The following is a 71,184-nucleotide window of genomic DNA, read 5'->3' as shown; positions in this document are numbered from 1 at the left end:
TCACAGTACCCCATTTTGGCTGCTCAAACATCCACATGCATATTCTTCTTCCTTCAAAGACCACAGCCAGCCCTTCCCCAAGGGAGACCATCCTGAACTCCCAGGGAGTTACTGCACCCAGCTCCAAGCCTAGGACCCCTGGGTGAGGTAAAGTCATCTCTGTCATGTCTACATGAGCTTCCTCTACACAGTATAAACAAGTCATCTGTTTCCTCCTCAACACATAGTGGTAGTGCAGGGTTAGATTAATGACAATAAACACTCCCATTCAAAAAAGGGAAGAATGGGAAACATACAATAGCAATTGATCCACAATAATGATAAAATTCTGTCAGGAAGAAATAGCAACTGGTCATGCAGTCATTTCTTTGGAAAGCACTCTGGTAATTCCTGAAGGGGCTTGAGTCCTTGACATATTCACAGAGCAGAGTGGCAAACTCGCTTTGAAATGTTACCTGCCTTACTCCCAGGTAGTGTTATTTCAGGTCTCTTTGACAGCAGAGAAACTGACATCCCAAGTAATACAAGGCTTTTAAAAGTTTCTTCAAAGACACTGCTGCTTAGAGAGATTAATTTATAGCATTTTCACCCACCAGCACTTTTTTGTTGCAAGTGAGAGAAACTCAAGTCAAGGGGAATGTAGTGATTCCCAAACTACAGAAGGGCAAAGTTGGATCTGGGCCTCAGGAATGATGGAATTGGACCTGGGCAATCATGGAATTTTCTGGTTTGCTTATTTCTGTGGTTCTCGGGGCCAGCATCCTTCTTTGTACTATAGGCCTGCTTCCTCTAAAAGTGGCAGGAACATGCTTGTCAGCAGCTCTCAGACTGCAGTACACACCATAATGATTCATCTCTTAGTTCAAAGCCAAAAATTCTCAGGGCACAAGTCTGATTGGTTGGCTTGGGTCACATGCAGGCTGAGCACTGTGATTGACAGCAGCCACTAGAAGCATGCGGTGGAGTGAGCAGGAAGAGCATTTCCCAGAAGCAGCAGGGGAAGGAAGGCTGGACAAACACCCAGGGAAGTTTCCCTTAGGGACCTGGAGGAAGGGGGCGCCACTGAGGACTGAATTTAAGACTTCCCCTTCCTCCATCCACCTTTTCTTCTGCTGTTTGGCTTAGTTGATTTTTATTTTCACATCAGCGACATCTGATGCAGTTAATTTTGGTTGGATCTGAGCTGCCGCATTCCAAGTTCAGCAAGGATACACAAGTGTCAGCGCATAATCCTTCTCCGTCTTCGTGAACTAGTTAACACTGCAAACAGGCAGAGCCATTAACATGCTGACTTTCTTTCCCAACAACATAATCCTCTGGCAGCCTAACTTCACTGATTGATATTCGACTTAATAAGGCTGATCTGGATAAGCTTCCCTAGTCTCCAAGGACATCATTTTAACTGTGGGGATTTAAAAAATTTTTTTGTTAAAGTAAGTTTAATATCTTTCCAGAAATATACTTTTGAACCATCTCTCAGGGCTTGGCTAAGAGGAGCAGCTCCTGTTACAGATGGTATGGAAATATTAATACAATTGAAAGCCTCAGGACCCTCTCAGTGATCTGGAGACCTTCATGGCAAAGGAAAGATTCAGTGGGTTAATTCAAGCATCCAGGAGGCTAACCAGGAAAACAAGCAATAAAACCTGAGACAGAAGAAAGGAAACTAGCTAACAATAAAAAATGGCAGGAAGATTCCCAGCCCATCTGTAACCCATTAGAATGCTGGGAACCATTTTCCAGGGTATTTTTTTCCGGTGGTGTTTTCAGCTTCTGTGCTTGTTAGGGAGAGCCCATTTGGGAACAAGAACAGTGCAGTTGAATAGATGAACTTCTTCTAGGAGTGACAGGCCCTGGGATTTTCTTTGAAGGGTCTGTCTGGTATTATTAGTAAAATTGCAGATAAGAACGACTGACTAGTAATGTGTATGGGCCTTAAAACCAACTTCACTGAACTGAGTTTTAAAAGATGAAGTGTGTTTAAGGTTAAACATGAAGCTTTGAGATGAACTAGTGAGATACATTTTTGGGTGTGTGTGTGACACCCTCTAATTCTTGTCCCATTGATAGGCAAAAGTGCTAAATAGTCTACATTTTAGTTAACGGTATGGGAAAAAAGTCTAAGTTTTTGTGAATGTGTGTGTGCAGAAATAACTTACATTTTGACAGGAGAATTCCACAATTTCCGACCTAAAATCAGAGGATTAAATATGCTAGCTGAGACTATTTCTATGGAATTCATCCAAGTCCCTTAACTATGGTAGAATTCAGCTAGATCACGAAGGAATACTGGATGAAGACTGCGTTGCATAACTTATATAACTAATTTATATCATATTGTCTAAATTTTAAAAATGGAGTTATAATTCTTTTAAAGTAAAACAAAATCCATCTTGAAATAGGTTTAGTTCTGGGCAATGATCATGAAGCAACCTGCCTTTAAGAAGAATGTGAAGAAATGACTTCATATTCCTATTTAAAAACCATGAGCCCATTTAAATAGGTTTTAAGATATATCTTCTGGGAGAAAAAGCGATGTGTGTGGTCATTTTAAACACACACATTTAAAACAGAAAGATTTGGGGCCAGGCCAGGTGGCTCACGCCTGTAATCTCAGCACTTTGGGAGGCCAAGGCGGGAGGATCGCTTGAGGTCAGGAGTTTGAGACCATCCTGGCCAACAGGATGAAACCCTGTCTCTACTAAAAACACAAAAATTAGCCGGGCGTGGTGGCAGGCGCTTGTAATCCCAGCTACTCAGGAGGCTGAGACAAGAGAATTGCTTGAACTTGGGAAGGGGAGGTTGCAGTGAGCCGAGATCGCGTCACTTCACTCAAGCCTGGGCAACAGAGGGAGACCCTGTCTCAAAAAAATAAAAAAAATTTAAAAAAATTAGAAAGATTTGGGAATGACTTTGAAGCCTGCAAAGTTTGATATAAGAAAAGAGAGAGAGAGAGCGAGCATGTGAATGTGTGTGTGTGCGTGTGTGTGTGCACGTGCACAGGTGTGTATGACTTTTCCCAAGGAATAGACAGACAGCATGCCAGTCCATTTCCTCTCCCTTGTACTCCACATTCCGATGTCTTGACTAGGGAAAAAGACCTCCACAGGCTGCAGTAGGAGGAGCACAAGCTTTTGACTCTGACCTTCTGTTCAACTTTGAGACATTCTTTGACAAGAGTGCATGCTCCTCCTTAAGGGGGGTGAGTCACTTAGCCATTCTGAATACCCTCTCCTCACCTGTAAAATGGGAGAATTCCCCGCTTCTTGGGATGATAAGATGAGGAAATGCGTGACAAGTCTTTGGCCGTGAAGAGTTTTCATAAGAGTTCTTGTTCTTGTTACCATGACTCCTGCAAGTTAGAACTGCATCTGGATTCAGGACTCTGCTGCCTTCAGGGAGCTGGCCACAGACCTTTCTGTGTCAATTCTCAGCCGGGAAGACCTCTCTGTCCCCTGCCGAGGTCCAGATCTGCAACGGCTTCCCGCCGCATGTGGGGATTGTGAAGAGATGGCATAGAGTTTGTGTTTCATCTTAGCTATTCCCATCCAACTCTATTTGATCGGGAACAGGCTCTCCTCGTGCCACCTGTCAGGGGAATGCCTTTGCCAGAGAAGAGGGTCTGCTCCCTGCTCCCACACACACTGGCCCATCAGCTGTTTCTCATTTTCCTCACCTGCAGGGCTCTAGGCCAGGCTCACCAAGGACTGGTGCAACCAAGGTGAGAAAAGAATAAAAGCATCTGGTGTTTAGAAAGTCCCTTGTCTCGACATCAGGGTGATGTCACTCCCTGTGCTGCCAGCCCTGTTTCTAGCCAGCCTCGTCCTTGCCCTCCCTTCTAGGGCAGCGGGCTGCTGACACTGTCAGCTTCTTTCTGGCCTTCTTTGCTCTGCTGCTGCAATCCCCAACAGCCTTCACTTGGACTCTGAGTTTCTTGCCTTGACCTGAATTTTGTTACTTCCATCTTGAATGTTATTGGCTTGTTTAGTCTTGGAACCTATTGCTGCCTGGTTCTCTTTTTTCAGCTCTTTCTCCATTCAGAGAGAGCAAGTTGGGGTGAAGCAGTTGAAACATCATGAGTATCGTATGGAAAGACCCTGAGCTTTGCAGTTCTGTAGACCTGAGTTTGAATTCTAGTGCAGCCACTTACTTGCCCCAGGGCATTAGATATGTTACTTTAATACTTCTGAGCCTAGCTTTTTCATAGGTAAAGCTATGCAAAGACATGGAATCAACCCAAATGCCCATCAATGATAGACTAGATAGAGAAAATGTGGTACATATACACCATGGAATACTATGCAGCCATAAGAAGGAACAAGATCATGTCCTTTGCCGGGACATGAGTGGAGCTGGAAGCCATTACCTTCAGCAAACTAACACGGGAACAGAAAACCAAACACCACATGTTCTCACTTATAAGTGGGAGCTCAATGATGAGAACACATGGACACATGGTGGGGAACATCACACACTGGGGCCTGTCAGAGGGGTATTGTGGGGAGGGAGAACATCAGGAAGAACAGCTAGTGGATGCTGGGCTTAATACCTATGTGATGGGTTGATCTATGCAGCAAAGCACCATGGAACACTTTTTTTTAACCAACATAATAAATCTGCACAACCTGCACATGTACCCCTGAACTTAAAATTTAAAGAAAGAAATCCTTTCATAGGTGCTACTTGCTTGTGATGAGCGGAACAACATACAGCCATACCTGAGCATCAGATGTGTATAAGTCAGGATTCCCCAGAGAAACAGAACCAATAGGATAGATGGACGGATGAATGGGTAGATAGATAGGTAGATTTAGACAGATAGATTTATTATAAGGAGTTGCCTCATGCAATTACGAAGGCTGAGCAGTCCCAGGATCAGCAATCTGAAGGCCTGAGAACCAGGGTGGGAATTTCAGTGTGAGTCCAAAGGCTTGCAAGAGGAGAGCTGGCGGTGTAAATTCTAGTCCAAGTATGAAGGCTTGAGAACCAGGAGAGTCAATGATGTAGGTTCTAGTCCAAGCCTGAGGGCAGGAGAAGACCAATGACTCACCTTAAGACCTTCAGGCAGAAACAGTGAATTCTCTCTTGTTCAGCATTTTGTTCTATTCAGGCCTTCAACTGACTGGATGAGGCTCACCTATATTAGTTGCTTTACTTAGTCTATTGATTCAAATGTCAATCTCATCCAGAAACGCCCTCACAGACACACCCAGAATAATGTCCACCCAAATATCTGAGGACCCCCATAGCCCAGTCAAGTTGACATCTAAAATGAACCACTAAAAGGGGATTAGATCACTCATTGAGAAAATGTCCTAAGAGACCTAAATCTGCAAATCAACAGTAACAAGATAACTTTGATGTTATCCAAGTAAAATCAAGACTTGTATAATGGCTATTGCTGTTCATATGGAAAGTGCCACCATTGTCTGAATGTCCCATTTATGGAGAGGATCTGTTTTTGTTTCTGTTTCTCTAAAACCACCCTTAGATTATGACCCAGGAATCTGGCTTGAGCAGCCTGGTGAATGTCAGTGTAGTGACAAATGTGGTGGGTGTGGATGGGGAGCCATTCTTCAAGGCCCAGAAGTCCCATCAGTGAGCCATAGAGTACAATGGAAGCAGATGCTACAGCCAAGTATTAGGAACCTTCCAAGTATTAGGAACAGCAGGCTTAGCTGTTTCTTTTCTTTTTAGTTTCTTCTTTACAATTGTATCTTGGGCATGGTGGCTTGCACCAGTAATCCCATCTACTTGGGAGGCTGAGGCAGGAGGATTGCTGAGGCCAAGAGTTGGAGACCAGCCTGGGCAACATAGGGAGACCCTGTCTCCAAAAACAAACAAATAAATAAATAGATAAAATTAGCTGGGTGTGGTTGCACTTGCCTGTAGTCCCAGCTACTTGGGAGGCTGAGACAGGAGGATTGCTGAGGCCAAGAGATGGAGACCAGCCTGGGCAATATAGCAAGACTCTATCTCCAAAAACAAACAAATAAATAAATAGATAAAATCAGCTGGGTGTGGTTGCGCTTGCCTGTAGTCCCAGCTACTTGGGAGGCTGAGGTGGGAGGACCACTTGAGCCCAGAATTTCAAAGCTGTAGGGAGCTATGCTTGTGCCACTGCACTCCAGCCTGGGCAATATAATGAAACCCCATCACTAAAATAAATAAATAAATAAATAAATAAATAAATAAATAAATAAATTGCATCTTATTTGATGTAACTTTCTTATAGATTGCAAGTGGGCCAATTAATTGAACATTTTATTCAATAAAATCACTTATATATGAGAAATTGAATTGTGGTCTACAAAACTCTCCATTACTTTAGAAGGCATTTGGAAAGAAAAATCAAGATTTCCAGCTTCTGTAAGTAAGACTCTCTGTCAGCTAGTAGCAGTTCCCCCAAGTTCTGACAGAGCTTCCTTAGAGTTACAGGGTTGTGGGGTCATGCTGAGCTATCTAATCCTATTTATTGACAGCAGACCTCATATTCCTTCCTTAAACAGAGTATGATTATTTGAGACCTTGTTCTTTTTTTTCCTACCTCTGCACTCGTAGAAACGGGATTTAGATTGCATACTACAGCTGATTAGAAAGAACCCTGTTCAGTCAAGCATTTAATATTGAATTATTACCCAAGCCTGACTCTTAGAACTAGACATTGATCCTGCCCTTGAACGTGGCACTTGGAGAAATAGTGGCATTTTCTGTTTAGAGAAAGGCAGGCAATGTTTTCCAGTCCCTTGTATCTCAATGGCACAGAACCCTCATTAAGCATGGGGTCTTGCTATGTTGCCCAGGCTGGAGCGTCTACCACCCAGTCCTAAGAAATAAAAGGTGACATCCGGAAACCCACTTCTCGTGATCATCTCTTTTGAAATTAACACTGATAAAGGTCTTCAAAATCTATCAAGGCAACTTCACAACAGAGATGAATGCCAGCAGTACCCTGTTAAGTATACCCATTAATCATTATTTTTAGAATTTTTTTTCAACAAGAAATTTTTTTTTAATAGTTTGCCTTGGAGGAAAGCTATTTGGTATGAGAAACTGTTTGAGTGAAAGGAGATGCTATTAGCCCTCTCTCTCCCACAGATGTAGCCTAGGGTGCTAAGGGAATTCAGCACATCTTAAAACACAGGCTAGGAAACCTAAAACACAGGCTAGGAAACCTGCTCTCTCTGCACTGGTTGGGTGAGTCCTGGTATTGCACCAGAATCATTAAAAGGCATTTAATAGGCAGCCACCTGTGTACAGTGCTTTGTACAACACAGCCACTTAGGAGGCAGAGAAGTATTTGCTCTCTGGGAATGTATGTTTTGTTTTACCACTTTTGAAAATCTAGCAGAAGGTGAAGCTTATACTCTACTGGGGAGGTAGACTGGAGTAAGGTTAGCATTGCCAGATAGTGACATGCAGGAATATTCTGTTTCCATGTTCCCCATTTGTGTTCTTGTCAAGCTATATAATTGAGTCATATTTTGGCTTAGGATACCAATACGTAAAAATGTGTGGATATGGATATGTGTCTGTGTGTGTGTGTGTGCATGGCAACTTACCTGAGTCTGTGTGTGTACACCAGACATGACGTACTTATTACTTCTCAGCTCTGGGAATTTACAAAGTGATTGTCTGCCATACTCTTCATTAAGCTCTGCAGATCTTAGACAACACGAGGAGCGGCCATGAATCTGCAAAGCAGGTCCCTGAATCTGGGGGATGGTTTCCATTATGATGAATCACGCTTGCTCTTGAACATCCACCTCCTCTCCTTTGTAGATATATTCTCTTCTCTAACCGTTCCTAGTTTTGAACTTTGGGCTACCACTGCTGTGGGTTGGGCCTCTGACCTAGCAGGGAGCACCCGTGAAGTTCCTGGATGACTCAGAACTTTTCTCCACATGCAGATCATCTCTGGGTCCTCTGGGTGTTGGGGCCTCAGGGTGGCGGTCAGGTCTGCCTGCTGTCCGGACTCACTGCTATATCTTAAAAAAAAATTTATTTATTTTATTATTTTTAATTTTTATGGGTACATAGTAGATGTATACATTTCTGAGGTACATGAGCTGTTTTGATACAAGCATGCAGTGTGAAATAAGCATGTCATGGAAAGTGGGGTATCCATCCTCTCAAGCATTTATCCTTTGAGTTACAAACAATCCAATCATACTCTTAAGTCAAGCTTGTCCAACCCCGGGCCGCATGCGGCCCAGAATGGCTTTGAATGCTGCCCAACACAAATTCATAAACTTTCTTAAAACATTACGAGATCGTTTTAGGACTTTTTTTTTTTTTTTTTTTTAAGCTCATCAGCAATCATTAGTGTTCATGGATTTTATGTGTGGCCCAAGACAATTATTCTTCCAATGTGGCCCAGGGAAGCCAAAAGATTGAACACCCCTGCCAAGTTATTTTAAAATGTACAATTAAGCTATTATTGACAATAGTCATCCTGCTGTCCTCTCAAAGCGTGGATCTTATTCATTCTTTCTAACTCCTTTTTTTTGTTCCCATTAACCATCCCTGGCCGCTGTATCTTAACCCCTAAAGCCCTTGTGTGCTGTTGTTGGTACCTCTGGTCACCTGCTTCTTGTGCCTTCTGGGTCAACTCCTCTTAGACCCAGGTCTTGCTGTCTGTCTGGTGAGAGGCCTTGGCTGGCTTCACAGTCTAGAGGACCCCTTCTCTGTAACAGTCTGTTTTCTGATTCTCTCCTCCCCGTACACAGCGCCCCCTAGTTCCTGGATTCCACTACTCCAAGCCCCAGGTGCCACAGAGGAAGAGCAGAGCTCCTGCACGTGGGTTATTTGTTGACACAAAACTCAACAAATAACTAAAGATCCAAAAAGGTACAGTTCATGCAGATGATTATGTAGATTTGCCTTAATCCTTTTTTTTTTTTTTTTTAGATGGAGTTTCACTCTTGTTGCCCAGGCTGAAGTGCAATGGCATGATCTTGGCTCACTGCAACCTCCGCCTCATGGGTTCAAGCGATTCTCCCGCCTCAGCCTCCCAAGTAGCTGGGATTACAGGCGCCCACCACCACACCTGGCTAATTTTTGTGTTTTTAGTAGAGACTGGGTTTCACCATGTTGGTCAGGCTGGACTTAAACTCCTGACTTCAGGTAATTCACCCTCCTCGGCCTCCTGAAGTGCTGGGATTATAGGCGTAAGCCACTGCACCCAGCCTCTTTTTTTTTTTTCTTTCAGAAGAAAATATCCCTGGACATTTTATAGAGTTTTGTTAGCAGGATTGAGCTTATATATAGGTTAAGAAGGCAATGCTCTGTGGAATAATATGAATGTTGGGGATAACTCACCCTATACAATAAAAATAGAAATGGAATGGCTCCAGCAGTCAGGTTGCTGAAATTCACCACATTATGCATTCCTTTGCTTTAAGGCATTGATGTTCTGTGTTAAAATGCAAATACATCATCTGAGAGGACTTAGAGAACGGGGCCATGTGTCAGACCAGGTGTCAGCAAATTTGGCTTCAGGCCTTCCCAGCTAAGCGACTTTTCTATGAAAGCCTAGAATATTAGAGATGAAAAGAATCTTAGACCCACATTGTGATTCTCCTTACCCAGAGGAATGTTTGCAATAACAGGGCTTGCAAAGTGAGCAACCTTATTCATTTAAACATCCTTGCTTTCTTGAGTCCAAGTCAGCTTTCTGGTGTCTACCATGAGATTCCCACCTCTTCTCTTTTCTGACGGAGGCCCCCTCGATCCCTTCGACTTTCCTTCTCAGGCTTTGCTGCTGGTTCCCCCACGTTTATTTCTTTTAAATGGAAGCAACCAGAATGTTCCCAGTTCCCACCATAGATGCCCTGAGAGGCACAGAAGAGAGCGGCAGCCTCACATCTCCAGATAGACACAAGAGGCACGTCATATTTTCATTCCGTTTTAGTTAAGATCAACTAAAGCCATAAATCTTTTCCTGGTGAGCTGTTATTTAAGTCACCCCTCTCCCTTCTCGTAGGGGAGCAGGTTTTGACACCCCGCCCTCACTACCTGGGGCAGGATTTTAAATGTACCTCAAATACCTTTATCTTCCTTGATGTTCACTAGGGACAAATATTTCAGAAACTGTTTTCTCATCTTCAAAATGGTAATGGTCATCCCTCTTCTGTCCACTACACTTTTCGGCAGCGAGACTCCAGCGGTGAGATCTGGGTGCCACTGGTGCACTGTGGAGGGTGTGGGGACCTGCTGCAATGGAGCTCCATGCCACTGGCTGTGGCTTCCTGAAGTGCTGTATTGACATCTATTTAGACCTAGCTGGAAAGAGAATGGTGACTAATTTGTGATGTCTGCTGTGATGTGTGAGTGTATGTGTGTGCACACAGCATCATTCCTGATACAGATTTGTCATACTATACCCATGCAGGAAATATTATCATTATTAATTCATTAACATTTGAACACATATTAATCACCCAGCTTGCATTTGAAGGCAGGTGCATTTTGGTGAGACAGGAGCAGGGCACATCACATGGAAGGATTTTTCAGCAGAGCCCTGAGGGCTTTGTGGGGTAAAAGTGAAGATGAGGGCTGAAAGGAAAAAAAGGAAGGCCAGGATCCAATTAATTCGCCCCTCACTTTTTTTTTTTTTTTTTTTTGAGATAGGGTCTTGCTCTGTTGCCCAGACTGGAGTATAGTGGTGTGATCTTGGCTCACTGCAACCTCTGCCTCCCAAGTAGCTGGGACCACAGATATGTACCACCATGCCTGGCTAATTTCTTGTGGTTTTTTTTTGTTTTGTTTCGTTTGTTTTTTTTTTTTTGTAGAGATATGGTCTCTCTGTGTTGCCCAGGCTGGTCTCAAACTCTTGAACTCAAGCAGTTCTTCCACCTTGGCCTCCCAGAGTGCTGGGATTACAGACATGAGCCACCATGCCCAACATACCCCTCAAACTTGATTCTAGGAGCAGTCCCAGGCTAGAAACAGGGGTTGACATAGGATCTACAGACCACCCTTATGAGGACCTTAGACCAGGGGTTGCAAACTCTAACACCTATGGGAGACCCATCTGTAACATCAGTGAGGAAGGGGACCAGGAATGCAAAGGTACTCTGGGGCTGCAGAGACGGGAACTGAAGCACACACGTCTCATCCACAGGGGCTGTGCAGGCCCCAGCTTCGAGCATTTTCTGCCAGAAGTGAGTATGGGCTTGAGTGTTGCCAGAACAGTCTACTTTTATAGAGAAGCTGAAAATCTGACATATTGTGTAAAATATTCCATTTAAAAATGTTGACTCAATTAAAAAAATAACTGTGGATTCAACAAAACACATCTGTGGGCCAGATTCAGCCTCCAGCTGCCAATTTGGGACTTCTGTTCTAGATGCCATTAGAAAAGGGAAAATTAACTCTTATGAACAAATGCTCACATTGGTGCAGTGGAATCACATGACTTCAGTCCAACAGACAATTAATGCCCACCAAAAGCCCCAGGTGAGCAGACACGCATATGGTCTACAGGATCTTGAGTTGTAGCAGAGGGTGATAATTCCAGGACACAAATGATTGTAACTAAGTAGAAAGATTAAGTTCCACAAGAGAAGTATCATAAAAATACTTGAGGATTTTTTGGGGGGTGGGGCAGGGAGACAGTTGTTGGTGGGGAAGGGTTGGTAGTTGGTAAGAATTGCATTGGAGATGAGCATTATGGGATGGAAGGGTTGGTAGTTGGTAAGAATTGCATTGGAGATGAGCATTATGGGATAGAAGGATTTCTAGAGATCAAACACAATAGGCAGAAGCCAGATGCAAAATGGGGGTTGAGGCCAGGCACAGTGGCTCACACCTGTAATCCTAGCATTTTGGGAGGCTGAGGCAGGAGGATCACTTGAGGCCAGAAGTTTGAGACCAGCCTGGGCAACAAAGTGAGACCCTGTCTCGCAAAATAAAAAAATTAGCCAGGCAGAGTGGAGCACACCTGTAGTCCTAGCTACTTGGGAGGCTGAGATGGGAGGATCCATTGAGCCCAGAAGGTCGAGGCTGTGGTGAGTTATGGCTGTGCCACTGTACTCCAGCCTAGGCAATGAAGCAAGTCCTCATCTCTTAAAAGAAAAGCAGCTGAATTTGTTGAAGGGTGAGTGGTCTGGTTTGCTTGGGACATGGCATGCAAGTAAAGGAACAGTGCCCCAAGAAGGTAGGAAATAACACGTCAGATTATGGAAGGCTCTGAAGGCACATGGGAGAGGTTTGCACTTAATTCAATCGGCAGCAGAAGGCTTGAAACTTCTAAGCAGGAGAAAGGTGATTGGAGCTGGGTCTCAGGCCAACACAAGGGCTGGATGTAAAAAGACTGATGAGGAACTGGTTTTCATGTAGAGAAAGAGTACGACTGGCCTAGACTAGAATGGCAAATGCATAACAGAAGGCAGGGAAGATGTGAGTAATATTGGGGAGATAGGGTGAATGTGACTTCTCAACAGATTGGATGCAGGGACCAAAAGAGAAGAGAAAAATTCTCCCCGTTTTAGAATGGGGAAATGGGACTGGGAGGTGGAGAGGGAGAGGTGGTGAAGTGTTCAGTTGGGTTATCCTGAGTTTAAGATGCTTTTAGTTGAAGGGATTACAGAAGCAAAGTGCACAGGTAACAGAATAGTTCTGGTGCAAGGCACAGAAGTCACTATCAGAGGAAGAGAAAGAGGGAGAGGAAGGAAGGGAGGGAGAGAGAGACAGAGAAGGAGAGAGAGAGAAAGAGAGAGGAAGAGGAAAAGAGAAACAAAGGCAGAGAAACAGAGAAGCAGAGACAGAGAGAGACAGAAAGAAACAGAGACAGGGAGAGAGAAAAGGAGGAAAGGAGGGAGAGAGACAAAGAAAGAGAGAGGAAGACAGAAGGAGAGGGAAGAAGAGAAAAAGAGAGAGACGACAAAGGAATAGAGAGGAGACAGAGGCAGAGATCCAGAGAGACACAGAGACAGAGAGACAGAGGGAGATAAAAACAGAGACAGAGACAGAGAGACAAAAAGACAGAGAGAGGGAGAGAAACAGAGGGAGGCAGAGGGAGAGAGACATAAAGAGAGGGAGGCAGAGGCGGATGCACTCTTGGGAGGCAGCTGCAGGAGCAGGGGTCTGGCCAGGGAAGTGATGCAGGCCTGAGGATGGTTCTCAGGGTTAGGAGGTGAGGGGAGCATGGGGAGAGGAGCAGGGAGTCTGGGATAAGCCTTAAAGTGCGCTCATGTTCAGTGGATACCAACAGGAAGAAACGAGTCCAGGATAGACAAGAGAGAACCTAGAGTGCAGGAACCCAGAGGTCAGTGGAGTTGAAGGGAAGGGACAGTGGGCAGCTGTGTCTAGTACTGCTGAGAGGTCTGCAAGGTGAGTTCTACAATGTGGCTTTTTTTTTGAGATGGAGTTTCCCTCTTGTCACCCAGGCTGGAGTGCAATGGCATGATCTAGGTTCACTGCAACCTCCACCTCCCAGGTTCAAGTCATTCTCCTGCCTCAGCCTCCCTACTAGCTGGGATTACAGGTGCCCACCATCATGTCTGGCTAATTTTTGTATTTTTAGTAGAGATGGGGTTTTGCAATGTTGGCCAGGCAGGTCTTGAACTCCTGACCTCAGGTGATCCACCCGCCTCAGCCCCCACCAAAGTATTGGGATTACAGGTGTGAGCCACCGTGCCCTGCCCAGTATGGCTTTTAATAATCACTTTACTAAATTGTTCTCAACCAGGCCCTTGTCAATGAAAAATAGTCAAACTGTAAAATATTTGAAGAGGCTTATTCTGAGCCAAATATTAGGACCATGACCCATGATACAGCCTCAGGAGGCACTGAGAACATGTGCCCACGGTGGTCGGGTTACAGCTTGATTTTATATATTTTATGGGGACATTTTATTTTATAGGCAGAGGCATAAACCAATACATTGTAAGATGTACATGGGTTCTGTCCAGAAAGGTGGAACATCTCAAAGTGGGAGCTTCCAGGTTATGAACCTGTGGAAGCTTCCAGGTTATGAACCTGTGGGTTCATAGGTGAATTCAAAGATTTCCTGATTGCAATTGGTTGATAAGAGTTAAGCTATACCTGCAGAGTTGAAGTCAGCAGAAATAAATGTTTGTAGTTAAGATAAGGGAGGTTACGGAAGCCAAATCTTATTATGTAGATAAAGTCTCCAGGTAGGAGAGAGTAGATGGTAAATGTCTCTTATCAGACCCTAAAAGTGCCAGACTCTTAGTTAATTTCTCTTGGATCAGGAAAATACCTGGAAATGCAAGAGGATTCTCTACAGAATGTATATTTTCCCCACAAGGGACAGCTTTGCAAAGCCATTTAAAAATACGTCAAAGAAATATATTTCAGGGTAAAATACTTTTGATTTTTTTCAGGGCCTGCTATCTGCCATGTGATGCTATACTAGAGTCAGATTGGAATTTGGTATCTTATTGCTACAAAAAGTCTGTTTTGTCAGTCTCCAGATATCTGTTTTAATGCTAATGTTGGTCAATTGGGCCCGCACTTCAAAGGAAGGAGGGTGTAATGACGTGTGTCCAACCCCGGCTTCCCATCATGGCCTGAACTAGTTTTTTGGGTTTGCTTTGGAATGCACTTGGCCAAGAAGAGGGGTCCATTCGGCCAGGTGGAGGGCTTAGAATTTTATTTTTGGCTTATACCACCAATGACTAATTTGTCCCTAACTCCAATGGCTGTGTCTTCATCTCCAGTTCTATTTCAATGCCGAGATAGAATTCAGATGTGGCACAGTGTGTCAGAAGAAGGGATTGATGAAAAAGATGGTTTAGTAGGACTTGGCACCATTGATCTCTTTTTCCTTCTTCAAACACCCTCTTCCTTTGCCTTTTATGAGTCTACACTCACCTAATTTTTCTACTTCTCAAGCTTCTTCCTCTAACCATTGTTAAATATTAGTACTAATTAGTTTTTTGGTCCCTGTTCTCTTTTCCTCTTAATTTTCTGTTTCTGTCTTCAAATGACTTCAATCACTGTGTTTATTGATGGGATCCTGTCTCCAAGTTAGAGTCCTTGTCTGACCTGCAGACCCACGTAGACATTCAGACATCTCCAAGTGGATATTTCACAAAGCATTCAACACCACACAAACTCGACTTCACACCTCCTTGCCCTTCCCACTCTCCCTGTTACTGCACCCACAAAACCACTGACACTCTGTTCTTGGCTGCAGTGAATGATGTGACTCAGGCAGAACCCTGGGCAGGATCCTCAACTTCTCCACTGCTCACTCCTGTAATCAGCCAGCCACACATTCCTGCAGATGCTTCCTCAGTGTCTGGGATGACTGACCACTTCTCTATCTTCTGAGTGATGAGACAACTCATTGATGTTTTCTAAGATATAGAAGTAAAATAACCAGATGGCATGAAGCTGTAGTGCAAAGAAGAAATGGAAAGTGGCCTAGACTTGGCATGAAGATAGCAGTTAGGAGGATGAGGAGATGGTTACCTGTGTCAGGGCAGTTACTACGTAGATAAAGTTCAAACTTTTTTTTTTTTTTTGAGACAGGGTCTTGCTGTGTCACCTAGGCTGAAGTTCAGTGATGCAATCTCGGCTCATTGCAACCTCTACCTCCCTGGTTCAAGCAATCCTCCTGCCTCAACCTCCCAAGTAGCTGAGACTACAGGAGTGTGCCACCATGCCTGGCTAATTTTTTGATTTTTTTCTAGAGACAGTGTCTCACTGTTTTACCCAGGCTGATCTTGGACTCCTGGCCTCAAGTGATACTCCTACCTCAGCCTCCCAAAGTGTTGGGATTATAGGTGTGAGCCACCACACCCAGGCCTAAACTTCTTAGTATTTCACACAAGACCTTGGCATGATCTTGCCAACTCATTCCTCTGCCTCCCTTCTTTCTTTCTTTCTTTTTCTTTCCTTCTTTCTTTCTTTCTTTCTTTCTTTCTTTCTTTCTCTTTCTTTCTTTCTTTCTTTCTTTCTTTCTTTCTTTCTTTCTTTCTTTCTTTTTCTTTCTTCTTTCTTTCTTTCTTTCTTTCTTTCTTTTCTTTCTTCTTTCTTTCTTTCTGTCTTTTTCTTTCTCTTTCTTTCTCTCCCTCTCTCTCTCTCCCTCCCTCCCTCTGTCTCTCCTTCCTCTCTCCCTTCCTTCCTTCCTTGCTTCCTTCCTTCCTTCCTTGCTTCCTTCCTTCCTTTCTCTCCCTGTCTCTGCACTTCAGGCTGTGTGACAGAGTGAGACTCTGTCTCAAATAAAGAAAAAAAAGAAAAAGAAAATAATGTAGGGCTGGGCACGGTGGCTCACACCTGTAATCTCAGCACTTTGGGAGGCTGAGGTGGGTGGATCACGTGAGGTCAGGAGTTCGAGACTAGCCTGGCTAACATGGTGAGACCCTGTCTCTACTCAAAAAATACAAAAATTAGCCGGGCATGGTGGTGGGCGCCTGTAATCCCAGCTACTTGGGAGGCTGAGACAGGAGAATTGCTTGAACCCCAGAAGCAGAGGTTTCAGTGAGCCGAGATCATGCCGCTGCACTCCAGCCTGGGCAACAGAGCAAGATTCCATCTCAAAAAAAAAAAAAAAAAAAGAACAAAACAAGTACCAAAGAAAAAATGTTATCAGAATGAATGCATAGAAAGGATTTATAATTATCAATCTGAATCAAGTATCTGCATCTGAAGTGCAAAAACAACAACAAAAATCCTTCATTCAAACATTTTCCATTAGTTTGTCAGCACTTGTTTCTTATAGATTGTGCAAAGAGAAATGTTAATGTAACATTTGATTGCAAATTAATGATGACAATCATAGACTAGTAAAACTCAAAAGAAATTTGAAGGTCACTTAATCTTAATCTCTCATTGTGCAGTTAAGTAATGAAGTTTAGCCTATTTAACGAAATGCTGCTAAAAATATACATATATTTAATAAATATTAATTGATTACTATACAAGGTATTGTGCTATATGGTGTGGGAAAGTTATAGAAATACATGACATTAATCACTTCCATTATCTCACTTAATGGCTCCTGTGTCAATTACATGACCATCTACTCTGAAAACATGAATAGTACTCATAAATAGACAACAAACTCACAGTGTAGGGTAAGTACTAATGTAACCACCTGAGGGGTTCTTCCTGCCCACTGCACAAAGGAAGACCATGGCATTGCAGTAAAGAAAGGTTGAATAGACACAACATCAACCATACCACATAGGAGATGGAGTTAGTATTCAAGTCAATCTCATTCAAGGCTCTTTCAAAGGCAGTTTGGGGGAAGGGCTGGGGATGGCCAGGTAATGGGTGCTTGGTGCTGATTGGCTGGGGCAGAGATGAAATCATAGGGGTCAATGCTGTCCTGTTAAGCTGAGTTGCTTCTGGGTGGGGCCACAGGATGTGAGGGGGTCCTTGGGTCCAGGTGGAGCCATGGGTGTCAGACATGCAAAAAGTCTGAAAAGATACCTCAGATTCCAACTTGCAATAGTGATGTTGCATATCTTCCCATTCCTCTCCATCACCCTAGCCTGATGACCTTTCATTAGCTTCACAAAGGAGGTTTAGTTTAGGGGAAGGGCTATTATCATTTAAAGTATAAACTAAAGGCTGGGTGTAGTGGCTCATGTCTGTAATCCTAGCATTTTGGGAGGCCGAGGTTGGTGGATCACCTGAGGTAAAGAGTTTGAGACCAGCCTGGCCAACATGGTGAAACCCCATCTCTACTGAAAATATAAAAAATTAGCCAAGTGTGGTGGCACGTGCCTGTAATCCCAGCTACTTGAGAGGCTGAGGAAAGACAATCACTTGAACCTGGGAGGTGGAGGTTGTAGTGAGCTGAGATCACGCCATTGCACTCCAGGCCGGGCAACAAGGGCAAAACTCTGACTCAAAAAAAAAAAAACAAAAACTAAGTCCAGGTGCAGTGGCTCACACCTGTAATCCCAGCACTTTGGGAGGCCGACGTGGATGGATCCCTTGAGGTAAGGAGTTCAAGACCAGCCTAGCTAATATATCGAAACACCATCTCTACTAAAAGTACAAAAATTAGCAGGATGTGGTGGTGCACACCTGTAATCCCAGCTACTTGGGAAGCTGAGGCAGGAGAATCGCTTGAACCCAGGGGGCAGAGTTTGCAGTGATCTGAGACCGCACCACTGCACCCCAGCCTGGGTGAGAGTGAAACTCTGTCTCAAAAAATATATATATATTTATATATATATTTATATATATATTTATATATATTTAGATTTACAGTATATAAATATATATATTATATATTATATATTATATATAATAATATATATAATATATATAAATAATATATATATAATCTAAATCTATATAGATTTAGATTATATATATGTAATCTAAATGTCTTCCAAATTTAGCTTAGCCTAAGCCCAGGAGCGATTAAGGGAAAGGCAAGATGGTGGGGTGGGTTAAATCAGATGTCTTTCACTGCCAGAATTTTCCTACTGTTGTAATTTTTGCAAAGGTGATTTCACTAAGTGGGTGTTAGAGATGGGAGCATATAGGGAGGAAAGGAAGAGAGCAGTTACTCTGGGCGTGGCATCGAAAAGGCTTGAACATTATTACAAGACTTCATTGTATAGGATGTCAGTAACAGAATCAACCCTCCTTCTTCTTATCTGTTTTCCCTGAACATCAATTAAACAATCACAAATTCCCAGGAAGGGGAGGAGTAATGCTGAGATAGAATTCAGATGTGACACAAGGCATTGGAAGAAAGGATTGATGGAAAAGATGATTCAGAAGGCACAACCAGGTTTCACAGGTTGATTCCTTTGTGAAAAGCTCCACTCTGTCAACGTAGGCAGCAGGTATCCATTAAGATGCTAAGAAAGTAAATCACTCTTCTGTTTATAATGGAGCAAAAAAAGCTTATTACATTTCTCATTTTTCTTATTAACCCTAGTTTTTTTTTTTAAGTTGATTACTTGAATCCTCTAACATGTTAATACTATCTTTTTGGCTGTTGACCTTTTCTCTCCTACTTTCTCCTCATCAGTTAGTTAGAGCTAGAAGTATATTCTCAAGGAAAACCGTTTAAAGAGTCTTCCTCAAATCATAGTTTTAATTTACAAGACGTGCCTGGACTTTCCTGTTGATTTTGTTTTCCAGGACAATGACCTAAAAGGCTGCATAATTTGGGAGTAGTGTTCCCCTAAGCCTGTTTCTGACTGTAATGCAGTCAAATGGCCTGGGATTAAGAGAAGCAATTGTGTTTGTTTCCCAAGGTCATACACCTTGATTTAAAAAGCTATGAAAAATATCAAAGCATTTATCTGTAGGTCTGAAGATAAGGGTAATCCTTTAGGGAAATTGAGGTTTTAATTATCGACTCCTTCACAGACATGATGAACGTATTTCTCAGGCTCAGCCATCAGATCCTTTGTAGTCACCGCCTCTTTTTCTAACATCTCTACCAGTTGTATCTTACATTTTCAGGAATGTCAGCTGTTGGTAAATGTTGGATTGGAGAAATGCTAGAATTCAGGATCCAATCTTTTTTTTTTTTTAATGATTGGTCAGCTATGTTAATCAATCAACTCACCCTTTTCCATCTTCTCTTTTTAAAAATGAAATTGAGAATTGTAATCGGCACATACAGCAGCCTGGCAGGAAGGCAGGATCTAAACATATTTGTAGGAAAGGGTTGAAGTCTGAACTGGTGAACAACTCTTATCGGCCAACTCTTTGATGCTGCTGCTGTCTAAATAATTTGTTTTCCAGGTGCTGACTCACCAAATTCCTCTTTAGAAGTGGTAATCTTTTCATTTTATTTTATTCTTTAATTATACTTTAAGCTCTGGGGTACATGTGCAGAACGTTCAGGTTTGTTACATAGGTATACCTGTGCCATGGTCGTTTGCTGCACTCATCAACCTGTCATCTACATTAGGTATTTCTAATGCTATCCCTCCCCTAGCACCCCACCCCCTGACAGGCCCCAGTGTGTGATGTTCCCCTCTCTGTGTTCATGTGTTCTCATTGTTCAACTCCGACTTATGAGTGAGAACATGCAGTGTTTTCAAACAAAACATGTTTGGTTTTCTGTTCCTGTGTTAGTTTGCTGAGAATGATGGTTTCCAGTTTCAACCACGTCCTTGCAAAGAACATGAATTCACCCTTTCTTATGGCTGTACATGGTGTATACATGGCATATAGGTGCCACATTTATGGCTGTACATGGTGTATACATGGTGTATATGTGCCACATTTTCTTTATCCAGTCTAACATTGATGGGCATTTGGGTTGGTTCCAAGTCTTTGCTATTGTAAACAGTGCTACAATAAACATACGTGTGCATGTGTCTTTATAGTAGAATGATTTATAATCCTTTAGGTATATACTCAGTAATGGGATTACTGGGTCAAATGGTATTTCTGGTTCTAGATCCTTGAGGAATTGCCATACTGTCTTCCACAATGATTGAACTAATTTAAACTCCCACCAACAGTGTAAAAGCGTTCCTATTTCTCCACAACCTCTCCAGCATCTGTTGTTTCCTGACATTTTAATGATTGCCATTCTAACTGGTGTGAGATGGTATCTCATTGTGGTTTTGATTTGCATTTCTCTAATGACCAGTGATGATAAGCTTTTTTCATACGGTTTTTGGCCACATAAATGTCTTCTTTTGAGAAGTGTCTGTTCATATCCTTCGCTCACTTTTCGATGGAGTTTTTTTTTTTTCTTGTAAATTTGTTTAAGTTCTTTGTAGATTCTGGATATTAGCCGTTTGTCAGATGGATAGATTGCAAAAATTTTCTCCCATTCTGTAGGTTGCCTGTTCATTCTGATGATAGTTTCTTTTGCTGTGAAGAAGCTCTTCAGTTTAATTAGATCCCATTTGTCAATTTTGGCTTTGTTGCCATTGCTTTCGGTATTTTAGTCATGAAGTTTTTGCCCATGCCTATGTCCTGAATGGTATTGCCTAGGGTTTTTATGGTTTTAGGACTTACGTTTAAATCTTTAATCCATCTTGAGTTAATTTTTGTATAAGGTTTAAGGAAGGGGTCCAGTTTCAGTTTTCTCCATATGGCTAGCCAATTTTCCCAACAGCATTTATTAAATAGGGAATCCTTTCCCCATTGCTTGTTTTTGTCGGGTTTGTCAAAGATCAGATGGTTGTAGATGTGTGGCATTTTTTCTAAGGCCTCTGTTCTGTTCCACTGGAATCTTTAATTAATAGTGATGCAAAAACAAAAATGTGAAAACTATGGCCAGGTGCTGTGGCTCATGCCTGTAATCCCAGTATTTTGGGAGGCCAAGGCAGGAGGATAACACTTGAGCCCGGGAGTTCAAGACCAGCCTGGGCAACATACAGAGATCCTGTCTCTACCAAAAATTAAAAATATTAGCCTGGTGTGGTGGTGCATGTCTGTAATCCTAGCTACTTAGGAGGCTGTGGTAGGAGGGTTGCTTATCCTGGGAGGGTGAGGCTGCAGTGAGCAGTTATTGTGCCACTGCACTCCAGCCTGTGTGACAGAGTGAGACCCTGTCTAAAAAAAAAAAGTGAAAACTATGATAAATAAGTTACTTTAAAACTTAGTGTGGCTTGGCGTGGTGACTCACACCTATAATCCCAGAACTTTGGGAAGCTGAGATGGGCAGATTCCTTGAGGCCAGGAGTTCGTGACCAGTCTGACCAACATGGTGAAACCCCAACTCTACTAAAAATATAAAAATTAGGCTGGCATAGTAGTACACACCTGTAATCCCAGCTACTCAGGAGGCTGAAGTGAGAGGATCACTTGAACCTGGGAGGCGGGGATTGCAGTGAGCCAAGATCGCGCCACTGCACTCCAGCCTGGATGACAGAGCGAGACTCCATCTCAATAAAAAACAAAACAAAACAAAACAGTGCTTGTGCATTAATGTCCAGTTGTGTGTTGAATATGCCTTATACTTAGAATGCATCGTAGCAGAGAGGAAAGAGCCATGTCTCCTACAACTGCTTTCCCCTGCAACAGGGGGGCACAGTTCCAGGGTACAGTGGGGAGACTGTGTTAAGGTTTTGGAGTTGGAGGAAGGGTGGGAGTGTTAGAGGTTGGGAGCTGCTATGAGATACCCTCCTGTCTTTGGAGCTCTCTATGCCTTCTTACCTTGTTCTCCTTGTTCTTCCCATTGAAGTCATTTGTGATTGTTCGATCAATCTTTATTTTTGAGAGACCTTCTCTCCCTAAAGCAATTATGCTTCCGGTCCTGATTTCCTAGCTGTCTCTTCTGTGACTGCTTGGCGACATAAGATAAAAGTCAGACCATTTCCCTGTCTGTTTGTACTCTGGGCTGACAAGATTCTATTATAACCTGTGTCTTTCTTTCAGAGATCATACTTATTGGGTATAATTAGATGGAGATAACTTGTCCTGAACTGCTGATGGGTTTTGGTGAAGTCCTGGTGCCAGGCCCCTGTTTGACCAGAGACATTTGCTACCAAAGTGACCCAGGCCACAGAATACTATGTTTCCCTCTCCAAAGACAATGAGCCCATATGGGGTTTGACCCGGCAACCCTGACATCATTAATTAGCATTGTTTTTGAAACAACTAAGCTAACCCAGTCACAGCATTCGTGATTTTGTTATGCTAGTTCAACTGCCCCAGAGAGGAAATAATTTCCGCCCAATTGCCTGTGAATTGCAGTTCCTCTGTCCAGCAAAAGGGATCGTGGTGTCTATTGGGGTCACCGACCTGCCTCAGAGGTCATCTGTAACATCATAACTTTTTGGCTGGTTTTGCACCTGGTTGACAGGCACGTGACTGATAAGATTAGGAAGTTTTCTGAACTGTATCTCTTGATCTGCTTTTGGAATTAGTTAATACATTAATTATTAGGATTGCATTCCTATTACTTATTATGGATGAAATTTGTGCCTTTTTAATTTCATTAATCAGAGAATACTTTTCAGGTCTTACCTTAGAAGTGAGAGTGTGTGCATCTTGTTATATTTGGTAGAATTTAAGTCTTTTGTGTAAATAGTACTATGAGCATATTATGTGCTTATTTTAATCAGTCTTTCTTAACTAGACTTTTCACATAATTTTATTGAAAAAATATATTTTGCAGTACTCTTGGAAATTAATAGAGCTGTTGGATGTTGGAATGCTTGTTTGAGAGAGGAAGCTTTATGTTTACCCCTGTTGGGGCTCAGAAACTGATAGCCCAAAATGTGGCCCTTTGACATGATGAACTGAAGAAGCCTTGTGGTTTCTCAGACCTTCCTCCTCTGGCCTCTCATTTCTCTGTCTCTCTGAAAGCACAGGATGAAGTTGTTCTCTGAAGTTCTCTTATCTGCCTGAAGTCTGGACTTACTAAAGAAGAAAACAATCACCTCTGGTCCCTTCCCTTAGTTCTCATGAACTGAACTCATGGCAGGAAGAAAGACAAAAGTCTGACAACACACCTGGACAGACTTTCGTCACAAATCATTATCTGCTCCGTGGGCCCAATAGTCTTTGTTCCAGGCCACTGTGTGTTCTTCAAGCCCATTGAATTCCCTAAAAATCATTTATTATCCCTCAGAAATCACCCACTCTTCCCCGTCTCCCTTTCCTCTAAGAAAAAGGGTATAGAACCATCGGTACCCCATTGCATGATGTGGTGATCACTCCGTGATTTTCCCCTCCATGCACATGAATAAATTTGCATGCCTTTTCTCCTATTAATCTGCCTTTTACAGTTAATTTTCAGCGAACCTTCAGAGGGTAAAGTGGAAGTTTTCCCTTGGCTCCTATACCCTCTTATCCCATGGAAAGTTTTCTATACGTGACACAAATGGTCCACATCAGAAAGGAGACCAAAGATATGGGAAGTGGAAAAGGGAGCAAGGACAGGTGTCTCTGTCCTTGCAAGATGTTCCATGTGATTTACAAACTGTTAAGCAGCAGAACCAGTCCCTGTTTCAATGTCACCGTGGGAAGGAGCCTGCTTGGTCCTTAAGAGGCCCGTGCACGTAGTTGAGCTCAATTAAAGTGCTTTGGTTCTGGCACCCATAAAATATGGCTCCAGGAGAGAACAGTTTAATGCAAAGCTGCCCTTGCCTCTCAAGGACAATGGATGGCATCCACTTGGCTGTGTTGGGAGCAAATTCTGCAAGGAACTTTGGGCATTCCGACCTTGTGCTACTTGGGTCCCTACAACATTAGGAGGGTCCCTGTGTTCAGTGATGAATCATTCCCTGCCACATTACAGATGATCCTTACACTTCATCCAAGCCCAGTTGATTTTTCCAGCTAGCCACATTCTCTTTATCTCACCCACTGATCAGGGAGGCAGCAATGTTCCCGTTTATCATATACCATTCTGTACTGTCATTTAGAAATACTCACACACTCGCCCAGGGAATATTGATAAGATACTTTCTCAGATCAGATAAACCGTGGTAAGGGAAGCATATCTTTCCAATGTGATAAAGAACTTTAGAATATACGATAAAATGTGATAAAAGCATGCTGCAAGGCCATTATTGAGAAGAATGATCTCCGATGTGCCCTGTAATCAGGGCTGGGGGGATGAGGAAGAAAGCTTATTGTTTGGATCTTTTCTTTCAAAAGATTGGGGCTTTTCAATTGTGTTTCTAAGGAAAAAGCTCTTTGAAGGTCATGTTTGAATTAAAAGCTGTATTTATTATCTGTTTCTCCATGTTATCTATATTACAATTGCATATCGAATTTGGACGCCCAGTATCTCCTGAAGGTAGTTATTTTCTAATTCCACTTTTATCCTGCCCTCTGGTGTAGTGTTTGTCAGTGCATGTTTGCATCTGCTGGAGCTGATAAGGTAGAAAATGCTACCTGACTCACATTATTATAGTTCTCTCCTTCTCCCTCTCCTGGCTAGTTTGAAATGATTACTGCCTCTGGACTGTAGTCATCTGCTAAAAGATAACGTAACTTCCAGATGCAGCTCCTGTCTCAGCACTTTGAAGTGATCGTGAGTCTAGATATTACCAGTCACCAGGACATCCTAGTCACTGCAAACAAGAGAGGGGAAGGATCAGCTGGAGGGGGTGAGAGTGGGATTCAGATGAACAGGGTAGTTCTGTTTTCATAACCAAACACTAGGTGCTTACTTCCTGTTCAGATTTCAGAGCAGGCAATTAATCTCTTTCATTGGAGTATAGCCACTCCACTGTTGGGAACTTGCTATTGTAGGTACAGGACTAGGTAGGCACGAGGCCAAGAGTAACATCTTTAAACTGACCTCATTATGGAAACATCTTCTAAATGCTTACTATCTAACTTTTGCAATTTGAGAGAGCAGCAATAATATTAATAAATAAAAGGTAATATTTACTGAAAGTCCACCATTGGCCAAGCATTAGAGAAGTGAACCATTCAATCAGTGAAGCAGATCCTGCTAAAATCACCATTTAGGCTGGGCACAGTGGCTCACGCCTGTAATTTCAGCACTTTGGGAGGTCGAGGTGGGTGGATCACTTGAGGTCAGGAGTTCAAGACCAGCATGGCCAACATGGTGAAACTCTGTCTCTATTAAAAAATATAAAAAATTAGCTGGGGGTGTTGGCAGGTGCCTGTAATTCCAGCTACTCAGGAGGCTGAGGCAGGAGAATTTCTTGAACCTGAGAGAGAGGTTGCAGTGAGCCAAGATTGAGCCACTGCACTCCAGCCTGGGCAACAACCAAGGCTCTGTCTCAAAAAATAAAAATAAAAAAATAAAATTACCATTTACGGATGATGAAGCAGAGCCTTGCTTAAAAGGATTAAGTTATGTACTGGGCCAGGTGCGGTGGCTCACACCTGTAATTCCAGCACTTTGGGAGGCTGAGGCAGGTGGATCACGAGGTCAGGAGTTCAAGACCAGCCTGGACAAGATGGTGAAACCCTGTCTCTACTACAACCACAAAAATTAGCCTGGCTCAGTGGCAGGTGCCTGTAATCCCAGTTACTAGGGAGGCTGGGGCAGGAGAATTGCTTGAACCCGGGCAGCAGAGGTTGCAGAGAACCGAGATTGCGCCACCATACTCTAGCCTGGGCAACAGAGTGAGAGTTTCAAAAAAAAAAAAAAAAGTGATATGCCCAAGGTCACACAGCTCTGTGGGAGGCAGGAGTGGTTGAGGCCACACAGTCCTTATTTTTTTTCTCAGTAGGTTTCTCTTACAGCACTGTATTAGGATTCTCCAGAGAAATAGAAACAAGAGGCTATTGCCTTAGTCCATTTGGGCTGGTAAAACAACACTGTTACCAGCTGGATGACTTATAAGCAACAAACACTTATTTCTCATGGTTCTGGAGGCTGGGAAGTTCAAGATTGTGGTACTGACAGATTTGGTGTCTAGTAAGGGCCCACTTCCTAGTTTGTTGATGGCCTCATTTCCCTGTGTCCTCGTGTTACAGTACATAGTCAGACATGAGCAAGGCCAGAGAGGCCCCCCCACCCCACCCACCACCAGGGATGTCAGGCAACCATCAGGCAGTTGTTAAGCTGTCTCACTAAAATAATAATTGGTCACAGCTGGTGCCAGGGGAAGGCAGTCTCCCAGTAGATAGAAACACCTGAAACTGGTAATCAGCAGCTTCCCAATATGATCTCAGGAGTTGAGTGAGTGGGTTCAAGCATGCGCACTAAGAGGCATTAAAATGGCAGCCTGGTAAGGGAAGAATGCCTCAAGTCAGCATGTGCACAGTTTTGGTAAACATATTGGGCATGCGGCCTCTCCCAAGTGCTGGCAGGCCACCGCATACGTGGACAGCCCACCCCAAGGGAAGAATCAGGGAAAAAGGGACACAAACACCACCACTGCCACCCCCTCCGCCCCAAGCATGCCAAGGGATAAAACTCCAAGTCAAAGGTCAAACAGTGCACTTGATCTCCCAAGTCGCCTGCTTGGCCCTTTTCCATGTGTGCTTTACTCCCTTTCATTCCTGCTCTAAAGCTTTTTTTTTTTTTTTTTTTTTTTAATTCTTTGACAAAGTCTTGCCCTGTCACCCAGGCTAAAGTGCAGTGGCACAATCTTGGCTCACTGCAACCTCTTCCTCCGAGGCTCAAACTATCCTCCCACCTCAGCTTCCAGAGTAGCTGGGACTACAGGCATGCCCCACCACACACACGAGATATATATATATATACATATTATAGAGACAGGGTTTCGTCATGTTGCCCAGGCTGGTCTCAAACTCCTGAGCTCAAGCAATCCACCTGCCTTGGTCTCCCAAATTGCTGGGATTACAAGCGCATACCACTGTGCCAGGCCTGCTCTATAGCTTTTTAATAAACTTTCTCTCCTGCTCTAAAACTTGCCTTGGTCTCTCCTTCTACTTTATGCCCCTCAGTCGAATTCTTTCTTCTGAGGAGGCAAGAACTGAGGTTGTTGCAGATCCATAAGTATTCACCTCCAGTAACACTCACCTGGTGGAAGAGGCAAGAGATCTCTCTGGGGTCTCTTACATACGACCACTAATCCCATTCACAATGGCTGCACCCTCATGACCTAATCACCTCCCAAAGCTCCCTCCTCCTAGTGCCATCACCTTGGGGAGTAGGATTTCAACATATGACTTCTGGAGGTCACAAACATGGAGACCCCAGCAGATGTATAGAGATAGATAGAAAGAGATGTATTAGGAGAGATTAGCACATGCAATGATGGAGGCTGAGAAGTCCCACAGTCTGCGGTCCGAAAGCTGGCAGCCAAGGAAAAGTGGGGGTGTGGTTTCAGTCCAAACCCTATGGCCCAAGAACTGGGAGCTAGTGGTGTAGGTCCCGACCTGAGTGTGAAGGACTGAGAGCCAGGAGCACTGGTACCCAAGGCAGGAGAAGATGGTCGACCCAGCCGAAGCAGAGAGCATGCATCTGTCCTTCCTCCACCTTTTGGCTCTATTCAGGCCCTCCATGGATCCCATGATGCCTGCTTACATCCGTCAGGGTGATTTTTACTCAGTCTACCAATTCCAGTGCTACTTTCTACCAGAAACATCCTCACAGACACTCCCAGAAATAGTATTTTACCAGCAATCTGGGCACCTCTTAGCCCAGTCAAATTGACACATAAAATTAACCATCACACGTATCTTCTTTGTATGGAAGCAATAATGTTCCTTCTCAACACGACCTTTCATAGGTCTTAAAGGAATCCAAGGGATTGGCTAATAGGTTTATAAGAATCTGGGGAAAATGTATAATGAAGTCAGGAAAGTATTCTAGCCTATTCCTTATCCCCATATCCCTCTACCAGATACTGCAGTAGAATGATTACCTTAATCCCCCATCAGCTGAGGGATATTAACTGCTCATTATAAAACTTAAACACAGTGTAAACTAAAAATTGTTTCTAAAACAGACTTGCCTCTTTGTTACTAATATGCCTCTTTTCCCTCCATGTTTCTTTTTTTTTGTTTGTTTGAGATGGAGTCTCGCACTGTTGCCCAGGCTGGAGTGCAGTGGCGCCATCTCAGCTCACTGCAAGCTCCGCCTCCCGGGTTCACGCCATTCTCCTGCCTCAGCCTCTTGAGTAGCTGGGACTACAGGCGCCCGCCACCACACCTGGCTAATTTTTTTGTATTTTTAGTAGAGACGGGGTTTCACCATGTTAGCCAGGATGGTCTCAATTTCCTGACCTTGTGATCTGCCCGCCTAGGCCTCCCAAAGTGCTAGGATTACAGGCGCGAGCCACCGCACCTGGCCACCCTCCATGTTTCTTAATCATCACTGGCCAAAATTAATAATTAATATAGAATGGATATTGAGCACGGATTATGTGGCAGGCCACACGATCTAATTGAATTCCCATTTTACAGATAAGGAAATTGAGGCCTGTAGAAGTTAAGTGACTTCCAGTCCTGGATATGAGAAATCTGACTCTTGTGTCTGAGACAGCATCAGGTCTGTCCTGCTGGGCTGAGGGAGCAGACACCACTGTGATGGTGACAGCATACATGCATTGATGTGGGCAGAATGTCAAATACAGTACTCCTTTGGTTCCAATAACTGTTTTCCTTAATGTATTTGATATGGTTTGGCTGTGTCCCCACCCAAATCTCGTATTAAATTGTACCTTCCGTAATTCCCGTGTGTTGTGGGAGGGACCCGGTGGGAGATAATACAATCTTGGGGGTGGTTTCCCCCAGACTGTTCTCATGGTAGCGAGTAAGTCTCACAAAAGCTGATGGTTTTATAAGGGCAAACCCCTTTAGCTTGGTTCTCATTTTCTTTGTCTGCTGCCACGTAAGACGTGCCTTTCACCTTCTGCCATGATTGTGAGGCTTCCCCAGCCACGTGGAACTGTGAGTCCATTAAACCTTTTGCTTTATAAATTACCCAGTCTAGGGTATGTCTTTATCAGCAGCCTGAAAACAGACTAATACAATATGTATATTTTTTCCTTTGAAAGTGTAGGCACCCGGAAGAACAGATAAAATTTCTACAATGTTGGTGAGGATTTTGAGATTTACAAGAAACCCCACATTTCTTTTGATTAAGGTGGAATTAAGATTCTTCTGGAATTTCTAGTGCGTAGGGACACATACAGTCACAGAAAGTATGTCTTGGTTTAGGTAGAGAAAACACACAAAGACTGAGTTCTTGTAGAGCTACCACGCGACACAATGAGTGCTACCAATGAATGCTGTGGGTTCTGGGTCTCCTGTCTATATATTCAGATGAGCTTTGCATGAGCATAAGTCCCAGGAGGTTTCTAGAGGACACATCACTGGATCGGAGGGATTTTAGTTCCTGCTTTCCCATTCTGTTTTTGCCTTTAACTCAGAACACCATAGCAGGGGGAAAAATGAAGCTGAGGGGGAAAAGAGTGTATCCTTCCAAAATACACATGACCCTCCTGGCCCCCGCACATCAAGCATATCTTGCTCTATGATTCAAGGAAGCTCACAGAGTCTAGAAAACCCACTGAGAGAAAAATAACTTCAAAGAAAAGTCAGTTCTCAGAAGAATGTTAAAGAGTGAAGAGTGAAGCAGAAGAAAAAAAGTTCTTGCATTTTTATTTTCCTTTTGGAGTTCTATTTTTCTTTGCTTGGGTTACAGGGAATGCTACCTTTCTTCTTATGCATTATAATTATTTGTTCACTTGCCTTTGATTCTTAGGGTTTCTAGATATAAGGTTTAGAAATGCAAAGTATTTGTTATTAGTGTTGATCATTACTTGTTTTTTTTAAATTTTCGGAAGTATTCATGTTCATCTTGTTTACATATTTTTCCCATTAGCTTATTTCTGTTTTAATGGCAATTTTATTTCTTCATTTAAATTTTTCTCTGTTCCTAACTACTGAATGGGTTGCTTTAATGAAAAATGGAAATAATTACTGCTTCGACTCAAGAGAGTGTCTTTATTTCACTCAGAGCTGTCACTTTTACTTGTAAGATAAGATGATTTTAAATGGAATGAAATTCTGTAAAACTGGCTGTGCTAAGAAATATTGACATGCAGTGATGGGAGGAAACTTCCATTTCTGATTGAAATCAAAACATTGAGCATATATTTTGCTAGCCTTGAATATAATTTTTAAAAATAACACCACAAAATTCTCATTCTCTCCTCTCTTCACTGGAACTTATTTAGTCATCTGGCCTGATAGCACTTACAATGCTGAAAAAGTTAATAGAAAATAAAAATACCATTTTGGAGATGTGCAAGACCCACTATGATAACCTAAGTTAATATAAATTGTCATGATGATGCCCAAACAGTAACTTCTACATTTTGATTTATTTATTGTGCACATTGCTCATAGCTAGCTTCCAGGCCAGCAATTGTAGGGAAAGGACCAAAGAAACCAAGTACAGAGTTTTCACTTATGGAGGGAAGTCATAAGTCATTCACAATTTTTGCAATGATTTGTCATGAAGCTTAGCAAATGTGTTAGAGTTTGTTAATGGCTGAATATGTCAAGTCAAACTTTTTTTTAGAGTGATTGTTACTCTACTCAAATTATTGTAAGGCAAGACGGAATGAAAAAACATGCAACCCCGAGAGCTAAATTTAACCATTCAAAAGTTGCTATTGATGAGCATAGTAAAGATTTTTTTTTTAATATATTTTTGAGACAGGGTCTTGCTCTCTCATCAAGGCTGAAGCACAGTGGCATGATCACAGCTCCCTGAAACTTCAACCTCCCAGGCTCAAGTGATCCTCCCACCTCAGCCTCTCAAGTAACTGGGACTCAAATGATCCTCCCACCTCCGCTTCTCAAGTACCTGGGACTACAGGTGTATACCACCACACCTGGCTAATTTTGTTTATTTCTTGTAGAAATGAAGTCTTACTATGTTGCCCAGGCTGGTCTGGAACTGCTGGGCTCAAGTAATCCTCTCACCGCCACCTCCCAAAGTGCTGGGATTACAGTAGAAGCCACTGTGCCTGGTCAAAAATGTTATTCGTTTATATATTTTATTGCTATATAATGTTTGTACAGATTTATAGGGTACATGTGACATTTTGTTACATGCATAGAATGTGTAATGATCAAGTCAGGTGTTGAGGGCTGCCCATCATCACCTTGAGTATCTATCATTTCTATGTATCAGGAATATTTCAAGTCCTCTTTTCTAGCTATTTTGAAATATACAGTACATTGTTGTTAACTGTAGTCACTCGACTCTACTATCAAACATTATAACTTATTCCTGGCCAGGCATGGTGGCTCACGCCTGTAATCCCAGGGTCGTGAGCTGGGAGGCTGAGGTTAGTGGATCACCTGGGGTCAGGAGTTTGAGACCAGCCTGGCCAATGTGGTGAAACCTTATCTCTACTAAAAATACAAAAATTAGCCAGGCGTGGTGGCACACTCCTGTAATCCTAGCTACTGGGGAGGCTGAGGCAGGAGAATCACTTGAACCTGGGAGGCAGAGGCTGCAGTGAGCTGAGATCATGCCACTGCACTTTACCCTGGGCGACAGAGTGAGACTCTGTCTCAAAACAAAAACAAAAACAAAAAACAAACAAAACTTATTCCTCCTAAATTTTTGTTTGTACCCATTAATCAACCTCTCTTTATCCCCCCACCTCCCATCCTTCCCAACCTCTGGTATTTATCATTCTACTTTCTACTTCCACGAGATCAACTTTTGTAGCCCCCGTGTATAAGTGAGAACACATGATATTTGTTTTTCTGTGCTGGGCATATTTCATTTAACATAATGACCTCCCAATTCGAGTAATGATGTTTATTTTAAAGCGAAAAATTAAAATTCACTGGCATTGGATTTTGGGGAGCTAGGCCAATTATTTCCCGGAAATTTTAGAGATTTTGCAATTTAATTTGGCATGTTTTACACCTTTTGTTATAATAATAATTCAAGAAGACATCTTTAGTTATGCAAGCTTGTTTCCTCGGCCTTCTCTCTTCCACACCCCTGGCATGTCCTCCATTGTAATTCCCATTGTCCTACCCATTTGGGACACATTGTCTGTTGATTGAAGAAGAAGCAATAGGAAATTTGGGAGCCAGCACATGTAGCCTCGGTTCCTAGGTGATTCCTGAGTCTTTTCCTGCAGCCCTGCCTTTGGAACTTCTTTCCTTGGCTTGCGAGTAGTCCTGGAGTATGGGAGAGACTTTGTTCCCAGGAAGAAATTTTTTCTACAAGAGCATTACACAGGTAACTTCTCTTTAACACTCTGTTGCTTTTTGCTGTAAGACCAGAAGATGACTTGGAGGATTTTTTTTTTTTTTTGAGATGAAGTCTCACTATGTTGCTCAGGCTGGCCTTGAACTCCTTGGATCAAGTGATCCTCCTGTCTCAGCCTCTTGAGCAGCTGGGACTACAGGCACATGCCAGCATGCCCAGCTAACCTGGAAAATGTTTAAGAGTATATTTGTAGCCACTGTTATTTGAAAACCTTCAGCAAAACTCCTTTGTTAGTAATATACACATTAAAATTACTCCATTTTCCTTTGGAGCCCAAGCCATTCATTGCTTTGCATCCTCTTAGCTATGATTGGCTTCAGGGTAACATATCACCTAGGATGACTCAGAGTTAATACAGGAGTTTTTCAGGAATCATGGAAAAAGAACCTCCACCTCTCCACTGGCTTTGGGACTGTGAAGAGAGGTGAATGGAAATCTTGCAGAACTTCAAGTTGAAGAGATAAACTAGATCCTGAGGACATTATATGAGCCCCTGTATCAAGCCTCAACTGGAGCCTGGACTACTCGTGGCTTTTTAAATGATATGAGTCAATAAGTTATCTTTTATTATTTTTCTAATCTGGGATGAATTTTATGTCTCTTCCAGCCACAAATCCTAGCTGATCCATTCAGGTGTGGTTTGGACAGCAAGCAGTGGGGCAAGGACAATTCAATCTCAGGCAATAGACTGTGAGCAAAAGTGCCAAGTGTAGAAAATGCAGGGCGGAATTCTCAACAAAATCCAAGCCCAGCTGGTTGCCCTGGCAACAGCCACCCTCCTTAAAAAAAAATAGAGAGAGAGAAGAAAATGCAAGGCCTGCTGAGGGTAGGTGGATGGCAACAATTTAGTGAAATTTTAGGGTACATGAACGAGAATAGAAAACAAGTATAGAAATTTTGGTTGAGATTTTGGTCATGGAAGATTTTGAATGCTAGGTCAAAAATTTACTTGAAAGAATAAGAAAAGGGGAATATTCTTTATTGTGGAATATTATTCTTCAGAGTAAAATAAATGAATCTAAGCTTCATGAAAATTGGCGAATGGATTTAATGAGGCAACTACGCTGGGCAGAGTAGTTTGACATTTGCAGTAAGGCATAGACCATTAATAAGGTACATGTTGTAATCACCCTACAGAACCAGGATGAATCTTAGCCAAAATTTGACTTGGATGTTGAGACTGATGATGCCACACACACACACTAAGAAGGTATGAGAAAGTTTTTTTACTCACATAATGAGGCTTTCTAGGGGAGAGTAGAGTGGCTCCCAAGCAAGTCTAAAATTGGCTTGAGAGAACAGCAAAGAAAAGTGGCTTGGAGTTTTTATGGTGGTTAGGGAGTTGTGCAAGAGAAAGTATTGTTTGCCTATGATTTGAACTTCCCTCCAAGACCAAAAGAAGGGCATCTGGGTTTTTTTGGCAGCTTTCATAGATAGATTTCATAGATAGATGGATGGATAGAGAGATGAATAGATGGATGGATGGATGGATTAATGGATAGACAGATAAATGGATGGATAGTTAGATGGATGAATAGATAGATGGAGAAAAGGACAGATGGATAGAAGGATAGATAATTGAATAGATAAATGGATGGATAGATTGATAGATGCATGAATAGACAGATGGATAGATGGATGGAGAGATAGATTGGATAGATGGATGGATAGATGGATGGATGGATGAATAGATAGATGAATGGATGAATAGATGGATAAAAGGATAGATGTAGATAGATGTATAGATGTAAGGATAAAGCTGTTTGACATGTTGTGGATGAGAAGGCTTTGGAACACTCATGGATATACCCTATGGTCAGAAGCTTGGGTTTGAGGTTGAGACATATATTTAGTAATTATCCTCATATATGCCATGGAAGTAGATAAAATGGCCAAAAGGGAAGTATAAGAGAGATAAGATAAGCAAGATGAAAATTTTGGGAGCTTGCCAAAGAATAAAAGTAACTTAAATGTGCCCAGAGAAGAATGTAGAGAGAAAAGAAGGGACAGAGCATGTTTCATGGAGGAGGGGTAACTATTTTATAATGATGCAGAGAAGTCAAGGGGACGGGAATTAGAAAACTAGAATACTCATGGGTCATTGGTTATCTTGGAGTCAAGAGATGCTTTTGGGAGGATGTGAGATGGAACAGGGACCTCTCTTAAGGGACCACATTCCCTTTCCCCGAGCATGAAATTAAGGAAAATCTTGAGTTCCTTCAAGAAAAATTTCAGGCACCTAGCTAGCCCTGAGAAATAAATAGGCAACTTGATAAGCAAGAGGGTGATACTAGCTGAAAACAATAGCAAAGGAAGTTAGAGTCAGGAGATGTTTTGTTCTCTAGAGAAACTAAAGATAACATCTTAGCATACATTCCTAAGTTGTTTTTCAGAACCCTAAAACCTCACTAAATGGATCTGCTGGTACATAGACCTCAGATAAGTGGAGACTGAGGACTTGAACTCTGACCACCGATTTTGTTTTTCTAAATTTTTCCTGAGGGGCCTGGAGGATGTCATGCCCACAAACCAGAGATAACATTTTTTTTTCTGCTGGCCCCAAATATTTAGACAAAGCTTCATCTCCTTAACCAATCACAAGTCGGAAATTTTCTGCCTTTGCATCTCCCATAACCTGTGAACCTGTTTTTGAGATGTCTTACCTTTTTAAGTCAAACCAATGTACAACCTCCATGTATGAACTTATGACTTTGGCTGTAACTTCTTCCTCTCCGCCTTTACAAACCCTTACCTGTGAGCCATCAGGGAATTTGGGTCTGGAGCTGCCTGATTCTCCCTGCTTGGGGCCCTGCAATCAATGCCTCACCTTATCTCTCTGCAACCCCAAAGTCAGTGTTTGGCTTTGGTGCTTTGGGCAGGTGGATCTATGTTCAGTTCAGTAACAGGTGTAGGTATAGTCAGTTTAGAAAGAGCAGAGGAATGAGTGACTGGCAGACAGAAATTAGTCTTTCACAAATTTTGTTGGGAATGATGGTAGATAAATAAAGTAGTGAAATGAAGACATACAGATTTTATTTTTATTGAGATAAATATATGTATGTAATTTACTATCTTTGTCATTTTAAATGTACAGTTCAGTGGTAATAAATACATTATATTCTTTTTGCTCCCTTCATTTTTCCTTCCCCTTAAGAAATACAAGTTTTTAAAATCAATGAATGGGCAGATTTGAGAACGTTTTGTGGATTGTGGGGAAATGGATTCAGGCAAGAGAAATGAATTATAGAAAAAGGAAAGAAAAGAATGAGTTTAGGTAGAAGTAAAAAAAAGCAGAAAAGATTGGTTAGGGATATGAGAATTGGGATTAGTTCTATAAAGAGAAGAGATACTTCTTTTGAAATTATTAAATATTGAAGAAAATGTGGGTAGGGGAGAGAGGATACAGGATGTAGGGGACACAATTTGTGTGTGTGTGCATATGTGTGTGCACGTACGTGTGTGTGTGTGTGTGTAAAGTGTAGGCCTAAGCATTTCTAAGGAAGTTAGGTCCAGGGCCATGGCTTGAGGCCAAGAAAAGGGACTTGAATAGTGACTTTGGGAAAGGTTATAAAAAGTAAAAAGGATTATAAATCATTCTACTATAAAGACACATGCACACGTATTTTTACTGCAGCACTACTTACAAAGACTTGGAACCAACCCAAATGCATATCAATGATAGACTGGATAAAGAAAATGTGGCATGTATATACCATGGAATACTATGCAGCCATAAAAAAGAATGAGTTCATGTCCTTTGCAGGGACATGGATGAAGCTGGAAACCCATTCTCAGCAAACTAACACAGGGACAGAAAACCAAACACTGCATGTTCTCGCTCATAAGTAGGAGGTGAATAATGAGAACACATGGACACAGGGAAGGGAACATCACACACTGGGGCTTGTCAGAGGGTGGGGGGGCAAGGGGAAGGAGAGCATTAGGACAAATACCTAATGCATGAGGGGCTTGAAACCTGGATGACGGGTTGATAGGTGCAGCAAACCACCATGACACATGTATACCAGAATCTGCACATGTATCCCAGAATCTGAAGTAAAATTTAAAAAAAAGTAAAGATGAATTGCCAAGCAAAGCAATAGTATCAAAAAAAAAGGGTAATTGTATGCATTTTCAATGAATCACACAGAAGATTCCTCTGATCTCCAATAGCAGTCAGCAGTTAAGAAAGAGCAGTTTACGGGGCCTACCTAGGGTTAGGAATGAAGAACATGAGTAGACAGAAAGGCGAGTGAATGACGGAGTGGACGATTCTATAAAACAATTCATTGACACAAGGGAGGTGGGGAAACGAGATGCGGGGAAGCGAGGTTAGGAGGGGCAGTTGGTCTGGAAGAAAAGAGGAAGAACCTGGGCACTAGCGTTCATCAGTAAAGAATGGCTCTAGTGTCCCTTTAAGAGTGAAGTGAATGGGAGGACAGGAAGGCACAGGAGTTCCGTGACTTGGAACTTATAGAAACCAGAGTGGTTCAGAGTGTTGATGTGGTTCTAATCTGAATAATGAAGTATAGATAAATATTTCCAGGGTTGAAAATGTTGAAGAACTGCAAGGAGTTGTCACTGGCCTTGTTGGAGGAACAGAAGAAAGGAACGTGAGCTGGATGGCCAAATATGGAAGAGGGTCCCAGGTCTTAGCCAGTGCAGGCAAAGTAGTGAGCCTACAGAGGCTTCAGGCTGAGCACAGTTAGGATAATAAGCACAAAGGAGTCCCATCACAGTAAAGTTTACACATGGGGGGTCAATGTTTACAGAAATTAGGCCAGCTGAGAAGTGTTAGTTATACGGGATGGGGATGGAGAAGGGCTCAGGAGGCTGCATCTTGTCAGTACAGGAGCGTACTCAGTTAACTAACATCCAAAGGCAAAGGTCCGCATGGCAGAGTCACGGGTCTTGGTTTGGACTACTAGGTTCTAGGACGCTTGAAGCTAAAATAGCGGGAGTGAGGATAGGACATGGGGCAGGCCAAGGAGTGACAGACTTCTGAAAACTTGTTCCAAAGTTTACTCCATCAACACTTAACTGAGGCTCTACTCAATATATACTAGTGATAATAATAGCAATAATATGAGTAAAATGATGCTTATCATTTGCTTTTCATAAGCCAGACACCATATCAAGTGTTGTCTCATTTATTCTTTCTTATAACCCTAGGAGGAAGAACTATTATTAGCCCATTTTATAGGAAAAGGAACTCAGATTCAGATTCAAACTAAGTACCCTGCTAAAGGCCACGCAGCCAGAAGGAACCCTGACTCCAAGCTCATCAGATGGCTTTGCATGTATTAGGTAGCAAAGAAATGGTGATGAATGCGACAATGTCTATTTTTTTTTTTTTGAGATGGAGTCTCGCTCTGTCGCCCAGGCTGGAGTGCAGTGGCACGACCTCGGCTCACTGCAAGCTCCGCCTCCCAGGTTCACGCCATTCTCCTGCCTCAGCCTCCCGAGTTGCTGGGACTACAGGCACCCACCACAATGCCCAGTTAATTTTTTGTATTTTTAGTAGAGACGGGGTTTCACCGTGTTAGCCAGGATGGTCTCGATCTCCTGACCTCGTGATCCGCCCACCTCGGCCTCCCAAAGTGCTGGGATTACAGGCGTGAGCCACTGTGCCCGGCTTTCTTTTTTAAAGAAAGCCAGGCTGGGCGCAGTGGCTCATACCTGTAATCCCAGCACTTCAGGAAGCTGAGGCGGGTGGATCACGAGGTCAGGAGTTCAAGACCAGCCTGACCAATGTGGTGAAACCCTGTCTCTACTAAAAATACAAAAATTAGTCAGGTGTGTTGACGCATGCCTGTAATCCCAGCTACTTGGGAGGCTGAGGCAGGAGAATCGCTTGAACCCGAGAGGCGGAGGTTGCAGTGAGCCAAGATTGCGCCACTGCACTGCAGCCTGGATGACAGTGAGACTCCATCTCAAAAAAAAGAAAGAAAGCCATATGTTGTGTGACTCTTTTCATATGAATCACTGATTTCGGAGTGTTTAGCAATATCTTTAGCAATATTTGCCTTGATATGATTAGCCCTCTTTAATTTTATCCCTTAACTAATGACATTCTAAAATACCCCTTTGTCTCTGCTGTTTGAAAATCCAATTCACTCTGTAGACTGACTATAAACGCAAATAAGAGCATTGATTTCCTCATTTCATCACCTCTAGAGAACAATTCATAAAGCATAAGTTCTAACTAGTCAATCAATAGTCACTACTTAAATCAGAGACTCCAAGGGTAGTCTATTATTAAAAAGTGTTCATCTGACAACGACATTAAATGAAAATAAAGGCACTGATCCAGCCCATGATCCTCATTCAGCTTCAGGAAATCGTCTGGAAGAAAGTTCTGTTAACCATATTTAGACCTTCTCCTGTTTTCGGTTCTGCCTGAGAAGAAGTAGGGAAAATTCAATTTCTCAAAATACGGTGAAGCAGGGCAATCAACAGGGCTTTCCCTTTATAATGATTGCACAAACCAAAACTGGCATTCAGCTACTCCTCTCATTTTGGCCTGTGATTGACTACAGGATAAATACAGATCTGTATGAAACATCAACTGCGTAGACCAGGCAACCAGACTCATTAGTTATTGGAAATGCTATTATCTTACCAGTTCTGTAATCCTATTTCTGGAGTTAGTTACGTAATTTTACCCGAGACAGAAAAGGCAACTTTGACCTGAATTACATTAAAAATGGGGCTTTCACTAAATCAGGAAGAAAGATTTCTTCCTTCTTAATGAATCATAATTGGATGGCTGTAATAGGTGCAAGTGTGAAAATGGATGTGGAAGAGGAAATAAGAATGGTATTCATTATTTCTAGTAATTCAAATATTTAAAATGATACTTTATCACTCCTAGTTGGGGCTTCAGTTGGACCATTATTCAAGTTTGCCTATTACTGTGTTCTTAAATTCGAGATTTTTTTTATGCCGGCAGGGATTTTTGATGACTAGTTCTCAAAATAGATAAGAATCTGCAGCTCAGGAAGATGTGATTTGCTCAAGGTCTCACAATGGCAAGTCCGCGACTTGAACTTTGGTTCTCTGTCCAAAATTCATTCCATTCTGCTCTCCTCTTTCCCCAGGAATGATTCTGAAAACAGAGTGCTGCTATGGCAATGAGGTCCATGGAAATTCTGTTGTTCTTTCTCATCAATAAGATATAGGCCAGGCTTGGTGGCACACACCTGTAATCCCAGTACTTTGAGAGGCCAAGGTGGGAGGACTGCTTGAGCCCAGGAGTTCAAGACCAGCCTGGGCAACATAGCAAGACTCCATCTCTACAAAAAATAATAAAAAAAATTACTCAGACATGGTGGTATATACCTGAAGTCCCAGCCACTCAGGAGGCTGAGGTGGGATGATTGCCTGAGCCTGGGATGTCAAGGCTGCAGTGAGCCATGATGGCGCCATAGTACTCCAGCCTGGTCAACAGAATGAGACCCTGTCTCAAAAAAAAGAAAAATTAAAAAATTGGGAAGCCTAGGCAGGCAGATCACAAGGTCAGGAGTTCAAGACCAGCCTGACCAACATGGTGAAACCCTGTCTGTACTAAAAATACAAAAATTAGCCAGGTGTGGTGGTGCATGCCTGCAATCCCAGCCACTCAGGAGGCTGAGGCAGGAAAATCACTTGAACCTGGGAGGCAGAGGTTGCAGTGAGCTGAGATCGTGCCATTGCACTCCAGCCTGGGCTACAAAGCAAGGCTCTGTCTCAAAAAAAAAAAAAAAAAAAGAAATATGTCTGTAATGTCTGTAGATGAGGTAGAGATGGAGAGATGGAGACCAATGAGTTCGCCTACAGTCTACAGTTTCCTCTTTCCCTTAGTTCATGGAAATTTCCTTTAGGTAAACAAAAAACAAAATGTAACTTGTTTTGCTCTCTGTACTTTGAAAAAGCACAGGAAACAGAAATTCTACATCATAGATTGCAAAGTACAAGTCTATGTTAAATTGAAGTGCTTCTTTTAATATATACTTATAACTAGTAGATACATTTATGCTTAACATTTAGTGGTTTCCTGATTTTCCAAGAGTCAGCTTCCACTTTGGCAGAGTTGGTGAAGATGCACATGGAAGACAGTGAAGGCTGCGATGCAGAGTTCTCGTGGCGTCACGCCACTCTAGATGGCCATCAGGACCAGGCATCTCAAAATCAGAGAATCACATTTCTTTTCCTGGGATGTTAAGAATCCCTTATTAATGTGCAAATACCCCTGGAAGAGTTAATACTGAATCTTTTGCTGTATTAGCTATAAACACCTCAGTAAGTAGGGGTCTAGGTCTAGATTTCCCCATGAAGGGAAATTTGTACTGAGAAGTAAGGCACCAAAGATCAGTTTTGCCTATTTAACAATTTTGCCCAGAGCCGAATCTGAGTATTACCATGAATAATAAGCGAAAACAGCTTAAATTCCATTAGTAACATGATTCTAGCCAATAGATTTTAGAACAGGAGGGGCTGCTATTATAAATCATTATTATTTTATGATCAGAAAATGAATACACTAATGTTTACAGTGAGGGAAAATGCAAGCCAGCTTTTGCCTTTCCTCCTGAGGAAAGTGATGAACTGGTAGTCATTTAGAAAATGCTGAATATCTTCTGGGTCTAACCAGCTCCATCCCCTCCTAAAATGTCCATATGTGAATTAGGCGCTTTGCAGATTTTTTTTTAACTCAGCATTTGCTGATCTTAAAAGAATCGCTAGTGTAAAAATATACCTTGCATTTGAAAGAAACCTGTTACAAGGAAAGGTGTGAACAAAATGCATTATGTTTGTCTGACATATTGAAAGTCGCTCATTTCATTCAAAGGTGTTGATTTATCTTTTTTTTTCTCTCTCTTCTTCTCTTTTTAGTTCAGGTATAGTGCATGAAATAGTAGATGGTCAAATACTCTCCCTGGCAGTGCCCACATTCTATGACTTTTAAAATTTCCTTTCCTTATAGAACCCCAGCTTATCCAACTGGGCTTTGGAAAAGTGAAGCGTTAGTTCTTAGCCATTTGCAGTATGGAAACTCTACTATGCCAAGCCTATTGCATTTCTTCTTTTATTCTCACTTAGGGCTTAGTGGTAAGATGATAAGGTGGTAGGTCCTTCATATTTATAAAAAAATTAATCTGATAATCTAATTCTCAAAAGCCCAATATATAATACATTCCCAAAGGTTTAAAAAAATGTGGATCTATTAAAACCAAGAAGAAAAAAAAGTAGTATTATTTTGCCATACAATGCATGTTTATAAAACTACAAATCAATCTATATTGGATATAGAAACCCTGTTAGCTTTTTGTGAAATGGCATAAATTAGGTTTTTTCAGTGATCCATTTGGCAAAATGTATAAAACTTGAAAACTACAAAATACTTAATTCTCTCTAGACCTGTGTACCCATTGTAGTGGAAGGAACTAGGGGGCTACTCTGTACTTACTGAATCAAGTTTACCTGGTAAAATCAGGACAGAAATTAGGTTACAAAGGACCATTCTGTAAAGTATTTATGTCCTAAATATTTAGGTAGTGTATCACTTTTTTCTTCTAAACAACACTAACAATCTGTCTTTATGTCACTTAGGCCCTTCCCAAGTTGCATTAAATGGATGAATAATGTATGATGTCATGCCTCAGTGATTCACATAGCTAAGCCCAGGTTAACATTCACTGCAAAGATTTGATTTTTCGTTTTTTAACATAATAGAGTCTAAGTGGGGAGATCCTTTATGTGGGTATTTTGAAAGGCATTTTTAAACAGACATTTTCATCGTGAGAATTAGAAGAGACGGGCTTGCTTTGTCTTATATGTTGAAGGCAGGAAGTTAATGCTGGGAGTGTTCGTAAGTCAATTGCCAGATAACCAGACCAGGGAGGAAGGACCACTGGGAGAGCTGTTCTTCTTTGATGAAAATAGCTGATAAAGTCACCTAATTTTGTACATGTTACTGACACAGAGAGGAGACAGAAAAATACTGGGTGGAAGAGGATGGTTCCCTGGCAAAGGCCCCACCCTCAAGCCTGGAGGCCTACAGCCCTAAATGGGGACAGGCATTTCTGTTTTCACACCCAAAAAGTTGCTTTTTGGCCTGCCGTACCCCCATCCTGTTCCCATATAACCCTGAACCCCAGGCTCCAGAAGCTGATGAGCAGACAAGGAGACAAGCAGACAAACAGTGTGGCAGAGAAAGAGAGAAGAGAAGGAACTCCTAAATGCAGAGAGGAGTTTGGCTAGGGGTGGTTGCAGAGGAGTTTGACCAAGGGACAGCCAGGCTCCAGAGGAAGATCATCTTCCCATTCCATCCTCCCTTCCAGCTCCCCATCTATCCCATTAATAGCCACTTCCACCACTCAATAAAACCCCGCATTCATCCTTCAAGTCTGTGTGTGACCTGATTCTTCTGGGACACTGGACAAAATCTTGGGATAAAGAAAGCTGTCACAGTGGCCCTCTGCTTTTGCAGAAAGGCAGAGGGGTCACTGAGCTGGTTAACACTTAAGTCATCTGTGGATGGCAGAGCTAAAAGAGCATTGTAACACTGGGGTTGCAGGCACCCACCCCTAGACACTACTGTAGGGGTGGAGCCCAAAGTGCTCACCCCAGCTCCTGCACTCCCCCTCTCACAAGGGGTTTGGGCTCCTGGCAGCTGAACAGAGAGCTGGACCCCTGTCACATACCCTGTGAGGGGGGGCCAGGTAACTCTCTCGTCTCATTACCTGTATCCAGGGGTCAGATTCGGATCTCCTAAATCGTCATTATAATGTATCAGATATCAGAACATTTCATACTTAAGAAACTCAGAAACATGAGTTCTGAGAAGGACAACATACTCTTACTAACATCTTCTGTTTCCGCCCGGTAATTAGGGCCAAGAACAGCTACTGTATTCCTTAGAAGAGAAGACATCCTAAAGTGACTAATACAGCTCATGGTACAAATGGGAAGACAGAAGTTTCTTACCAGAGAAATATTTATTCAACTGACATTAACTGAGATGATCGGAAACTGCCTCTCATTTTAAGCCCCTTTGCAGGAAATAGACATGCTTCTTATTCCACCAAAGCCCACACAAAAGGAAAACAGTTGTAGCTCAAGGGCAACTTTGAAAACAAAGACCAAATATTGACCCAGTTGAAATTTGGCAGCTCCGTTTCTCTGAAGGGCTGTCTCTGGGTCATGGATTAGGTGCTGTGGCTTTCCTTCCCTTTGCACGGTTCTGGCCCTGGCAGCACTGGGCCATAGCCTCCAGGGTTGGTAATTTGTCACTCTCCAGGATAACTCTATTTCAGAGGGATTGTCAAGTGGCCAGGAAGGCAGCAGGGCCACCCGCTGTGACCTGATGTCCGAGCCTGAGAAGACCTGTCCCTCTTGGCCAGGCACTTCCCCTCCAGTCTCGGGGCTTTCAGACATCTTCAAAGAGACCCAGGATAAATGGTCCATATCTGGTTTTTCTCTAGTTCATATTGGCGCTGTACTCTGCTAAGCATGAGGTGGTTGTGTGAGAACTGGAGAAAGATGAGAACTGGGTATTACTTGGATAGAGTGGCATTTTGTTTAAAAAGTAAAGGAAAATTTTGTGCACATTGTCTAATCCAGTATTTCCAATTATTTTGTGTCTAATATTATTTGGCTTCATCATGTTTTTCATGGATCTCTTTTTCTGTAGGTGCTTTTTGAAACCTATAGATGTACACACACACACACACACACACACACACACATGCATGCACAAATTAAAATTAATTTTGTCCTGAGAAATCTGAGACTATTAAAAAGCTAGAGTGGAGCCAACGATATCTTTTTTTAGTTCGTGCTTCATCAAGAAGTTTCTGTTGTTTGATTTTTGAGGACCATTTTCTACCACAAAGTAAACATCAGGAGATGTTTTTCTCCTTTGTGATGATTTTAACGCCAAACCCACTTTGTGTGGTTCTCCTTAATTCAAACACTTGCATTCTATAGAGAATAAAATTTTAATCTGTGGGATCTTCCTGGTATCCAGGAATTTTGCTGGCAGTGACATATACTGTGGTGGGGAAAGTGATGAAGAGACACCCTCATAGCATGGTGCATGGACTGTGTGCTGGCTGAAACACAGGGTATAAGGACTTGGGTTGAGGAATCAAAGGGCTTACTTTGGCTTTTAGACAAAAGTACCATCTTCCAGGGGCAAGGAGAAAACGTGGTGATTATGGGATGATTTTTCAGAGTTGAAATCAAATTAAATGGTTTTTGGGAATGAGTCTTTTTGGCTTAAAAAGATTAAAAGGCATTTATTTTACTATAAAACACAAGTTTAATTCCCCCTTTGAGTTAATTACTGGCTGTATCCTTTACAAAATGGACTACACTGCAATGGTATGGCAAAGCAAGCTGGATTTCTGTCACTGGTGTGGTAAAGATGGTCCCCGTCCCCAATTGCAGACTAGCATAATGTTAAATGCTACTTAACCATGATCTAAGATGGGTTGATTTCATTGCTTTTAATCAGATGTCAGGAACCAGGAAAAAACATAAAAATAAAGTTTGCCAGAGGAAAAAAAATCTGCCAGTTACACTCAGTGAGGTGAAAATTGTCATCGTTTAAAGCCATCTTCACTTACATATCACATTTCCAAAAAGGCTACTTGGATTCTCATTCCCATTTTCCACAGGCCTCCAAAGACAGCTTTGAACCATTTTTTAATTGTTTGTTCTTACTCCCAGTCTTTGTCGTTTGCTTAAACCGCTTTCTGAAACTGATGATGCTAACACATGTTCACTTGTTCTGGTCTCTGCTTTCTTCCTGGATATAGTCTCCAACAATTTGCTTCTCCTCTATATTTCAGACATTTTTCTTCCAACTGTTCTTACATACTAGCCAATGCTTTTTAACTAAAGTGGCTTTAGAACGTTTCTTCTGCATTCAACAGATGGTATAGGACTATTGCCTTAGCTGTCTCTAACAACCTCCATGGTTGGGTGGGGGGAGATGCATTTGCCGAAGGAACAGGGGTAGAGGGAGGCAAAAGATTCTAGAGTCATGAAGAATGGTGTTGGGATCCTTGGGTGTGAGGGGAGAGGAGAAGGAGGTAAAATTGGAGAGAAAATGGATGGTTTAGTACTTATTTAGGCATTTTCTGTTTTAACCAACAGACTCACTCAAGATAGATGCCGACTAGAACTGGAGCCTTGGACTTGGAGATAGATCAAGGATCTGACCACTCTCTCTGCCCTCTTTGGATCAATGCAGTCTCTTTGTCATGATGTATTTCCTTGTTTTGTTCTATTCTACTTGGATACAAATTGACCGTTCTCTGTATGCCCAGTTTGGATCCCAAGAAAGCCACTTTGGTTAGCAATTTACTACTGACCCCGTTGGCCAGTGCTACACCTGGCACAAACCTGGGCCCTGGGTGGACTGCCTGTGGGACGCCTCTGTCTGTCCTAACAATGGCTGTTCCCAGGCAAAGCACAGCATGAGAGCTGTGCTACTGAGCAGGAGTGGAGGCTGGAAGGGAGCTGCACATAGGAGTTAGCTGTGATGGGCTCCATTGATACCTCAACCCTGTTCAGTTCTGTATGGATGCATGATGTATTCAACAAAACAAAGAACTGAGAGAACACAGGCCTTAGAGTATTTTAATCAAAGGAGCAAATGTTGGAAATATTGGCAATGAAAGAGGTGAAGAATCTGTTGAGGCATCTTTTGGAAGAGGTAAAGATAGTTGTTGGATGGACAGGTTGATATAGATCAAACTGGGGCTGAGTACTTAAGGCACGTTTTAGAGGTTAAGAAAGGAGATGTATTTGGAGCAAGAAAGGGGCTTGGAGACCAGGAGCAAAGGGATGTACATTTTTCTCTGCTTCTTTTTTGCAGTGCACATGGATAATTTGGTGTATGCCGAATTCTTTGCCATGAATTCCCACAAGAGCAGGTGATTTCTTCTTGCCTTACAACAGTCTTCCACAGAAATATTGGAGCGAGAATATTTTTCCCTCTCAGTATCTCAAGGGCTTGAGGCTGCATTCTCTGCAGGAGATTGAGGAAGGGATGGAAGAGATTTTCATGGGTGGACCATTTTAATCCTTTTCCTTGGTACTGAGACTTGAGTCATCTCCATGACCTTTTACCTGGTAGGTCTTTCTCCAGGTTGGAGCTGTGTTTCACACTGACTCCCTGACTTGATCCCAAATCAGAAAAAGTCTTTCCTAATGAAGAAGTACTAAAGCATTAACCAACCTGCCACAGGTAACTAGAGTCATTATTAGATACACAGTCAGTTTATTCATATATAAAACCCCTAGATCTTAATCTGAGTGCAACTTGAACTAGAAAAAAAAGGATTTGAGTTTGAAGATTATATGTCTTTTTGTCTCTGAAGAATATTCTGGGAATGATATTTGGGTAGAGAGAAGAAAAATATTTCATTAAAAATTTACTCTGCACATGAAAACTGAATTCCACATGAACAAAATATGATCTTTGCACAGTATATTATTTGCAGGCACTGACATTTTGGTTTCCTCAGAAACAGGTGAGCTTTGTTTTGTACTCTATAGAGCCATATGTGCAGGCGGATTCTTAATAGGTGTTCTTTGGTGAGGAGCTCTCACTAAATGTGTGACTGAATGCACTTACTTTCTCTATATTAAAATGCGGAGTTGTAATATGGGTAATTTTTACTCCCTCTCAATCAAGTGATAAGTTGCTTTGTATGTTCACAAGTACAATAATTTTCTGGGCATCTTAAGATGACTTGTGTGGGGTCTGGATTGAATCACTCAACGTGGGAATGTGGGGTAAGATTGGCACCCTTGAATAAATAATATACTTGCATTATTTTATTTTTCTATTTTGCATTAAAAAATCAGTACAGCTGTTATAAAACCTATTTTTGTCTTAAATGAAGCCAATTAAATTTTCAGCTAGGCCAATTCAATAGAAATGAGTTTGGAAAATATAATCAGCACAGAAAAAGGGAAGCTAAATGTGCATTCAGTCAAAAAAAAAAAAAAAAACTTAACATGTTTTTGTTGCTCTGCTGAGAGAGGCTATTGGGTAGGATATTCTTGGCATTTGTTCATTTAAAGATAAGGATAACTCCCTTCACGCAACCCTGAGAGCAGGATGCAGTGAGAATTTCATCAAAGGCTGTGTAATTCTGTAAACACGCTCTTGGGAGTTATAGAAATTCTTACCATCCTCATATAATTTTGCATGCAACCTTCATGGAAGAGCCCCCTAATTTGTGTTGGATGAATGATGTCTTTTTCTAATTAGGCAGATGCTTCCGTTTTAGCTGGGAACGAGAAGACAATGTCTAATTGAGCTCTTTTTTTTTTGTTGTTTTGGTTTTTGGACAGTGTTAGAATTAGCCTTGGAATTTAGTCTCCTGATTGACTCATGTTCTAATTAAAACCCAATTTGATTGATTCTGCTTGTGCCTTTCTATAGGAAACACAGAACGACGTCCCAGATTCGCAACATGTTGAAATTGCTGACTCCTTCTGATGCCCCTGATGTGTTCTGACATTCACAAGCGCTCCCCACAGGACCCCATCTGCACCAACATGTATGTTCTCTCAAGCTCCAACACGGACACATCATCCCACTTTACCTTTTATTATTTCTTTGTTGTAATATGTATTTAAATACAATTACCAAACAGGATCTTATGGAGTAAATACGGCGGTATTGATAGTTTCCATTATCTCAATTTACAGAAGACAGAAAAATCACTTCAGAATCTGAGTAAGCCTAAGCTGTCCTTTATTTTTTTCCTTTGCCTTTAGCTTTGAAGGCTTGGAAAGTCCTATTATCCTAAAAGTTAAATTGGCTTGTCTAATGCATACAGATGGCAAAGCCTTGTGTTAGGTACAGCTGTCATTTTCATCTTCAAAAGAAAGGAGGGAAAGTATCATCAGCTCACCTGCAGCATCTAACTTAGAAAGGTGAGCATTGTGCAGACAGTAAGAAAGTCTAGCTGATGCAGTCACATCTGCATAAAATAACAATTTTTTTTGGAAGAAAGAGTTTTCAGTGCCATCATCCCCTGACTTATTTCAAATACACTTTCAACTTTAGGAAAATAAAAGCATATTTGTATCTCTGCTAAAGATATCATTACTTGAAAGCTTTCATGTTGGAGTAAGGAAGGCGTGATGTTTGTAGAATCTCCTGGTTTGATTCTCATCCCAACTTTTTACATGAAATATACTGAGTTTGCATCCTCCGGCCCAAGATAAAATCAACCTCTCTCCTGAGGGCCCACCCATTTCTCTTAGAACATATCCAACCTTCCATTCTACCTCACGTTTATCTCTTTCTACCAAACTGTAAGCTTCTTACCTTGCCTTCTTATAGATTGTGAAATGTTTATTGAATAAATGCTTGGACTTTTATAAAGAGATAAAGCATTTCAGCAACATCTCCAAATAATGCATATGCCGTCCTATTTGATTTAGTATGTATGCAGTGAGGCCAGGTGTGGTGGCTCCTGTCTGTAATCCCAGCACTTTGGGAGGCAGAAGTGGGAGGATCACTTGAGGCCAGGAGTTCAAGATCAGCCTGGGCAACATAGGAAGACCCTGTCTCTACAAAATAATAATAATAATAATAAAAAATAAATAAATAATAAAAACTAGCTAGGCATGGTGCTGTGTGCCTGTGGTCTTAGCTACCCAGGCTAAGGAGGGAGGGATTCCTTCAGCCTGGGAATTTGAGGTTTTCATTCAGTGAGCTATGACTCTGCCACTGCACTCCAGTCTGGGTGACAGAGTAAGACTCTGTCTTGGGAAAAATAAAACAAAACATCAAAACATATGTATATATATATATGCAGTGAAGCTATCCACATGTGCCTGACTTCTTATTGTAAAGATCTAATAGATTCATAGCTTCAGATATAATCCAAGGTTGTGCATTTTTCATTAGATCATGCAAATGAGGTGAACAGAGAAATGATCACACTTCAGCTTACGGAGGGGAGAGATGCTCACTTAGCAAGCACCTCCACCAGCAGATTGCTGAACATTCTCTGAGTTTATTTTACAGTGTGCGTAGGCCCACTTTGCTGGAGAAAGGCAACTGAGAAGAGCTTTGCCAGAAATCTGGAATAAGGCTTGCATTGATGCCATAGAGGGAACTTTCTTTTAGAGCATCGTGCAGATCTGTTTTGGCTATTTTTCAAGCCTACATTTATGCCTGGGTCAGTGACAGGAAAAAAAAATCTGTTATTAATTACTACAATTTGAAAAGAAGCTAAAATTGATCTCTCGCAATCTGGCTTGGCAGGAGAAAGACATTTACTACTCAAAATTTTGGAACTTGCCTTAGCACCAACATTATCTGCTGACCGTAGTGGGAAGTCTTTTTTGTAGAAAAACATTCAGTTCTATGCAATTACTATGTGATAGAAAAGATAGTGTAAAAAGATTTTTTTAAAATCTGTAAACAGAATCCTGTTTTACTGTGTTTAATAAATGTTTCTCTGTAAAAGAGTCAAGTCCTATGGTATAGTAACAATTCACTTGCCTGTAAACTTGGATCGCCAAATATCAATTTTACCATGAAGTGACATGCTCCTGTATAAGAAGATAAATAGCTGTTTGGTTACAGACAGCAGAATTAAGTAATTTCAGGAAATGAATTACCATATTGACCTTGTGTAGACCTGGCATGACAGCTTGCCAAGATGGGCCATTGCCAAGTTCCTGTCTCATTTATGTGATGTAAACCCCACCTTTTCTTCTGATTTATGGTCAACTTGCTTTGATAAAACAGACTGTTTGAATTATATTTAATTGAATGTTCATTTCTTCTACTTTAAGTGTGGGTAACTCCAAAAATCCAATAGTCTGCTGGAGGGTGAAGCCTAAAGGATATTCATTCTCGAACATGGACATAGGCTCAAATAAACAGTAATGTACCATGTGGGAGGTTGGAATGATGGTCTCTGGGTTCCCTTCCTGCCCTACGGTGCTGATCCTATATATTTCAGAAGAAATGGAAAATTCATCCATACCTAGGTCTTGTCCTAGACATTCACAGGAGCCCAGCATCTGCTGATCACTCTTAGAGCCACCATCATCCTATCTGTGTGGGCAGGGAGGTGGAAATGCTTCATGGGAGCACAGATACTTGAATCTGCTTGTAAAGCTGTTGCTGTCTAAGTTGCCAGACAGACAAGCATGAGCAGAAACCTCCCTAAGATAACACTATGCTCTTCTCAGAATCCTGTCTGCCCCTGAACTCTGTCTACATTTTGTTTAAACCTTCATTATAGCATTTCCCATAACTTGCTTTGGATTAGAGTTATCTTTGTAGATATCTCTCTACCTTTCCTTTCCATGAGCCTTTGCACTTTCATAGGGTGGGAGCCAGGTCTCACTCTTCTCTTCATTCCTTAGAGATTCTAGGACAGTGTTTCACGTGGAGCAGGCACTCTGTAAATGCTGAACAGGTTTTCATTTTGCTAATACTTCCTTAATTTTTTTCCCAAAGCTTTCTAAAACATTGTTGGAAATGTATAATATTGTCATTATTATTGCATTTCTAAAAAGATAACATGTCAGGAACACAAGCTGATTTAATATTTCTCAGTAAATATTTATTTCCTATTTCAACTGCATAGTAGGGCATGAAGTCAAGAACCATGTTCTTCTGGCTTCTGAATTCTCCAGCATGTTGCATGGTTTCTGGCACATGGTGGCCCCTCCAGACACATTGGTTGAATAGATAAAAGAATTAAGATGTGCTATGTGCCAGGCATTGTACCAGGAATACATAAAATGGGTCCTGCTCTAAAGGAATTTACCAGGTGATGACAAGGGTGTCAATATCTGGGGTTTGTTTAGAGCATTACCTTATATTTGTGTAGTGCTTCTATTAAAAGGTGCTTTCAGTTACATAATTTCATTTAATCTCACAATCCAGTGGGGTGGTTAGTGCAGTAATTTATTCTTCTTGTTAAAAGTTTTAGCTTCTTTTCCTCTTTTCCTTAAATACAGATGTTTTCCTTATTGTTTCCAAGTATCTTTTTTCAATTTTTAAAAAATGTATTTATAATTTATTTTGTCAGTACATAGTAGGTGCATATATTTATGGGTTCATGAGATGTTTGGATACAGGCATGCAATGTGAAATAAGCACATCATGGGGTATCCATCCCCTCAAGCATTTATCCTTTACATTACAAATAATCCAATTACACTCTTTTAATTATTTTAAAACATACAATTATTATATTTCCAAGTATTTTTATTATAAAAGCCTGAGGAATAGAAAAAAGGCAAGACTTATACCTATATATCTGTGTGTATGTATAATGTATATACACACACACATACACTTTCTCTATTTTACCTTCAGGCCTTTGTTCTGATGCCAGTTTTGTTTTTAATATAAATATCTATCATACCCACAGAATTCCAGTCTTTGTCAGAGGCTTTGGTGAACATAAAATCAAATAAGGAAGTTTCTGTTCTCAATCTTACAATTAAATAAGGGAGTTAAAATTGAACCTCTAATTACAATAGAAACCTGGGGTCCAATGACATTGGAGAAGAAACAAGCACTTTTTATAGAAACTAAATGGCTATAAAGTAAGACAGGGTGAAAACTAGGGAAATCTAGTCTTGAAGGCCAAGAAAGCAGAGTTTCAAGTATCAAGAATATTAAGGTCAATCCTTCCCTCACACCATATACAAAATTTAGCTCATAATGGATTATTGCCTTAAATGTAAGAGCAATGTAATTTGAGGTCATGAAAATTTCCCCTTACTTTTTTTTATGAGAGTGTTATTGTTTTATAACTATAACACTTATGAGGGTGTTATAACTATAACTAAAACTATAGTTTTATAAATATAACATTTTTATAAGAAAAAGTAGAGGAAAATCTTCATAACCTCAGATTAGACGGTGTTTTTTAGATATAATACCATGGCACAAATAATAAAAGAGAAAATAGGTAAATTAGACTAATCAAAATCAAACATTTTTGTTCTTAAAAGGACACCATTGAGAAAGTGAAACTAGAACCCATAGAATAGGAGGAAAAATTTGCAAATTATTTATTTGACTATAAACTACATAAAAAATACATAAATGATCTCATAAATTAATTAAAAAAGATTTAAAAAGTTGTTCAACATCATTAGTCATTGGGAAAATGAAAATTAAAACCACTATGAGATACTATGTTATTCTCACCTGGCTATAATAAAAAAGACAGATAATAACAAGTATTGATTAGGATGTGGAGAAATTGGAAACCTCATATGCTGCTGGTCAGAACATGTAATGGTGCAACCCCTTTGGAAAATAGTCTAGCAGTTCTTTAAAAAGTTTGAGTATCAAGTTACCATGTGACCCAGCAATTTCACTACTAGGTATATACTCAACATAAAATAAAACATATGTCCACAGAAAAATCTCTGTGACAAATGTTCACAGCAGCATTATTCATAATAGCCAAAAGGTGGAAATAATCCAAATATTGATCAATTGATGAATAGATAAATAATATGTGGTATACTCATACAACAGAATGTTATTTGTCTATGAAAAAGAATGAAGTGGTGAGCCTTAGCACAATATGGATGAACCTTGAAAACATTGTGCTAAGTAAAAAGTAGTCACAGAAAACACACATATTGTATGATTTATTATTCTATTTACATGAAACATGAATAGGTGAAACTGTACCAACAGAAAGTAGATTCATAATTGCTTAGGGCTGGGGAGGGGTATGAAGAGAATGAGGGTGAATGTTAAAGAGTTTAGGCTTTTTTGGGGAGTGATGAAAATGTTCTAAAATTGACTGTGGTGATGATTGCATAACTCTGAGTATACTAAAACAAACACTGAATTGGGCACTTTAAATGGATTAATTTATGGTATGTAAATTGTATCTCAATAAAGCTGTTTCCCAAAACAAAAACAAAAACCCCAACCCAACAAAAGAAAGTATATCCATGTCTACGGAATAGTCAATGCAATGAAGACTGAAGTTTATCCATTGAGCTGAGCAACAAAATGATCACTTGGTAATCTTGGAGAGCAGTTTTGGGGAGAAAGGTGGGACTTGAGACATTGATGAATGAAAAAGAGGTTAAAAACTGGGACCACATGTTGGTAATTATTTTAGGTAGCTTGGCTCTGGAAGGAAAAGCAAAGACTGGCAGCTGGAATGGACATGAGGCAAACACATCCTTTTTGAGATGACAGCAATTGAGTGGTTCTGATGCTGACGAAAAAGATTGAAGCTGCAACGGTTGGTAGTGATTGACAGAGGAGCATCCTGGGGAATGGGACATGAGGGCCTCAAAAATAAGGGATACATTTGAGACAGAAGAAGGACTCTGCTTATGATCAGTCAGCAAGGAAGCGGGAAGGAGAATATTGATAAATAGAAGGGTGTGGGTTTTTTTTTTTTCTGAAATAATTAGGAATTGGAACATCTCGGAATGTGAGCAGGGAGCACTGGGCTCAGCTGAGACTGGAAATCATGACTCAATACCAGTGTGTGTGGCTGGGTCCATCTCTTCAGCAGCCCAAAAGTAGAATCAGAGAACTCTGGTGTTTGGGTAGTGCAAGGGTGATGTTTCACAGAACAGGTGGGAAGGAGGTCGAGAGAAAACCAAAGGAGCATGGAGAATGCAGAGTGTACTGCTTGAAGGGGGAAAACGTGAAGAAGGAAAGGAATTGGTTAGGGAGTAAAAGGGAGTGATTAAGGGACTGGTGGTAGAAATAAGTTTAAAGAATGGTGTATGGGGTGTAAGAATGTAGGAGAACCATAATAATAATTCACTTAGCAAATAGGATACCGGATTTTAAGGTTTATAAGACAGAAAAATTCTGATTAGTAAGAACCAGAGCGATTTTAGAAGTAGGTTGCTACATAGAAAGGCGTATCACTGGAATTCCCAAAATCAGACATCCATAGACCAGGTTAGCAGATGTATCTTGCATTAGGACAATTATCCCATCCAGGAACACTGAGTAAAAGTAGGGTGGAGAGAAATGTGTTCACTCAGGTGCCAGAATGCTCCATGAATGTGTGGGAATCACTGAAAAAATTAGCAGGTAGCAAAGACTAGAAAGGACAGAGTAGTCCTGTTGTTTATGCCATCTATCTATTTAATTTATTCTCCTAATATTACAAATGTTTTCCTTGGCTGGGCATGGTGCTCATACCTGTAATCCCAGCACTTTGGAAGGCTGAGGTGGGTGGATCACTTGAGGTCAGGAGTTCAAGATCAGCCTGGCCAATGTGGTAAAACCCCATCTCTACTAAAAATACAAAAATTAGCCAGGTGTGGTGGCAGGCGCCTGCAATCCCAGCTACTAGGGAGGCTGAGGCAGGAAAATTGCTTCAACCCAGGAGGTGGAGGTTGCAATGAGCCAGGATTGTGCCACTGTTCTCCAGCCTGGGAGACAAGAGAGAAACTCCATCTCCAAAATAATAATAATAATAATAATAATAAAACAAATGTTTTCGTTAATATCTATTTTATAAACATTACTTTTATAACTGATAGTTATATATATGTTTGCAACATAATGGGTGTACCCTCTGTCACATTTAAATTGTTTCCAATTTTTTACTGTTAAATGTAATTTTGTCTCATTTATAATTGCACGCGTATTTGCAAACAAATTTGAAGGCACTTCTTGAATTCAAATAATAGCTTTGCTTTTTATTTAACAACTGATCAAATTGAGTCTAATTATTTTGTGACTGGTTAAATTAATTTAATTTCAAGCATTCAAGAATTAGAATCTGTCCTGGTTACAGATTCTCAGTCCACTAAGAGAAAGTAGTACAGAGATATATCTGAGTGACATGTCCTCAGTACTTCAGAAGGAGCAATTAGGTATTTTTCTTATTTCCAAATTGACAATAAAGGTTTTTTTTTTTTTTTTCACTGAAGTCCAGGAAATCTGCCAGATCTGGTCAGTGAGGTAATCCAAGCTGTAAATTAGAACTTCAGGCAAAAATATGCCTGAGTATGTAATAGCTATTGGGAGTAATGTGTGATTAATGATTATGTATTGATGACAAATATTAGGAGTAAATTTTTAAGTTCATTATTGAAAAAACTCAGATTTGGTTTTGGTGTCCCTAAGAGGTGTGTGAGTCCAGAAATCTTAGCAAATCAATGAAAACCCAGGTTTCAAGGTGGAAGCAGAAAGTAGTGAGAGAAGGAGAAATTTATGTGAGAAGATAAACTGCTGAGATTATCAGGAAGAAATCCTCAACTGGACATCAGAGAAGGAGGTCCTTTGTGGCTTCATATTGCAGGAAAAGAGAGAGAATCAGCAGAAGGTTGACATGCTCTGGTAGTAAAAAAGGATACAATTATGTAAAAAAAGACCCAACCTGTACTGCTAACCTGCTATGTGCCAGGCATATTAATAGATTGTTTTATCCCCATAATGACTATGTATGTGTGTGTATTCTCATCAGTTAGGATTAGGTTTGACTGCCTATAAGGGAAAACTCAACACAATACTGGCTTCACTACACAGGGTTTATTCTGTCAGCTAAAGCAGTGTGAATGAGTCAGTCCCAGGCAGATGTGACCGTTCCATGCTATCACAAGGGTCTCAGGCGCCAGCTTTTCTTTACTGATATTTTCAGAGTATGGCTTCATTTCAAGATCCCAAAATGACTGCTGGAGCTCCAGCCATTACATCTGCATTCCAAGCATCAGGAAGGAGATGTATTAAGCCATTCTCACATTGGTATAAAGAAATACCTGAGACTGGGTAATGTAAAAGAAAATAGGTTGGCTCATGGTTCTGTAGGCTGTATAGGAAGCATGGTGGCACCTGCTTCTGGGGGTGCCTCAGGGAACTTTTACTCATGATGGAAGGCAAAGTGGGAGCAGGAAATTCATATGGAGAAAGCAGGAGCAAGAGAGAGTGAGGGGGGAGGTGCCACACACTTTGAAATGACCAGATCTTATGAGAGCTCACTCACTAATCGAGAGGGCAGTACCAAGGGGGTTGGTGCTACACCATTCATGAGAAAACCGCCCCATGATCCAATCACCTCCCACCAGGCCCCACTTCCAACACTGGGGATTCCACTTTGACATGAGATTTGGTGGGGACACCATGGTTTGACAGGTCCAAACCATGTCAGGAGGGAGTACAAAAGGGGTTTTCTCTAACTATCCCTGCTTTTAAGTCTCTCTAGAAGTTCCATCACAATTTTTCCTGACATCTTATGATTAAGTTCTGATACAGAAGGCCACATCTAGTTGCAAGGGAAACAAACTTTGTCATAAATTGACTAGGTACAGTACCTTCCTATATGGTAGTAAGGAAGAAGGGCAGAACTAATTTTGGGTAGTTACCATTCTGTACACAATAGTCTTACTTTCAATTTCGTATTTGTAGATGGTAGGGCTTAATACATTAGCTCAGGGCACATGGGTATTAAGCGGACGTATCAGGATTAGAACACAAGCCTGTAAGACTTTAGAGCCAAGTCTCTGTTCTTTTTTTTTTTTTTTTTGAGACAGAGTCTCACTCTTTCACCCAGGTTGGAGGGCAGTGGTGCGATCACAGCTCACTGCAGCCTCTGCCTCCTGGGTTCAAGTGAATCTCATGCCTCAGCCTCCCAAGTAGCTGAGACTACAGATGTGAGCCACCACACCCAGCTAATTTTTGTATTTTTACTAGAGATGGGTTTTTGCCATGTTGCCCAGGCTGGTCTTGAACTCCTGACCTCAGGTGATCCTTCCACCTCGGCCTCCCAAACTGCTGAGATTATAGGTGTGAGCCACTGCACCTGGCCCAAGTCTCTGTTCTTCATGAGGCATTGACTCTCAACAGAGGATGGTCTTCCTAGACTGGGCAGATGACAGGTCCATGAAATGAAAGTCAGATTTCGAAAGGTTATGCCTTGGAGCCAACAGATCATTATCTGGTTTTTATCTCCTCAAATAGATAAAGTTAGATTCTGGCCTGCATACCATTTTTCATCTTCAAAATAGTCTTGCTTTTTAGTCTTTGCACAATTCCATTTCTAGGAATTTCATGTATAGAAATAATTAAAACTGGGTGCAAAGATTTATGGACTAGGATGTTCACTGAATCCTTATTTATAACAGTAGAAAATTGAAAATAACCAAAATGCCCAACAAAGGAAATTGGTTAAATTACAGAATACTAGAACATCCATATGGTGGAACACATTGCAACCATTAGAAATCATGTTCTTCAAGAATATTTAAGGGCACGTATGACAAAGCTAATCAGTTATGTTTAAAAAGATTAAAAATAGTAATCACTGTGATCCCAATTTTATAATTTACATATGTAAAAGAACACATAGAAACCAGGAAGAATAAGCAGCAAAAAGTTAACAGCAGTTCTCTTATAGATGATGGGATTATTAATTATTGTATTTTTTATTTATGCTTTTCTGAATTTTCCAAATTTCTATAATGAATATGCATTACTTTTGTAATCACAAAGAGCTCACAAGTGTCATTGGAAAATACGCTTTCTCCTTAGGAAAGCAGTCTTTGTTATTCTCAAGATGACTGGCGTGGATGTTCAGCACCATCAAAGAGCTAGCATGACGAAGGCTACAGCAGATTGACTTCAATAAATATTTATCGAGTGCGGGTTGTGTAAAAGCCACTGTTCTGGGAATTGGGGGAGTGACTTGGGTGAAGGGTGTGAACTACGAAGATGAGTAAGTCATGGTTCCTGTCTCCAGTGAGGTCTTTCTCTAAGAAGGGCTGTTCTTGGAAGGTGATAGACATAGGAAAGGACTTCAGGCCCTTGAGGGGTCACAACCATGGCTGAAAGGCTATGCACTCAGGCCGTGTTTAGGAATGCAGTAAAAGTGTAATCCAGTTATCAACAGTGCACATTTCCCATGTGCCTGGATGTGAGGTATGGGGCATGCAGATTGAGCTCAACTTGGGCTGTTCATCAGTAGGGCTACCCACCTGCTCTCCCTATGGGGGTCGTGGATTTTGATAGTGAGAATCAACCCCCACAAATAAGGGAGCCACCTTAACTGCAGACAGCAATGAACAAAGGATGGAACCCACGAATGCAATGAGAATTGCATGTAGTTTCCATATGGTTAAAATGTCATCTATGCAACAAATGAATTTATCTGCGTTCCAATCCTGGTACCACCATTTATCAGGATTTTGGCAAAAGAAAGAAAGGAAGAAAGAAATAAAGGAAGGAAGGAAGGAAGGGAGAAAGAAAGAAAGAAAGAAAGAAAGAAAGAAAGAAAGAAAGAAAGAAAGATTGATTCAATTTCTTCTTAGTTGGAATTGGTGAGAATGCTGAGTTTAGTTTGGGTAGGAGAACAGGTTCTGTTAGAATCTGGGCCGTATTTCTCCTTCTATGAGACCACCTCTTTGTTCTTCTGTGGGTCTTGCGCAATTCTGCCCTCGGCCCTGGCATGTGTCCTTTGAGTCCATAGAGCCAGGCCCTGAAAAGCAGCTGGGGGAAATCCTTATCTTCCACTTCTGCTCTTGCTCCTAGTTCACACTAAGGACCGAATTTGCAAAAAGACACTCAGGGAGGCTTTGTTTCCCTGTGCACTCTGTATGTCCCTGCCATCAGTGACTATGGCCTAGGAACAACTTCCTTATTTGCTAGGTCCTGCGGCTTTCACATTCTCTGTGAGCATTCTCTAGGTATTTGCCCACAACTTCTGTGGTTTTACATTATCCTTCGGTATAGGGGAGATTTAAAACACCTCTGAGTGGATGAATAAATCTCTTACTGGGTCAGAGTGGAAAGGTATCAACCAATGGAGAGAGGCATCATGCATCCTGCCTGGCTGTAGCAGTGGGACCTAGAGACAAGTGGTGAAAACAGAGTGGTGGGGTGAATGGTTAACCTTATTGCTTCCAACATCAAGGGGATGACACATTGACACACATTTCCTTTTCAAGATCTTTTTTTATGTGATCTGGTTTCAGGAAACAGTACACCTGGTCTAGCACACCTGTTTTTTAAAATTATTCTTTAAAACAATTTAGTCAACTCAGTCCCCTGTTCAATACCTTTTTCCTCTAAAAATAAATCGATCACCCTTTGAACCCTTTCCTTCCATCCTTTCTTCCAGGAAATTAGACCATCTGTTTTCTTGGCATGGAGCAGCTATCCTTGAGTTCTCTTTTGCAGCAGATGAGCAGGTTCTAACTTCTCTTGAAGTTCAGGAAAGGTGCAGGCATTTACAGGAGGCCAAGGGGCAAGGAGGCAATATGGTGAGAATTGAGGTGCCAGTGTAATTCTTGCCCCTGTGAGAATGCTCAGTATATGGCTCTCATTTATTGCATCTCAGAGCTTTGTGTCTACATTCATGCGCAGCTGGGGCAGGGCGCCATCTTTACAGGATGTTCATTTGCAGCAAATATTGCCAAGCAACTGGTCATTTAAATGAGTGTCCTGGTTATCATCATATAGTGTTTCATTTATTATATCTATTACATGGTCCACATTAGGATGCACTACTGTAACGAAATAAACACTGATGCTCTGTTCCAGTCAAGTTAAAGGCAAAGCTTTTTGTTGTTATTTTAGTAAAACTCTGCTTTTTTTCTTTCTTTCTTTTTTCTTTTTTTTAGATGGAATCTTGCTCTGTAGCCTAGACTGTAGTGCAGTGGTGTAATCTCTGCTCACTGCAACCTCCTCCTCCCAAGTTTAAGTGATTCCCCTGCCTCAGCTGGGACTATGGATGTGTGCCACCATGCTCAACTAATTTTTTGTATTTTTAGTAAAGACAGGTTTCACCATGTTGTCCAGGCTGCTCTTGAACCCCTGACCTCAGGTGCTCCACCTGCCTCGGCCTCCCCAAGTGTTGGGATTACAGGCATGAGCCACCGCATCCGGCCAAACTCTGCTTTTAAACAGTACTATTGAACAACTGACATTCAATGAAAAAAATATTTTATTGTTTTGTGGTTGAAATGTACTCTTTTCTTATGTTAAAGTGAAATCTTGTTGTAAGGATTTCTTTGGATTCTAAATGATGGGCAGGAACGGTTTGGACTTTGAAGCCTGTTAGACCTGTCTTACTCTTTCTTCCAGTTCTCAGGAGCTGTGGGGTCTTGGACAAGTGGAATCAACTTCACGTCTCAGCTTCTTCCTATGTAAAGTAAGTTTTCATCATTTCATTTCTTCTCCCATGAGCTGGGGCTGTGCTCTACCAATCTGTGTTTCAGGTGAGAAGTATCCCAGGGCTTCTCCCCATCCTCAGCTTCATGAGGCGCCTTGGCTCTGCCCAGGTAATCACACCAAGCACTGCAACTCCATGCCTCAGGCTCCAGGCAGCCACTCAGGTGGTATATCATCCTCCTATCAACCTCCTAAAAATTAACTGGATACTGATTATGGCTGGGAGGTGGGTTAGCCTTTATTTGAACAGGTAAAATGTAGTCTTGATAGCTCAGGGATTAAAAAACACATATATATGGGCTCTCTATAGATGTTAAATAAACATCTGATCACGATCATTTTGTGTTTTCTTTTACCCTTGGGTAAAGGATAAAGAACATTCAAGTTTCTTCAAATGTGTCCAAAATCAGAAGAGGGGAGGAAATGGGAAAGGGGATCCTTGGAGGAAATGTTCTGAGTTGGTTTTGGTGGAAAAGCCAACACATGGAAGCCCAGAGCACCATGTGGCTCCAATCAGAGCATGGTGGCTGTGAGCACGTCGTTTTTGAAGCCGAATTGCATTTCTGTGTGTGCGGGTACATTTGGCATGATACTGTTCCAAAGCATTTGTTTAAGACATTTCAAACATAGTAATTTAATGAGTGGCAATAAAAATATCTTTATTCAAGCAATGGCTCTGTTTATTGGTATAGCTTATATATGTATTCATAGTTTGTGGCTTTGTGGATGTGAAACAATTTGAGTTCTGAGTATTATTGCAGAACCATGCACCATGAAGAAGTCACTGTGAAAAATAGATTGGGGCTGCTGTTATAACACTGCTACAGATGGTTAATGCCTTAGGAAGCACACTCCTCTGTGCATTAAGGTTACATTTTTGAGGCACTGGGGTGCCAGTCCAGACAACGCACCTGTAGCCTTCCTCATCAGGCAAAGGTGGAGGTGCGTATTTTGCTCCTAACACATCCATTCAACTTATGCTACACTTGGTAATGTGAACTGATTGCTTTAATGTGTGATTTAGAAAAAGTTAAATGAAGGAGGATAATGTATTTTTATTTAATCTTGAAAGAGTAGGTTGAATTTGGGAGGAATTGTCATATATAGACAAGGAGGTCACTGGAACTAGGCCATCACTAAGAAGAATAATATCAGTTATTCCCACCTATGCAATCTTCGCTAGGCCCTAGCCTTATATCAGGTGGCCAGACAGTGCCAGAGGCATAGATCAGTGGGTAAAATGGAGGAAAAATCACTTAATCCTTAGTGTTCTTTTTTTTTTTTCCAGAGGTAAGATCTTGCTCTGTCTCCTAGACTGGAGAGCAATGGCGTGATCTCAGCTCACCGCAGCCTTAAAATCCTGGGCTGAAGTAATCCTCCCACATCAGCCTCCCGGCCTCCCAAGTAGCTGGAATAACAGGTGTGCACCACCACACCTGGCTAATTAAAAAACAACTATTTTGTGGAGAGGAGGTCTCGCTATATTGCCCAGGCTGGTCTTGACCTCTTTGGCCTCAAGTGCTCCTCCCATCTCAGCCTCCCAAAGTGCTGGGATTATGGCCTCCACACTTGGCCTTAATCCTTAGTTTTAAACTCAGTCCAATTTTTTGGAGTTATCCAGATACAGATGAGGCAATTCATTAGAGATTTTTCTAGGCATCTTTTGAGTAGCTCATATGATCACAGTGGGAAGCCGGGGCTGGATTTGCCTGGTGGCCTGACTTTACAGAATTTACAGAACTGAGAATTGTTTCTTCTTACCCTTGGGGTGAGCCCTTAGGGACCCTGAGTGTAGAATTTGTTCAGTCCTGAGGATGGGGAGAATCTCTGGCCCTAGCTGGGCAAAGTAGATTCCCTCTCTCAGGACTCTGGGACTGAGACTAGGGAAATTAGATGAGTAGTTCTTTCTTACAACCAAAGAGAAGAACAATGGTGGAACAGGTGAGCAGCATTGTCCAATTTTTGTCTCACAAAATATGAAGCCTAAAAGATACTAAAGAGGACAGAAAAGTGGGGGTAAAGACGGGTATACCTCATTTTACTGCACTTTATTTCACGAATTGAAAGTTTGTGGCCATCCTGTCTGGAGCACATCTGTCAGTGCCATTTTTTCCAATAACATGTGCTCACTTCATGTCTCCGGGTCACAGTTTGGTAATTCTTTCAAACATTTTCATTATCATTATATCTGTGATGGTGATCTGTGATCAGTGAGCTTAGATGTTACTATTATAATTGTTTTGGGGTGCCAGTCAACTTAATTGATAAATTGTGCATGTGTTCTTTTTTTTCTGAGACAGAGTCTCACTCTGTCACCCAGGCTGGAGTGCAACAACGTGATCTCAGCTCACTGGAGCCTCCGCCTCCCAGGGTCAAGCGATTATCTTGCCTCCGCCTCGTGAGTAGCTGGGATTATAGGCACAAGCACCACGCCTGGCTAATCTTTGTAGTTTTAGTAGAGATGGGGTTCCACCATGTTGGCCAGGCTGGTCTGGAACTTCTGACCTCAAGTGATCTGTCCGCCTTGGCCTCCAAAGTGCTGGGATTACAGGCTTGAGCCACCGTACCCCACTGAATTTTGCATGTGTTCTGACTGCTCCACTGACGGGCCAATCTTCTTTCTCTCTCCCTCTTTTCTCTTTGGAGAATAGGTCTCTCTATTCCCAGGGTCACAACAGTATTGAAATTAGACCAATTAATAACCCCCAGTGTTCGAGTGAAAGGAAGAGTCACACATCCCTTGCTTAAAATCAAAAGCTGGAAATGATTAAGCTGGTGAGGAAGCCATTTGGAAAGGAAAGACAGGACAACATTGGCCTCTTGGGCCAAACAGTTAGTCAAGTTGTGAAGGCAAAAGAAAAGTTCCTTGAAGGAAATCAAAAGTGCTACTCCAGGCCAGACACAGTGGCTCATGCCTGTAATCCCAGGACTTTGGGAGGCCCAGGCAGGTGGATCACGAGATCAGGAGATCAAGACCATCCTGGCAAACATGGTGAAACCCTGTCTCTACCAAAAATACAAAAAACTAGCCAGGCGTGGTGGTGGGTGCCTGTAGTCCCAGCTACTCGGGAGGCTGAGGCAGGAGAATGGCGTGAACCCAGGAGGTGGAGCTTGCAGTGAGCCGAGGTCAAGCCACTGCACTCCAGCCTGGGAGACAGAGCTAGACTCCATATCAAAAAAAAAGAAAAAAAAAGTGCTACTCCAGTGAACAGTGATAAGAAAGTGAAACAGCCTTTTTGCTAATATCAAATCAGCCACACCACATTTCCTTAAGCCAATGCCTAACCTGGAGTAAGCTCCTAACTCTCTTCAATTTTATGAAGACTGAGAGAGGTGAGGAAGCTGCAGAAGGAAAACTGGAAGCTAGCAGAAGTTGGATCTTGATGTTCAAGGAAAGAAGCCATCTTTCTTTAACATAAAAGTGCAAAGTGAAGCAGCAAGTGCTGATGGAGAAGCTGCAGCAAGTTACCCAAATCTAGCTAAGATCACTGATGAAGGTGGCTACACGGAGCAGAAGATTTTCAGTGTAGATGAAACAGCTTTCTGTTGGAAGAAAATGCCATCCAGGACTTTCATAGCTAGAGAGAAGTCAATGCCTGGCTTCAAAGCTTCAAAGGACAGGCTGACTCCCTTATTAGGGGTTAATGCAGCTGATGACTTTAAGTTGAAGCCAATGCTCACTTACTATTTCAAAAATCTTAGGGTCCTTAAGAGTTATGCTAAATCGACTTTGCCTGTGCTCTAGAAATGGAATAACAAAATCTGGATGAAAGCACATCTGTTTACAGCATGGCTTACTGAACATTTTAAGCCCACTGTTGATACAAAAAGATTCCTATTTCTCAGAAAAAAAAAAGATTCCTTTCAAAATATCCCTGCTTATAGACAGTACGCCTGGTCACCTAAGAGCTCTGATGAAGAGGGAGATTAATGTTATTTTCATGCCTGTCAACACAACATGCATTCTGCAGCCCATGGATCAAGGAAATTTCAACATTCAAGTCTTGCTATTTAAGAAACACATTTAGGCCGGGCACGGTGGCTCATGCCTGTAATCTCAGCACTTTGGGAGGCGGAGGCAGGTGGATCACGAGGTCAGGAGATCCAGACCATCCTGGCTAACATGGTGAAACCCCGTCTCTACTAAAAATACAAAATATTAGCCGGGCGTGGTGGCGGGCGCCTGTAGTCCCAGCTACTTGGGAGGCTGAGGCAGAAGAATGGCGTGAACCTGGGAGACGGAGCTTACAGTGAGCGACACTGCACTCCAGCCTGGGCGACAGACCGAGACTCCGTCTCAAAAAAAAAAAAAACACATTTTGTGAGGCTATAGTTACCATAGGGAATGGTTCCTCTGATGGATTTAGGCAAAGTAAATGGAAAAGTTTCTGGAAACAATTCGCCATTCTAGATGCCATTAAGAACATTTGTAATTCGTGGGAGGAAGTCAAAATATCCACACTAACAGGAGTTTGGAAGAAGTTGATTCCAGCCCTCACGGATGACTTTGAGGAGTTCAATACTTCGGTAGAGGAAGTACCTGCAGATGTGGTAGAAATAGTAAGAGAACTGGAAGTAGAAGCGGAGCCTGAAGATGGGACTGAATTGCCTCCATCTTATGAGAAAACTTGAATGGATGAGGAGTTGCTTCTTATGGATAAGTAAAGAAATTGCTTTCTTGATATAGAACCTACTCCTGGTGAAAATGCTGTGTACATTGTTGAAATGACAACAAAAGATTTAGAATATTCCATAAAATTAGCAGCAGGGTTTGAGAGGACTGACTGCAATTGTGAAAGCAGTTCTACAGTGGGCGAAATGCTGTCAAACAGCATTGCTTACTGTAGAGAAATCTTTTGTGAAAGGAAGAGCCAGTGGATGCAGCCAACTTCATTATTGTCTTATTTTAAGAAATTGCCACAGCCACTCCAGCCTTCAGCAACCACCACCCTGATCAGTCAGCAGCCATCAACATAGAGGCTCAGATGATCATTGGCATACTTTTAGCAATAAAATTTTTGAAATTATGGTATATAAATTGTTTATTAGACATAATGCTATTGCACACTTAATAGACTATAGTATAATGGAAACATAACTTTTAAATGCACTGGGAAACCAAAAAATGTGTGTAACTTGTGTTATTGCTGTGTTCACTTTATCATGGTGATCTGGAACTGAAACTACAATAGCTCTGTGGTATACTTGTATGTTCAAATAAATTTGGCAAATGGTGTATATTAGATTCTTTTTTGGATATTCCGGACAAACAGATGAAGGATTCTGACAGAGCAAATGTATTGAAGAAATCGGTTTTGCCTTGATCAAGTTGGTGTTTCCCAAACTCATTTGGCCCTGGAATCCTTTGTTTGTGTAACTCTGTTAGATGGGTATAAAATGTTCTTTGAAAGTACTGCACTTTAATGTTCTACTTAAAGCCAGGAATAAGACAAGAATATTTGCTATCATCTCTAGAACTTACTGCTAATGCAGTAAGGTGGCAAAAGAAGTTGATGGATGAAGGTAGAGCCCCTGGAAAAGAGAAATTAAGTGGCCGGGCGCGGTGGCTCATGCCTGTAATCCCAGCACTTTGGGAGGCCAAGACGGGCAGATCACCTGAGGTCAGGATTTTGAGACCAGCCTGACCAACATGGTGAAACCCTGTCTCTACCAAAAATATAAAAAATTCGCCAGGCATCGTGGCACACACCTGTAGTCCCAGCTACTCGGGAGGCTGAGGCATGAGAATTGCTTGTACCTGGGAGGCAGAGGTTGTGATGAGCCAAAATTCTGCCATTGCACTCCAGCCTGGGCAACAGAGCAAGACTCTGTCTCAAAAAAAAAAAAAAAAAAAGAGAGAAAGAGAGAGAAATGAAGTGATTATTATTTGCTGAAAACCCGAAAGAATAAAATGCAAAAAATTTAGATGTGATAACGAATGTTATTATTATTACCAAAGCCAAAAGCTTCCTTTCATATCAGAGAAAGTGGCAATGGGGAAAAATACATTAAAAATTATAATTCAACATGGTGAAACCTCATCTCCACTAAAAATACAAAAATTAGTCAGGCATGGTGGCACACGCCTGTAATCCCAGCTACTCGGGGAGCTGAGGCAGGAGAATTACTTGAACCCAGGAGGTGGAGGTTGCAGTGAGCTGGGATCATGCCACCGCACTCTAGCCTGCGCAATAGAGCAAGACTCCGTCTCAAAAGAAAAAAAAAGATTATAATTCATAACAGCGACAAGAAAACACAACTCCTAAAATTTAGTCTTACAAGAAATATGTGGAGGAGACACTCAAATATTGATGAGACCGTCTAGTTGCAGGAAAACAAGCTCAGGGTTCCCACTGATTCTACGTTATAGTGAGTTGTATAATTACTTCATTATGTATTACAATGTAATAGTAATAGAAATAAAGTGCACAATAAATGTAATGAGCTTGAGTCATTCCAAAACCATCTCCCCTACCCCATCCATGGAAAAATTATCTTTTACCAAACCGGTCCCTGGTGCCAAACAGGTTGGGGACCACTGCCCTAACTGGTTTCTTCTTTTTCAACTGCTGTCCACGGCAGCCCCAATTTATTTAGTTTTTCTTAAACAATAAGGGGGAATATCTGATCTTGTAACCCCACTGCTTAAAGTCCTTTCATAGCTTCCTCTTACTGTTAAAATCAAAGCTAAATTCTCCTTACAGTTTCCAAGGTTCTGGATCACATGGCTCCCCCTGCCCTCACCAGGCACATCCTGGGCTTCTTTTCCTGACCTATTCCATGCCCTGGGCACAATGGCTTTAGTTTCCTGAATGCTTAGTATGTTTGCATCTCAAGACCTTTACTATTTTTCATGCTTTAATTTCTCTTCCTTTTCCTTTTGTCCTGGTTACTTCTTTCCTGTCCTTTAAGAACCAGTTCAAAGTCACATATTTCAAGGAGGACTTAAGTATATTTCCTCTTAATTTTATGGCCCCACATTGTATAAAGATACAATGTATAAAAATTGTAATAAATAACTTGTGTAATTAACTGTTTAATAACTATACATTCACTGGAATATAAGTTGTATGTATGACTAATGCCTCTCAGATGATTTGCCTATTACAATTCCCTGCATTAGTAGGTACTCTAGTTTGGTAAAATATTGAATGGAAATATGGAAACAAACAAACAGGTAAAGAGTTCCCAAAGCCTGGGCATGGTGGCTCACACCTGTAATCCCAGCACTTTGGGATGCCGAGGTGGGTGAATCATCTGAGGTTAGGAGTTCGAGACCAGCCTGGCCAACATGGCAAAACCCTGTCTCTACCAAAAATACAACAAATTAGCTGGCCGTGGTGGTACACGCTTGTAATCGCACCTACTCAGAAGGCAGAGGCAGGAGAATCGCTCCAACTGGGCAGGGAGTGGAGGTTGCAGTGAGCTGAGATGGCGCCACTTTACTCCAGCCTGGTGAAAGAGCAAAACTGTCTCAAAAAAAAAAAAAAAAAAAAAGTTGTGAAAGACCTGCAGTAATGGATAAATAAACATGATAAAACCATAATGATTAAAACAATATATTGCTTGTGCCAAAACTGAAAGAAAGAGCAATGAAACATAAACACCAGAATCAACCCTGAGTATAGATAAAAATTTGGCTTCTGATAAAAATAACATATCAAACTACTAGGTAAAGTAAAATTTATTTAATCTATGGTGTCAGGACAATTGGTTACCTCTTTGGATTAAAAATGTAGACCTCTACCTCCTGGCAAACAAAATAAATTCCAATTAAGAGAAAATAGCATTTTCTAAATGTGTTTGAAGGAACACTAACACGTGAGCTATTAATAGGGTTAACATGAAAAAATAGTTTTATGGTGAAGTCTGTGAAATTCCAAATTAAACTATACTGGTTTCTTCACTGCAAAAATTCTAAAAATAATGTTAATGTGCCTTGTGAATTCACAAACTATTATAATGCAACATTTGGCATAATTACATGGAACTCTTTATTTTCAAAGTATAACACCAATTCGGGAAGTTTAGATTAAAAGCTCTAAACAAGCTAGAGGACAATTTCAAGAAACATTTTTATAATTCTTCTTGGGAAGATCTTTCTAAACATACGAAAGACAGAACTCCAAAAGAAAAACTGTACCATTAAGGTTCTTTGGCTATAAGTAACTAGAAAACCCTCTAATTGAGGTTAGAAGATTCTCTATGATGAATTCAAACAAATCAGCAAGGAAAAAAATGAACAAAAAAAAAAACCAATCCCATCAAAAAGTGGGCTAAGGACATGAATAGACAATTCTCAAAAGAAGATATACAAACGGCCAATAGACATATGAAAAAATGCTCAACATCACTAATGATTAGGGAAGTGCAAATCAAAACAACAGTGCAATACCACCTTACTCCTGCAAGAATGAACATTAAAAAAAAAAAATCAGTAGATGTTGGCATAGATGCGGTGATCAGGGAACACTTCTACACTACTGGTGGGAATGTAAACTAGTACAACCACTATGGAAAGCAGTGTGGAGGTTCATTAAAGAACTAAAAGTAGAACTACCATTTGATCCAGCAATCCTGCTGCTGGGTATTTACCCAGAGGAAAAGAAGTCTTTATACAAAAAAGATACTTACACACGCATGTTTATAGCAGCATAATCACAATTACAAAATCGTGGAACCAACCCAAATGCCCATCAATCAACGAATGGATAAAGAAACTGTGGTATATATATGCAATGGAATACTACTCAGCCATAAAAAGGAATGAATTAACGGCATTTGCGTGACCTGCATGAGATTGGAGGTTATTATTCCAAGTAAAGTAACTCAGGATGGAAAACCAAACATTGTTTGTTCTCACTGATATGTGGGTGCTAAGCTATGAGGATGAAAACGTGTAAGAATGATACAATGGACTTTCGGGACTTGGGGGGAAGGATGAGAGGGGGGTGAGGGATAAAAGGCTACAAATAGGGTGCAGTGTATATTGCTCAGGTGATGGGTGCACCAGGATCTCAGAAATCCACTACTAAAGAACTTACTCATACAAGCAAACACCATCTGTACCCCAATAACCTATGGAAAAATAAAATTAAAAAAAGGATAGTAGATTCTAATATTATGTCCAAATATTTACTGCCTCTCTTCAGAGAAGAATTATACTTTTCTTCCTCTATGGCATCTTGCTGGGGCATGTGACATGTTTTGACTGATGAAAAGTAAGCAAAAGTGACGGTGTTTCATTTTTGAGCAGAACATTTTGGAGATTTAACCTGCTTTTTTCCTGTCCCTGTAATCATGGCAGCATGTATTAATATTAAAGTTCTCTTGGCTGGAGTCCTCAGTGACCATAAGGAACAAAACCTTCCTGCCAACACAGAACTTGAGTGAGAAATGAACTTGGCTGAGGTTTCTGGGGTTTTTTTTGTTGTTGCTGTTACCTTGGCATAGTCTTGCTTATAATTACTGATTCATTAAAGAAAAAGGTAGTCTTTGGACTAATATCAAGAGCTTACAGAATGGATGGAAATGCTTAGAAATGGGAAGGCTTGGGGGAGGAAATCGAAAGCTGTAGAAATAATTTTACAGCAAGAAACAGTCTGTTCAGAGCACTTCAACAGGAATTAGGTGAATTCTAACCTTTTTCAGTTTCTTTGTTCCTCAGCTAAAATTTAAATGTTGAAGAGTGCATGTCCTGTGGGCCTAATTTTGATCACATATTCACCCTGTGGCCAAAGTAGGGTGGGGCTTCTAATTAGAGTTCCCCTAGGTTGTACCTAAAAGAGAGTGGAGAAAGGAAACTGGAAATGGATGCCGGGAAGCCAAAATACAAATACTTGCTACCTAAAAATCAATAGATTTGACCATTAAAAAAATTCTGTAGGTCAAAAACGTTTAATACATTAAAAACAAACATATTTATGATGTGTGAGAGCAAATAGCTAATGTCCTTGATATACAAATATACAAATGAAAAACAAAAGAGCACATCAATGTAAGAGAACCATACCAAAGCAAAAACATAAATAGAATTTGCAAAATATGAACTATAAACAACCAGAAAATTTGAAAAAACTCCGACTTACCAGCATTCAAACGAATGCAAATTAAAATGAGTTATTTTTTCATCTGTCAGATTTTTCAAAATTGATAATACTCTCTTTTTAAAGGAGGAAACTTGCCCTGACTAACATCAGATCATAGAGTAAATAGTATTTTTCTCTGTAATGAATGTAACTTAGTTTCTCTGTAGAACCATTTGGCAGCATGCATTCAAAGCCTTGATAATGCTTACTCTTTGATAAAATAATTGCTCTTTGATGAATTTAACCTAAAGAAATAGATATAAATTTTAGGCAATTGATTCATTGAAAAATTTATTTTAGCATCATTTATGATACTAAAAAATTAGGAATAATATTAATGACCAACAATAGAGAATTTGCTAAAT

At 41.3% G+C, this 71,184-nt stretch overlaps 1 pseudogene; it reads left to right on the top strand.

Moving 5' to 3' along the window:
- The first annotated feature begins 10,898 nt into the window (after positions 1-10,898).
- On the top strand, positions 10,899-65,708 carry LOC134761981 (tigger transposable element-derived protein 1-like; annotated as a pseudogene).
- The last annotated feature ends 5,476 nt before the right edge of the window (positions 65,709-71,184 follow it).

The sequence above is a fragment of the Pongo abelii genome, chromosome 8, assembly GCF_028885655.2.
Source record: "Pongo abelii isolate AG06213 chromosome 8, NHGRI_mPonAbe1-v2.0_pri, whole genome shotgun sequence".
Lineage (NCBI taxonomy): Eukaryota > Metazoa > Chordata > Mammalia > Primates > Hominidae > Pongo > Pongo abelii.
This window is presented reverse-complemented; position numbering and strand designations above follow the sequence as displayed.